Source organism: Bos mutus, chromosome 29 (genome assembly GCF_027580195.1).
Source record: "Bos mutus isolate GX-2022 chromosome 29, NWIPB_WYAK_1.1, whole genome shotgun sequence".
Taxonomy (NCBI): Eukaryota; Metazoa; Chordata; class Mammalia; order Artiodactyla; family Bovidae; genus Bos; species Bos mutus.
In genome coordinates, this window is record NC_091645.1 from 26,194,080 (window position 1) to 26,251,452 (window position 57,373).

Here is a 57,373-nt window from a genome sequence, read left to right on the forward strand (position 1 = left end):
GTAGGATAAATACCAGCAAAGCATAACAGTCATGCAGACCAAGTGTAAGAACGTGTTTTCACTCCACCGACCACGGCTCCCTTCAGACTAAAGCAGCTGTGTCTGGTGGAGCAGCAGCAAGCCCAGGGTGCCCATGGGGGGTGCCAGGCACTGTGGGTGGTGGTAGAGTGGGCACTCTCCCTGGTGGCTTGTACTTAGGACAGTGAGAGCAGGGTTTGAAGGGAGCAGCGGTTCTTTCCAAACCTGAATGCCCCAACAGAAAGCTTCAGAAGGTCATAGCTTAAAAAGAGCTAAAAAGTTGAAAAAAGGATGAAAAAACAAAAACCACTTCTCTAGTGCCCAGGCTTTTCCCTAGCTCACATGACTTTAAATGTTCTTCTTTCCTCTACCTTGAGACAGCACCTAAACCATGGCTTTTGGATAAAGGAAAAGAGGAAGAAGAGAGATGGCATCTAAGTCATTCTCTGTGTTTACTCTTAGTGCTTGTCTCTCTGTGTAACTTCTTGATCTCTAAGTTTTATTCCACTTCAGAAACTTTCCCCAAAGAATCAAAGGAGGGTGACAAGTATCAAGTCAATAAAATCTTCTATATTGATATCCCCAAAGCAGCAGACGAGTTGATTTTCACATAATCCTAATAACCCAAGTCCTATATTATTTTCTGTCTAAGGATTAAATAAAAATATCTCCTAGAGGTACATGTACCCCTTAGTATTTTTTTTGGATAACTGCACCATGCCAGTGGTGGAATATGTGCTCAGTTGCTCAGTCATGTCTGACTCTTTGCAACCCCATGCACTGGTAGCCTGCTAGGCTCCTCTGTCCATGGAGATTCTCCAGGCAAGCATACTGGAGTGGGTTGCCATGCCCTCCTCCAGAAGAATTTCCAACCGTGGTGGAAAATAAATTATGTAATTATCTGTATGGGAATAAGATCAATGATTTGCTTTGCCCCACAGAGAAGGATTTGATATATTTGAAATAATTATTCTAAGTCAAATAGCACATTAACAATTATGTATAGGGACTTAGCTCACCTTTAATTCAACAAACATAAGTTAGAACACAGAGCGAATCACCTAAATTATCTCCTTCCACATGAGATATGTGCCTGGCATAACTGTGAAGACATTGCTTTAGCTCATTTCACTTTGACTTATCCATGTTACAAAAAGAATATGAGATAGTTTGAACACTTCTCCTTGCCTTTGAATTACATTTATTGTTTTTTGCAATCTGGTAATGGCACCCAACTCCAGTACTCTTGCCTGGAAAATCCCATGGATGGAGGAGCCTGGTAGGCTGCAGTCCACGGGGTCGCTAAGAGTCAGGCACGACTGAGCGACTTCACTTTCACTTTTTACTTGCATGCATTGGAGAAGGAAATGGCAACCCACTCCAGTGTTCTTGCCTGGAGAATCCCAGGGACGGGGGAGCCTGGTGGGCTGCCGTCTATGGGGTCGCACAGAGTCGGACATGACTGAAGCGATTTAGCAGCAGCAGCATCACCCCTCAAGATAATTTTGCAGCAAATTACAAATAATTTTTAGTTCCAAACAAACTACTTGCATGGTGAGACAGTGACACATACACACACTCAACTCACAGGATCATAATAGTCTGTTATGAGATTTATTTTACTAAACATTATTCACAATATGCGTGATTCATGGGGTGGTAGAGGGCTCATATAGGTCTTAGGTATGCTTGAAGCTTTGTGTTTAAAATTTGTGTATTTTAACACAAAAAAAATTTTTTTAATGAAAATAAAAAATAAAATATTGACTCCAGTATACCTTATACAATAATTTTGCTAGAAGATATATAAGGAGAACAGATGTTTATCTGTAATATTTTATTTTAAGGAGAAGCAAGAATACTGTGTCAAATATCTACTCTTCTAGTACCATAAATCATATCTTTGAGGACTCATTTCTTTTCATTAAGAGCTGATCTCTTAGTCAAATTCAAGTATAAAAAATAGTATTATGAATAAAATTCACATGCTGTACATCAGATTCCAGAAATTTATCTTATAACTTAAAACTTTTTAAAATAGTCACCATATAAGGTGGTTGATGTGTTAATGTGATAATCATCTCAAAATATATCAAATCATCAGTTTGTACACTTTAAGTATGTATGTGTGTGTATTCAATTGCCCAGTCTTGTCTGACTTTCTGAGATCCCATGGACCATAGCCCACCAGGCTCCTCTGTCCATGGAATTTTCCAGGCAAGAATACTGAAGTGGGTTATCATTTCCTTCTCCAGGGGGTCTTCCCAACCTGTAGATTGAACCCTTGACTCTTGCATCTCTTGCATTGGCAAGTGGATACATTTAAACTTGGGCTACCTGGGAAGCTTACACTTTAAGCATACACAATATTTATTTGTCAGTTTTTTGTCAGTAAATCTAGGGGATACACCCAATCTCATTTTGGGATTTTTCTAGGAAATGAAAAACTTCTTATATAAATTAGTGTATCTTACCTCTTTTTCAGGCCATGAATCTCTAAGCTGGAGAAAAACAAAGTATTCTGATTGAATTAGGTATCTGGTGGTGATTATTTTATCTTACATCTGAATATCCCTTTGTGTCCTTCAGCCTAAGTGAATTCTCCCTACTTCTGAAGACAGTTTAAAATTCACCCTTCCCTAAAGACTGCTGTTATCGCTATAGACAGTAGTGGTCTGCCTCATCTCTGAAACTCAACCAGCTCCTACCACTTTTTATAATGACTTGTTGGTCTCCTCAGGGATGGGTTTGATACATTAGGAGTGATGGTTCTAAGTCAAAGAGAGCACTGGATATGGTGCTTCACTCATTCAGCAGTTGGTCAGGATGAACCATGTGTTGGCCAGTCCTCTCCTCACTAGACTGCAAGGTTGTGAAGAGAATGATGCTGCATCATCTTTCAGTGTGCTCATCTGTAGTAGACATCCTCAATACTTGTTTTGCCCATGTTCTGTGACTTGTGGGATCTTTGTTCCTCAACCACGGAGTGAAACCAAAAGTCATAGCAGTAAAAGCACTGAGTCCTAATCACTGGACTGTGAGAGAACCTCCAAAATACTTGATAAATAAATTTAAAAGGTTCCATCATTTGTCATTTACAATTATGTGACTGAATTTTTTCCACTCCTGGACATATATTCAGAAAAGACAAAAACTAATTTGAAAAGATACATGCACCGTCATGCTCACAGTAGCACTATTAAAAATAACCAAGACGTGGTTCAGTGGTAAAGATTTCCACTGCCAAGTAGGAGATGTGGGTTCGATTCCTGGGTCAGGAAGATCCTCTGGAGGAGGAAATGACAACCTGCTCTAGAATTCTTGCCTGGGAAATCCCATGGATAGAGGAGCCTGGCGGGCTACAGTCCATGGGGTCACAAAAGAGTCAGACATGATTTAGTGACTAAACAACAGCAACAAAAAGACATGGAAGCAACCTAAATGTCCATTGTCAGATGACTATATGAAGAAGATGTGGCATACATAATATATACAATGGAATATTGCTCATACATTAAAAAAGAATGAAAAATGCCATTTGCAGTAACATAGATGGTCTTAGAGATTATTACATTAAGTGAAGTAAGTCCAATAGAAAAAGACAAATATGATATCAGTTATATGTGAAATCGAAAACAACTATACAAATGAACTTATTTACAGAACAGAAATAGGCATAGAAAACAAACTTATGGTTACCAAAGGTTTGAAAAGTGAGGGATAAATTAGGAGTTTGGGATTAATAGCTACCCACTACTACATATATGTGAGAGTTGGACTGTGAAGAAGGCTGAGTGCCAAAGAATTGATGCTTTTGAACTGTGGTGTTGGAGAAGACTCTTGAGAGTTCCTTGGACTGCAAGGAGATCCAACCAGTCCATTCTGAAGGAGATCAGCCCTGGGACTTCTTTGGAGGGAATGATGCTAAAGCTGAAACTCCAGTACTTTGGCCACCTCACGCAAAGAGTTGACTCATTGGAAAAGACTCTGATGCTGGGAGGGATTGGGGGCAGGAGGAGAAGGGGACGACAGAGAATGATATGGCTGGATGGCACCACCGACTCGATGGATGTGAGTTTGAGTGAACTCCGGGAGTTGGTGATGGACAGGGAGGCCTGGCGTGCTGCGATTCATGGGGTTGCAAAGAGTCGGACACGACTGAGCGACTGAACTGAACTACATATAAAAATAGATAAACAACAAGGACCTACCATATAACACAGAGACCTATACTCAATATTCAATATCTTGTAATAATTTATAAAGGAAAACAATGTGAAAAAGAAAGCATACATATATGTATATAACTGAATAACTTTACTGTATACTTGAAACTGATACAACATTGCAAATTAACTACATGTCAACAAAAATTTTTAAGGGAGAAAGAGTAGTTATATAATTTTGGGGTAGGAATAAATTTATGTAATATTTGAATTATTCTTATATTTTTTAAATTAAAACTTTATCCACGTCTTACTTAAAAAATATGACTGGAAATATACCACTATAGTTTAAAACACTTAAGAGAATATTACATTCTTTCTTTTACACATTCTATTTCTTCATCATTTTGTTCTAAATATGTATCTGATATTAGGCTATATTAATTGCATTGTTCAAGAAATATGATATTACACAGGTTTCCACTTGTAAAAAGAATATTAGAGGATATATTCTTACAAATATTCAGGCCACTAAACCCCAGAAATCAGAATTCCTTGAGGGACACTTGCTTTCATATTTCTCGGCATAAAATACTTGAACTGAGAACAGAAGTCACATTCATTTAAACCTGCTTCTTAATGTAAAGATGAAAAGGAATAACTGACATCTTTCCTCTTAAAATGATGAGATTAGGGAAAGAAAAGATACTCAGCTAGTTTCAGAGGAGGAAGGTGAGTTTCATAGTCACAATGTTCATGTTGTACAGGAATTAAAACAAAAAGATTCTAAATTAACTCCTGATTTTCCCGTAAGCTAGAGGTTCTGATGTTTGCAGGCCACCGAGCCACAGGAGTGGAGAGAAGAGCCTGTGGACACCTGTCTTAAACTCAGATGTGTAGTGTCCACTTAATGCTTAGTTAAGTCCCGTAGTGTCTAATGTGTGAATTAGTGTGTGACATCATCAGCCTCTAAAATAGAAATTTTAATACTAGAAATATTTTTATACACAATGGACAATGCACAAAATGTCGTGTTTAATTTGTATGGCAATTCTTAGAAGTATTTATTACTTATTTTTTACAGGTTAAAACATGAGCTTAGAGAGCCTCTCTGATGGATCAGATGGTACCCTGTGTACTGAAACAAAAGGTATTTGACTCGTGATTCAGTGCTGTTTCTGCCACTTCTGTGTTAATGGCTCCCTTCTTTAAAAGGGGGCAATTATTTGACAGTCAACTTTGATTTTTAAAAAATTATATTCTAGACCCGTGCTGTTGGATATTATAGTCACTAGCTAAGTGTGGTCACTGAGCATTTACAATGTAGTATGATTTTAGGTATAGTGTAAATATAAATACATTATTAATTTCAAAAATTTGTACACAAAAATGCAAAATGCTTCATAAGGAGTTTTACATCATTATATGTTAAAATATAAGTTTTTGTATATACCATATTAAATACAGCATTAAATTGATTTCAGTTACTTTTTTTTTCTTTGCTTTTAAAAAATGGGCTTCTAGGACATTATAATCACTCATGTGACTGTATTATCTTTCCTTTTCTAATTTTTTTTTTCTTTTTAGTTTTTGGCCATGTGGTATGTGGGATCTTAGTTCCCTGGCCCTGGCACATCACACCTGTACATCTTACACTGGAAGGGTGGTGTCTTAACCACTAGACCACCAGGAAAGACCCTGCATTATCTTTCTATTGAGCAATCATGATCTAGACTTCACTTTTGAAAAAATACTTTTCAATTCTCATAGTTTTAATAGTAGTATGTAGTACATGGAAATGTTTAAAAATGTAGCTTTTAAATTGCTAAATTGCTTTTGAATTCCAAAATGCACCTAAGGCCTGAATGAGCACAAATATTCTCAGTTATTTGCACTGTTAGCCCCCAGCATTTGATTTTATAGTCAGAATGAAAAACCCACAAGTAACTCATGACTGGAAGACTTGGTCTGTGGGTGCCTTTCCTTGGCTCCTCATTTTCCCCACATATTGTAGGAGGGGATACAATCTTGGAACAAATGACTCAAATGAAAAGTGAATCAATGATATAAAACCAATATAGTTTGGGGCCTAGCACAGTAAGAATGAAGAAATGCTAATTCAGTCTATTACAAAAACATGTAATTTTTGATGTTAATGTAGTTTCTTACAGTGTTTTCATTAAAAAAAAAAAGAAAAATCCCTTCCCTTTGCCTCTCCTCTGATTGTTCCTTCACTGAGACCAGACAAGGAAAAAGAAAAGAAAACAAACGTTCCAGGGTTGAGGACTTGAACCAGAGAGAAGTGAAATTTTCAATATTCTGTGTAAGAATTTTCCATCGATCCCTTAGTCACGTAGTCACTACCTTACATCCGGTCCCTAGGAGGGGGCGTGGCTTCCTGAAAATTCTGTCTGCAGCTGTTTTCTGCCTGCAGCGACGCAGAGTGCTGGGAACAGCTGGAGGTAAGTGACTAGGGTGCCCGCGCCGGCGCTGAATGGCACCCTTGCTCCTGAGGATTGAGACCTGCCTCTTCCAACTCCCTTTCCCCATCTTTAAATCTTTCGGGGCTCGTTTTAACTGCAAGCCCAGGGTAGGGAACTTAGTCCTAGAGTGCGATGCCTTGAGGGTATCTGTGGGTTTGGTGGTTCTGGGGAATCTTGCTGAATGTGGAAGGGGGATGTAGCCATCTCCGGATAATCCCAAGACCCCTCTTTCTACCTCACTTCTCTTTTACTTCATTTTACTTTTGGTCAGCTTCTCTCGTTCTTTCTTCCTTCCTTTGTTTCCTGTGGACACTTGATGCTTTGTCAATTTTATATGATTTTATGCTGGGGAAATGGAGCTTCAAGCCCTCTCTCTCCAAGTCCCCCCACTCCCCGCCCCCCACCCCCTCCCCAGTCGTATTGCAGCCCCTAAAGCTTTCTATATAAAAATTCAGATCCCTTCCGTTAGTATTTGGATGCTGAAATTTTAGGACTGAATAAGGACTCAGTCACTCTCCGTTTCTAGAGGAGTCCCGCTTTCACCCACTCCCCCGGATTCCGGGTTCTCCACTTCTCCCCTGCCGCAGGCTGCAGGGGTGTGACCCACTGCGCCACCACCAGCTGCTCCTTCCCGCCCCCGCTCTGCCGGGGCTCCTGCATTCCAGAGGGTCCGCCTAGCATGAGGCCCCCGCCCCCGGCTCAGTGAGCCATCCTCTGCTCTCCCTGCTGCCTGGGATTCAAGGCTTTGACCTTGGCCAGCCCCTGTGGCCAGTCTGCCTACCTGTTGCTGGGTGCATTTCTGAAGTGCCTTCTTGAAGGAAGAACTAATTCTGACGCAGCATCATTTATTTGGGGAAGGGTAGGGGAGAGGGTTCAGGAAATCAAATGTCTGGCAAAGAGGGATTTGATCTGGGGTCATAATCAGAAAATAGTGTTGTTTTCTTTATAGGAGACGTCTCTCTGCTTCTCTCAACCCATCTGAAAACCACCCTGGGTGAGTATCACCTAATTTTGGAGCATGGGCGGCCTGACATCTGACGCAGTTTCTTCAGCTGTTGTACCCGGTGTCGGTGTCCTTCTCCTGCTTTAAGCTCCCTGCTGGTGTGGTTAGAAATTCTTCCTGCCCCCAGCTCCAGCCTGTTCTACCAGGGAATTTAGCCCAGTCAGGAGTCTGCCTGGAAACCTCTCCTCCCTCACAGCTGCTACTGCGCTCTGTGTTTCTCTGTCAGATAGTGTGCTATTTTACCATGCTCAGTTTTTACTCAGTTCCTCAAAATAAAAACAGACACGGAAGGAAGAGCCTGTTTTATTGGCTCTGATTTTTGAGGAGGGGCACCATGATAAGAAACAGGATTGCTATCATCTGGAGGGGCAATCTGGACTTTGCTCTGGATTGTGGATAGTGTGTGATATATTTTAAATGGTGATTGGGATGAGCATAGATGGCCTCGAATACTTACAGGCAATCTCACAAATGCTTGGGTTCAGAAAAGTTCCAGGGCATCTTCAATGGTAGAACCAGCTCCACCTGTTACTTCTCTGCATAAAGGAATCATAATGTAAATCACAGTATATGTAAATACATTGATTTCTTTGTTAACATGTCACATGAAATGGTTGTCTAAGGTTATAGTAAAACTTGGAAGATATGTTTAGAATGGCCTGATTTAAAATAGAGGACATGCTACATGTAGCATGTAATATACATATATATATATACACATATATATATATACTATATATATACACACACACAAACAAATAGGTGATTCCCAGGTGGCTCAGTTATAAAGGATCACCACTATCAATTCAGGAGATGCAGGAGACAAGGATCCTTGGGTGGGGAAGATCCCCTGGAGAAGGAAATAGCAACCCACTCCAGTATTCTTGCTTGGAAAATTCCAAGGACAGAGGAGCCTGGCGGGCTACAGTCCAAAGCACTGGACACAACTGGGCACAAACATGTGTACAAACCACACACACACAAACAAATGTATCATCAACAGGAGAATCCATCAGCAATTTCAATGATGAGCCACAAAAGAAAAGCTATAAGGTAATTGCTCCAAATTGTAAGGGGGTCCATTTTGAATTTGGCAGCTTCCTACTTGTCTGAATAGCATGATCAAAGTAACAGCAGAGGTCTATTTAATAGTAGTAAAAGGAATAATAGAAACAATACTTATGTCTATTAACATTGATTAACTGTTTCCTATAAGTTAGGCACTGTTCTAGGAACTTCACACATACTAATTCATATGTGCATATATGATATACAGGTATTATGGTTTTCATTTTAGCAAGAGAATACTGAGATTCAGAGGGGTTAAACTAATTACACTGATTCAATATATCTAACAAGTGGTGTATTAAATATGCTTTGGAAAAAACTGGAGCTAGCCTTTGAACAAGCCTCAGGGTTTTTCAGAGATTTCCTATTTAGTATATACTCAAGGCAATGGCACCCCACTCCGGTACTTTTGCCTGGAAAATCCCATGGACGGAGGAGCCTGGTAGGCGGCAGTCCATGGGGTTGCTAGAGTCGGCCACGACTGAGCAACTTCACTTTCATTTTTCACTTTCATGCACTGGAGAAGGAAATGGCAACCCACTTCAGTGTTCTTGCCTGGAGAATCCCAGGGACGAGGAAGCCTAGTGGGCTGCCGTTTATGGGATTGCACAGAGTTGGACACAACTGAAGCGACTTAGCAGCAGCAGCACTGAACCTTACAGGTTCCCCACCTGGGTCTGACATTTAGAAGGAGCCTTACTACTGGGTTTTCTCCAGTGGTTTAGATGGTAGATAATCAGCCTGCAATGCAGAAGACTTGGGTTCCATTCCTGGGTCAGGAAGATCCCCTGGAGAAGGGAATGGCAACCCACTCCAGAAGGGGTTGCCTAAAGGGTTCCATAGATAGAGCAGCCTGGTGGACTACAGTCCATGGGGTCACAAAGAGTCAGACACAACTGAGCAACTGACTCTTTTCTTACTATTAGCAACTTTTTCACCTATCCAGTCTTTTTTCTAGGCTCCTTCCTCCACCATTATGCCAGAGAGAAGCAAATATAATGCTGGTACTTGAGTGGTTGGGCTTGTCTGGTGGCTCATCTGATAAAGAATCAGCCTGCAATGTGGGAGACCTGGGTTCGATCCCTGGATTGGGAAGATCCCCTGGAGAAGAGAACAGCTACCCATTCCAGTATTCTGGCCTGGAGAATTCCATGGATTATATAGTCCATGGGGTCACAAAGAGTAAAAACGACTGAGCGACTTTCACTTTCATTTTCTGAGTGAATAGTTCCCAGCATGTTACTCTGTTTATCATGTGTTTTTTTCCACAGTATCCCTGTGTCACCATGGTGCACCCAGGAGGCCTCCTAACTCCCCGGGAGAAGCCAGGTAAGTCTGACTCATAACTCTTACTTGCCTTTGTACCTAACCTGGCCTACAGGAGGCATTCAATTACATTCTGTTGAACTCTTGAACTCTGGTCTGTCTCCAGTGCCACTGAAGAGCATCTCTGTGACCTTGTCCATCTGTGAGTTTGTGGCTGGTGTGTCTGCAACCTTAAACTACAAGAATGAGGAGGAAGTTCCTTTGGAGGCTTTCTTTATATTCCCCATGGATGAAGACTCAGCTGTCTACAGCTTCGAGGCCATGGTGGATGGAAAGAAAATTAAAGCAGAATTACAGGACAAGATGACGGTACTGAGGATAAGTATATTACCTCCTTCCTCCTTTCCCTAATGCATACTCTTCAGGGTCTCTAGCAAATGCAACTTCACAGAAAATGCTGATGTTGAATGCTCTTTCCTCTATTCCCCTCTAACTGCTATTTTCCTAAAATCATTTGGAGGGAAAGTCAATAAGAGTCACTTAAGGTACAGCTGTGGGGATTTCCCTGGCGGCACAGTGGATAACAATCTGCTTGCCAATGCACGGTCATGGGTTCAATCTCCGGTCTGGGAAGATTCCACACGCCACGGGGCAACTAAGCCCATAAGCTGCAAGTACTGAAGCCCACATGCGAGCCTGTGCTCCACAAGAGAAGCCACCACACTGAGAAGCCCAAGCACCACAGTGAAGAGTAGTCCCTACTCACCGCAATTAGAGAAAGCCCGAGCAGGCAACAAAGACCCACTGAAACCAAAAATAAAAGCAAATAATAAAATTTAAAAACAAAGTACAGGTGTGAACTTGGCAATACCAGTCACCGTTTCTCCCTGCTAGTCTTTGTCTTCTGTACCCTGTGTACCTTCACCGACTGTGTTGGCTTTCTTTCTCTGTCCTCAGGCACACACCAACTATGAGAACGCCATCATCCGTGGCCACCAAGCCTTTCTGTTAGAGGAGGACATGTGCTCCAGGGATGTGTTCTGTTGTAACGTGGGGAACCTCCTCCCCGGGTCGCAGGCAGAACTCACCTTGAAGTATGTGCAGGAGCTGCCCCTGGAAGCAGACGGGGCTCTGCGCTACGTGCTCCCTGCTATCCTGAATCCTCGGTACCAACTCTCTGGTCAGTCTCCTCTCCCTCCAAATACTCCTGGGGGAGTTGATGTAATTGGGGAAACCCCTTCAAGGCTGTAGGGTGCTAGAAAGTGTGGGAGGGAACACAGAACTAAAATAACTTTTTTTAGGATGTTCCGAGGACAGTTGCCTTAATATGAAGACTCCTGTAGTCTCTTTGGAGGACCTGCCCTACACAATCAGCATGGTGGCGACCATCAGTTCCCAGCATGGCATTGACAGGATTCAATCCAACTGCTCCTTGAGTCCTATTGAGTACCTTGGAGATAACAAGACTTCTGCTCAGGTAATTCACAAGAGAGCATTATCATTGCTGGTACCCTTTTCCTTTAGATCCTGACCTTGGTCCTCACTCACTTCTTCCTCCTTATTTTTTCTTATTAACCCAGAGGGGATCACACTGTGCTTCCTCCTCACCACCCTCCTTTAATCTCCCTAGCCTTCTCTCTGTTCTTGCTCCTGCTCTGTGTTGTTCTCCTTCGTGGAAGAAGCCTGTAGCCCTCAGCACTGACCTCAGCCCTGGGCAGAGGCAGCGATAGTCCTAACATGGCATCTTTGTCTGTTCCCAATTCAGGTTTCCTTGGCCGATGGACACAAGTTTGATAGGGATGTGGAGTTCCTGATTTACTACAGAGCAGTGCACACCCCTAGTGTAGTCGTGGAGATGGGAGAATCTACCACAAAGTCAGGTATTGTCTTTCTCTCTCGGCGGGTACCTCCTGAGGAGTAACTTTCTGATTTGGAATTATCTTCAAATTATCCTCAGTTTTATTGCCTTCTATCCAGTAGTGGGTGCAACATTGAAACAGCTTACATTATGATGTGAAAGAAATGGTTAAGTTCAATGAATATCTTGTGGTTATATCTTTTAGGGAAATCTAAGTACATCAGTACATAATTGAACCGAGGACATGAACAAATAATTCCCCAAAGGAAACACTAGTTTACAAACATGTGACGATGATCAGTCTCTACAAAGGCAAATAAAAATAAAAGTAATAATGTGACATTTTCACTTTTCAAGTTATCAGAGATTTCCAAATGATGCTTTAAAAGGTGTGGTGAATTTGGTACTCAGAGATTGCCTGAACCAAAATAATTTGGTATCAAGCTTTTGAGGGGAAATGTGGCCATAAGCGTCAAAATAAATGTTTATTTTGGTAATTCTAGGTTTGGGAATCTTACATATGAAAATAAATCTAAATATAAGTAAAAATGTGGATTGAAAAGTTCTCTTCTCTTTTAATTTAATCATATCAAAGACCGGTAAGCAATCAAAATGTCTTACAGTGGTTAAATTCACTATGCTAGGTATATTTGATGAGTTACCATGTAACTACTAAAATAATACACATCAACAGATTGAAATAATATGCAAATAAGGTTTCCAAACATTGTTAAAGTAAAAATGAGTTGTAGAAGTAGATTACCACTAGGAAATAATCTATGCATGGGGAAAAACCATTTTAAAACAGAGAAAGTATGCAAGAAGTAATTGTGATTAGTTTAAAAGTAAGTTTACTTTTTAGATCTAACAGTTTCTCTTGGTTTTGATTCATATACCTTCACGTAATCTCACCTGGAATTCTTTTTTTTTTTTTGTGGTAAATTTATATAATCAACTTTACCTTTGTAACTATTTTTAAGTATAAAATCCCATTGCCTTGCATACATTCACCTTGCTGTTCAGCCATTACCACCATCCATCTGCAGATATTTTTCATCTTGTCCTAGTTACTTAATTTCTGAGACTATGTTTAGTTTCTTACTGCTTAGTTATTATTATTATATTATAATATATTATATACAAATTATTATTGTAATTTCTTTAATGTGTCTTCTTTGGGGACTTCCTTTGTGGTCTAGTAATTAAGACTTTGCCTTCCAATGTAAGGGGTGTGGGTTTGACCCCTAGTCAGGGAGCTAAGATCCTACATGCCTCGTGCCCCAAAAACAAAAATATGAAACAGAATCTATGTTGTAACAAATTCAGTAAAGTCTTTAAAATGGTCCATATAAAAAAAAATCTTTAAAAAATATTAATAGCAATTTATCTTATTTTCTAAATTTTTCTTAATATATGTGTACTTTTCCTTATAATTATAACTGGTATAACCCATATCCATCTCTTGTTCTGTGGGGCCTTCTTGGGCTGCCAGGCCACTGGATTGCAGGGACCTCAAAGAGGTCTACAGCAGCTCCTCTTCCAGGAAGCTCTGTGCTCCATCTTTGTACATTAGTTGCCTGGCTTTGTCCTTTCCTTTTGGGGAGTTCCCCCTTGAGTGCCCCTGAAATTCTCCTGCAACAGTGACCTGGTCTTTGTGTGAGTATGTGTATGCTCATATGCTCAGTTGTGTCTGATTCTTTTCAACCCCAGAGACTGTAGCCTGCCAGGCTCCTCTGTTCATGAAATTTCCCGGGCAAGCATACTGGGAAATTCATTTCCTTCTCCAAGCTATCTACCTGACCCAGGGATTGAACCCACCCATGACTCCTGTGTTGACAGAGGGATTCTTTACTAATGAACCACCTGGGAAGCTGGACCTCATCTTTACTCAGTTATTTTAATCCCCTGGAGAAAGTTCTATGATGTTGAATCTCAAGTGATAAGGATTGAAATGTCAAGCCCTCTTCTTGCAAGCTCTATTAGCCATAGGAGGACTTCAGGGGACGCTTTACAAGTCTAGAGAATCCCGTCCAGCAGGGCCATTCACATCTTGCTTTCTAGATCATGTATTTGATCAAGATGACATGCTATTTCCATCCATACAAAGAAGCAAATGACAACTGACTGGTTGACTCACTAAAACAGTTTGTAGTTCGACCAAATGAAGCATACCACTAGATGACAGAAATGCATAGGCTGTACTTTCCATATTAAGAACATGATATTTTTAAAAATAGGATGTATAATTTAATAAAAATAATCACATAAAACAATTTATAAATAATTTTATAAAACTATTCTTAATCTAAGTTGAACCATAGGCTGAGTTCCTTAAGGGTATTACATCAGACTTCCCTCACTTAACTCTTAAAATAATATTAAAAAATTTTTTTATTGGAGTATAATTGATTTACAATGTTGTGTTTCAGGTATACAGCAAAGTGAGTCAGTTACACATACACATATATACACTCTTTTTTTGGATTCTTTTCCCATATGGGCCATTACAGAGTACTGAGCACATTTCCCTGTGCTATACAGCAGGTTCTTATTAGCCATCTATTTTATATATGGTAGTGTGTATGTGTCAATCCCAGTCTCCCAGTTTATCTATCTCCCCCACCTTATCCCCTGGTAGACATAAGTTTGTTTTCTACATCCATGACTCTACTCATGTTTCTTAAAATAATCTTGAGGCAGGTATTACTACTTTGATTTCACAGGAAACAGGATAGCAAGCAGAGGAGCTAGGATTTGAAATGCCTCATTTAAAAAAGAGGAACTTGAGACTCTGGAGATGAAAATAATTTGAGCCATGACGAAAGAATAATGGTAAATGAAATATATATATAGTATTTCCTATGTGTCTGGCATTGTTCTAAAGTTATATATTGACTCATTTCATTGTTGTGGTAACCTCTCTGACCTCTTAGTACAGTGCCAGTCCCACTGTAAAGAGTTGTCTCTCAGAATGGAAAGTAATCTACCTTGCTCATTAAAAAAAAAAAAAAAAAAAAGCTACTCCTTTATATCCAGAGATCCAGGATTGTATAAAAGTTATTTTTGAATCAGTGCTCTATCAAGTATTTGCTGAGCCACACCCATTTTATTTGGAAGCCATTTTGGTTATTGAGATATCTCAGAGGTAAGAGGTTAAACTGAACCAGATCTTGTTAACATTCTGAATCCTGGGGTACTGATAATTTAAAACTGTAATCCTAGAATCACTTTATAAAAATGGGATGCTGGAATTTAATTCTGTGTCTTTTTATATTCTCTGAACAGTAAAACTAGAGTTGGTATAACCCACCCATTCTTATTTCATCTCCTGTATCTGTTTTCACTTGTTCCTCAAAATAGAATCACAGCTCTGGCTTTTGCAACTTGGTAACATAGGCTAGACGCCCATGATCTCTTCCATACCATTATTTGGATGATGCTAGTATTAGAGTGCAACACACATTTACGTACCTCTCTTTCTTTGTTCTGGAGAGTATCATAAGTGCTTTGTACCCAAATGAAGCACAGATGGATTTCCTTGTCCTGTATGACACTCATTACACTCTCAGCTCTTGTAAATTGTCAGCATAAAAATTATCCACACAGTCATCATTGTTTTTTTTCAAAGCTGTAATTAAGAATTAAGGACAGGCTTTCCTGGGGGCTCAGATGGTAAAGACTCTGTCTGCAATGCCAGGAGACCTGGGTTCGATCCCTGGTTGGGAAGATCCCCTGGAAAAGGAAATGACAGCCCACTCCAGTATTCTCACCTGGAGAATTCCATGGACAGAGAAGCCTGGCAGGTTACAGTCCATGGGGTGGCATAGAGTCGGAGACAACTCAGCGACCAAAAGTTTCTTTTCCCTGGTGGCTCAGTGAAAGAATCGACCTGCCAATCAGAAGATACCAGTTTGATCCCTGGTCCAGGAAGATTCCACAAGCCACAAAGCAACTAAGCCCATGTGCCACGCTATTGACCTTGTGCTACAGCTATTGACCTTGTGCTTTAGAGCCTGGTAACTGCAGCTACTGGGCCTGCACACCCTAGAGCCCATGCTGGGCAACAAAAGGAGCCACTGCAAGAAGTCCATGCACCACAACTAGAGAAGGCCCACGTGCAGCAGCCAAGACCCACACAGCCAAAAATAAATAAAAAAGTTATTTAGAAAAAATAGAATTAAGGACCCCATGTAAATAAATTTCCCTTTGATTTGATGTGAAGATATCAAATAAATTAGCTTGATTCCTCTGACAAATCCTGGGACATTTTAACGATGTATTTCATTCCCAACTGCTAGGCGATTTACATCCAGATATAGTATTTTAATATTGCTTGTATATAGTAAATTCTACCCTCTTTCATATCTGTAACACATCTGTATCTTTTATATGTTTGTAACTCACCTCAAACTCTTTGCCAGCAGATATGGTATAAAGATTAAGCTGTTTTAGATTTGTGTTTTCTTAGCTCCTTAAGTAACTCACTACAATTGATTCTTGAGTTCCCTTTTTCTTACCACGTCTTTATTCTTTCTGAGTAGATGGTGTGTTGGGAGATCCAGCTGCAATGGTGACTTTCTACCCGAATATCCCAGAAGCTCAGCCATCAATTGCCTGCGGAGAATTTATCTTCCTCATGGACTGCTCAGGAAGCATGCAGAGCCCCATAAGTAAACAGAGTAAATCTCAGCTGCGCATAGATGTAGCCAAGGTAAAAGTAGTTTCTTTCTTTTCCTGGTCACTTGCTCAAGTGGGAGTGAATCTTGGGGATTAAATTAGGGTCCATTGGAGCTATAGGTCTGTTCCCCATCTGAGTTACGGTTAACATGACTACTCTGAGGTTAGCCTTGGAATAGAAGGGTCTGGGGGAATGAAAGGGTGAAGACACATTCCTGAGTTAGATTAGCAGAGTCATGTGATTGAGAGGATCCTTTCTTACTGTCTTCTCACATGGTCTTCCTTCAGGAAACACTGATTTTGCTTCTGAAGAGTTTGCCTCTAGGCTGTTATTTCAACATCTATGAATTTGGATCTACTTATGAGGCATTCTTTCCGTAAGTTTCCAGAAAGTCCATAGAGAATTCAAAAAGCTACTTTATACAATGAAATATTACTGAAAAGGAACAGATTTGAGTCAGTTGTTGTGACTCCTTTCTCCCCTTACACTGAGTAAAGTAAGTCAGATAAACAAGTATCATATATTGATACATATGGAGTCTAGAAAAATGATATTGATGAACCTAGTAGGGAACAGATTTGTGGACACAGTGAGGGAAGGTGAGGGAGGGATGAATTGAGAAAGTAGCATTGACAGTATATACAACATCATGTGTAAAATGGATAGTCGGAAGTTTCTATGTAACACAGGGAGCCCAGCCTGGCACTCTTTGATGGGTGGTATGGAGACAGGGGAGGGAGGGTTAAGAGGGAGAGGATATATATATATAAAACTATGACTGATTCATGTCGTATGTCAGAAACCAACACAACATCAACGCAATTTTCCATCAATTAAAAAATAAATAAAAAATTTAAAAAGGCTACTTTAAAGAAAGGACTAAATTGTTAAAGGGGTTGCTGCAGAATTGACTTTGGCTTTGGAGATTTCAAGTTAAAGTTGTTTACAGTTCAGGGACTTAATACTGGGCTATGTCCACCAGCCTTCATTTCACTGGGGAGTGTTTGTTTTTCTCAGGAATAGTGTGAAGTATGCTCAGAGTACCGTGGAGGAAGCACTGCGGAGAGTTAAGCTTATGAGGGCTAACCTCAGGGGTACGGAAATCTTGACAGCACTCCAACACATTTACAAGCAGCCTTCTGTCCCAGGCCACCCCCTGCAGGTAAGAGTTGAAACAGAGATCAAAAAAGGGATGGAATGGAATCCCTGTTCAAGAATCCATAGCTCTGGGCTTCATCACAGGATTGTTGAAAAGTGGTAGTCATTTAGCCGTGGGCTTCCCAGGTGAAATGGTATAGAATCATTGGTGGTAGAGCCTCAGTGGTATAGAATCCACCTGCTAATGCAGGAGGCTTGGGTTCAAACTCTGGGTCAGGAAGATGCCCTGGAGATGGAATTAGCAACCCACTCCCGTATCCTTGCCTGAGAAATCCTGTAGACAGAGGAGCCTGGCTGGCTATAATCCTTGGGGTCACAGAAGAGTTGGACACGACTTAACGACTAAACAACAACAAAATTTAGCTTTATGTCCTGTAATAAAGAGACTAAGACGAGGCATTTGATGGAATTCCTCTCCCTTAGCTCCATGCTATGGACAATGGATGAAGGAAGCTCTTTTGGGAAGTGCGACAGAAGCCTTACATGAAACTAGCAGAGGAGATGATGAATATTCTCAGGGTTCTGATCAGACCATGTGAGGGATGTGAACATTAGGAACCTCATACCTGTCTGAATCACAAAAACCATAATCACAGAAAGACTAGCCAATCTGATCACATGAACCACACCTTGTCTAACTCAATGAAACTAAGCCATGCTGTGTGGGTCATGGTGGAGAGGTCTGACAGAATGTGGTCCACTGGAGAAGGGAATGGCAAACCACTTCAGTATTCTTGCCTTGAGAACCCCATGAATAGTATGAAAAGGCAAAATGATAGGATACTGAAAGAGGAACTCCCCAGGTCAGTAGGTGCCCAGTATGCTACTGGAGATTAGAGGAGAAGTAACTCCAGAAAGAATGAAGGGATGGAGCCAAAGAAAAAACAATACCCAGTTGTGGATGTGACTGGTGATAGAAGCAAGGTCCAGTGCTATAAAGAGCAATATTGCATAGGAACCTGGAATGTCAGGTCCATGAATCAAGGCAAATTGGAAGTGGTCAAACAGGAGATGGCAAGAGTGAACGTCAACATTCTAGGAATCAGCAAACTAAAATGGACTGGAATGGGTGAATTTAACTCAGATGACCATTATATCTACTACTGTGGGCAGGAATCTCTTAGAAGAAATGGAGTAGCCATCATGGTCAACAAAAGAGTGAAATGCAGTACTTGGATGCAATCTCAAAAATGACAGAATGATCTCTGTTCGTTTCCAAGGCAAACCATTCAATATCACAGTAATCCAAGTCTATGCCCCAACCAGTAACGCTGAAAAGCTGCTGTTGAATGGTTCTATGAAGACTTACAAGACCTTTTTGAACTAACACCCAAAAAAGATATCCTTTTCATTATAGGGAACTGGAATGCAAAAGTAGGAAGTCAAGAAACACTTGGAGTAACAGGCAAATTTGGCCTTGGAGTACGGAATGAAGCAGGGCAAAGGCTAATAGAGTTTTGCCAAGAGAATACACTGGTCATAACAAACACTGTCTTCCAACGACATAAGAGAAGACTCTACACATGGACATCACCAGGTGGTCAACCCCGAAATCAGATTGATTATCTTTTTGTAGCCAAAGATGGGGAAGCTGTATACAGTCAGCAAAAACAAGACCGGGAGCTGACTGTGGCTCAGATTGTGAACTCCTTATTACCAAATTCAGACTTAAATTGAAGAAAGTGGGGAAAACCACTGGACCATTCAGATATGACCTAAATCAAATCCCTTATGATTATACAGTGTAAGTGACAAATAGATTTAAGGGACTATATCTGATAGACAGTGCCTGATGAACTATGTGACATTGTACAGGAGACAGGGATCAAGACTATCCCCCTGGAAAAGAAATGCAAAAAAGCAAAATGGCTGTCTGAGGAGGCCTTACAAATAGCTGTGAAAAGAAGAGAAGTGAAAAGCAAAGGAGAAAAGGACAGATATAAGCATCTGAATGCAGAGTTCCAAAGAATAGCAAGGAGAGATAAGAAAGCCCTCCTCAGCGATCAGTGCAAAAAAATAGAGGAAAACAACAGAATGGGAAAGACTAGAGATTTCTTCAAGAAAATTAGGGATACCAAGGGAACATTTCATGCAAAGATGGGCTCAATAAAGGACAGAAATGGTATGGACCTAACAGAAGCAGAAGATTTTAAGAAGAGGTGGCAAGAATACACAGAAAAACTGTACAAAAAAAGATCTTCACTACTAAGATAATCACGATGGTGTGATCACTCTTCTAGAGCCAGACATCCTGGAATGTGAAGTCAAGTGGGCCTTAGAAAACATCACTACAAACAAAGCTAGTGGAGGTGATGGAATTCCAGTTGAGCTCTTTCAAATCCTGAAAGATGATGCTGTGAAAATCCTGCACTCAATATGCCAGCAAATTTGGAAAACTCAGCAGTGGCCACAGGACTGGAAAAGGTCAGTTTTCATTCCAGTCCCAAAGAAAGGCAATGCCAAAGAATGCTCAAACTACTGCACAATTGCACTCATTTCACACGCTAGTATAGTAATGTTCAAAATTCTCTAAGCTAGGCTTCAGCAGTATGTGACTGCGAACTTCCAGATGTTCAAGCTGGTTTTAGAAAAGGCAGAGGAACCAGAGATCAAATTGCCAACATCTGTTGGATCATCAAAAAAGCAAGAGAGTTCCAGAAAAACATCTATTTCTGCTTTATTGACTATGCCAAAGCCTTTGACTGTGTGGATCACAATAAACTGTGGAAAATTCTAAAAGAGATGGGAATATTGAAGAGGAACTAAAAAGCCTGTTGATGAAAGTGAAAGAGGGAAGTGAAAAAGTTGTCTTAAAGCTCAACATTCAGAAAACGAAGATCATGGCATCTGGTCCTATCACTTCATGGGAAATAGGTGGGGAAACAGCAGAAACAGTGTCAGACTTTATTTTTGGGGGATTCAAAATCACTGCCGATGGTGAAATCAGCCATGAAATTAAAAGATGCTTACTTCTTGAAAGGAAAGCTGTGATCAACCTAGATAGTATATTGAAAAGCGGACATATTACTTTGCCAACAAAGGTCCGTCTAGTCAAGGCCATGGTTTTTCCAGTGGTCATGTATGGATGTGAGAGTTGGACTATGAAGAAAGCTGAGCACTGAAGAATTGATGCTTTTCTACTGTGGTGTTGGAGAAGACTCTTGAGAGTCCCTTGGACTGCAAGGAGATCCAACCAGTCCATTCTAAAGGAGATCAGTCCTCGGTGTTCATTGTAAGGAGTGATGTTGAAGCTGAAACTCCAGTACTTTGGCCACCTCATGTGAAGAGTTGACTCACTGGAAAAGACCCTGATGCTGGAAGGGATTAGGGGCAGGATGAGAAGGGGACGACAGAGAATGGCATCACTGACTCGACAGACATGAGTCTGGGTGAACTCTGGGAGTTGGTGATGGACAGGGAGGCCTGGCGTGCTGCGATTCATGGGGTCGCAAAGAGTCTGACATGACTGAGCAACTGAACTGAACTGAACTGACCTGTCTAAAGTGACATGAGTCTCTGGAATGAAATAGTTGAGGTTTTTGAAGGGCAAGTTCTGGTGTCTTTAAATATACTTCAGAGACTTGATGGATGTTTTCTTTCTACAGGTTTTTGTCTTCACGGATGGAGAAGTTACTGATACATTTACTGTCGTTAGAGAAGTTAAGAGCCACCGTCTAAGGCACAGGTATGACTTAATGTGCCTGGACCCACATAATGTCACATGCAATCTAGTGCCACCTATTAACAGTGTTCATATTCCTTTCAGACGACAGAATGATTCAAGTATTTTAGTTTTAATAGTGAAAATATTTTTCTATTTAATCTACTTCCTACTAAAAGAAAAAAGTAGTTTTCTAAATAATATCAACAACACAATGAAATCGTTATCTTGTGGTGTCTCTAAACCACAATGGAAACAAAAACTGAACAGTAGGATTTTTTCTTTATTATAAACATTGCAATCAAAATAGTACAGAAAATTACACAACTTTAAATATACAGCTGGGTGAATTATCAGAGCGACACACATGTGTAACCACCACACAAGTCTAGACCCAGAATGGTTCCTACTTCTTTATCCATTTCCATCACATCCTAATTTTATTCTCTACTCATTTTTTTCCTCTCCAAAGAGGAAATAAAATAACACTGTGGATTATTTTTGCTTGTTTTTGAATGAAAATAAATGAGTTATGCAGTATGTTTTTGTTTTTTTTTCCCTTTTTTTAAATTATTATTATTATTTTTACTTTACAATATTGTATTGGTTTTGCCATACATTAACATGCATCTGCCACAGGTGTACACGTGTTCCCCATGTATGTTTTTTATTTCTGTGTATCTGGCTTTGTTCCCTCAGCTGTGTGTTGAGATTCATGCATATTTTGCATGGAGCCATAATTTTCATTGGTATATAGTATCCCATAGGGTGATTATACCATAATTTATTTATTGATTCTACTGCTGATAGTCTTTGGTTTAGTTGTTAAAAATTATACTTCTTTGAACATTCTTTAATTCTTTTACATGCATTTTTTGGACATGAACATGTGTATACATATATATGAATACATACATACATATCTATGCTCATATAATATAGAATTCAAACACACTGACATAGTTGTGAAATTTTGGGGGTATACCAAATAGTTTTCCAAGTTATTGTGCTAATATAATACATACCAGCATTGTATCAGGGTTCCAGTTGCCTCTTTACTTGTCCAAAATTTGGCATTATTTGTCTGTTAAAACTGTAACTGTTTTTGTGGGTGTGTATAGTACTATCTTATCATGGTTTTAATTTACATTTTCCTAATTAATGAAGTTGAGCACATTTTCATATTTATTGACCACTTGGATGTCCTTTTGTGATCTTCAAGTCTCTTTCCAATTTTTTTCTATTAGATTTTCTTTTTTTTAAATTGATCTGTAGTTCATTCTATGGTCTAGGTACAAACACTTTTTGACAAGTTCTAGAAATATAGTATTCTGTTTTATGGCTTTCCCTCAAGAGGGTATCTTTTGATTAATAATTGTTCTTAATTTGATATATTTTTCCCTTTTAGTAATTTGCTTTATGATTAGTATTTTTTTCTATTCTGTTATAAAGTCTTCTGTTATCCAAGGTCTTCAAGCTATTTGCCTTTGTCATTTTCTTGAAGATTTATTGCATTTTCTTTCACAGTTAGAATCACAGTTGATCTGAAATTTATTTTTGTGAATTGTATGAGTCAGGGGTCAGGGTTCTTTTCTCTCTCTCTCTTTATTTTTCATGTGGATATTATGTTGACCTTGTATCTTTTATTTAAAAGTTTGTCCCTTCCTCAGTGATGTACAGAGCCATTTTGTCACAAACAAGCATCTATACATGTGTGGTTTGTTTCTGGATCCTCTGTTGGTCTGTTTATTTGGACATGTGCCAGCAATACACTGTATAAATTAATGTTACTTTCTGATAAATTTTCATTTCTAGTAGAGTAAGTCCTCAGCTTTGCTCTTTTTCAAGACCTAGTCATTCTTGGATTTTTTGTATTTTATGATTAGCTTGTCAGTTTTTACCAAAAGAGGAAACATGTTTGGATATTGACTAGAATTGTATTCTCTTTATAAGTCAGTTTTGGGAGAACTTTAGTATTTGCTGTATCAAACATTTCCTCTATCTACATGATATGTCCTTCCTTTCATTTGGGTCTTTCTTTATTTTTTCTAAATATGTGTTTCCTATGTATTGTTTTGAAAGATTTACCAAACCTAGCAAATAGTTGCAAGAATAAAGCAATAGATGTTCATATACCGTTCACCCACATCCACCAGTTATCAACATTTTAACATATTGATTTCACTTAATTTTTTTTTGTCTGAAATAGTTGAAAGCAAGCCACAGATGCCATGACTTTTCTTATGCATATCATTTTGCATTCATCTTCTAAGAACTAAGAATATCTAACAAATAGCCATAATAAAACTGCTTGGGCTTCCTTGGTGGCTCAGAGGTAAAGAAAACACCTGCCAATGCAGGAGACATGGGTTCAATCCCTGATCCAGGAAGATCCCACATGCCACAGAGCAACTAAGCCCATGGGCTACAACTCTTGAGCCAGTGCTCTAGAGCCCGGGAGCTACAACTCCTGAGCCCACATGCCACAACTCCTGAAGCCTGTGTGCCCTAGAGCCTGCACTCCACAGCAAAAGAAGCCGCTCCAGTGAGGAGCCCACACACCACAGCTGGAGAGTAGCCCCTTCTCACTGCAACTAGAGGAGAGTACACACAGCAACAAAGACTTAGCACAGCCAAAAAGAAATAAGTAAATTAAAAAAACCAATACTCAATTCAGGATATTTAGTTTTTATATAATACATTATTTAAATATAGGTCATTTTGCCAATTTTTTAATAATGTCATATAGAATTTTGTTTGTTTTTTTATTTTTGTTCAGGAGGAAATCCAATAATAAGTATTTTATTTAGTTATTATGCCTCTTTAATCTCTCTTCCTCTAGAGTAGTTTCTTGGCTTTTCATTATCTTTAATGACACTGATATTTTAAAAGAGTACTAGCTAGTTATTTTTGTAAAATTTCAATTATGTTTGTTTGACTATTTAAGTTTATGTTTAGATTAATATTAAATATTTTTGCAAAAAATATTCCAAAGTGAATTTGGGCCTGGCTGTGAATTTTGTCACTTAGTTAAAGGTGATATCTGACATATAACTTTGACATTTTTGTAAACATCTTGTTTTCAGCCAATGTTTACCCAGTAGTTTTAGTATTCACTGACGATTATTGCCCAGATTGCTGTTAGTGGTTACAAAATGGTGATTTTTTCAATTCTGTCAACTTTTCCATATTTTTTCCATATTCCATTACTTGGCATCCTACTGTAAAGAGGAATTTTCTCTTCCTGACTACCTCTGTCCACCCTCCGACCACCTTTTTTGTTGTTGTTGTATCAATGTGTACTTTTGGATTCTTCTATTATTTTTCATTTTTTAAAGATTCATTGCTCTCATTATCTATTTAGATTCTCAGAATTTCTAGGTTTGGTCAGTGGAAGCCCTTTTAACTTGCTCCTGTGTCTTTTTTCACATGTCTGTGTTTTGTGAATATGTTCTTTCTTACGAAAAACAACAACAAAAAAAACCCAATTTAGAGTTCATGTTGAGAATTTGAAGAAGATAATACCAGTATGCTGGCAGGCTGTGATCTCCGGAGGGCTTGATCACAGTTAGATTCCTACAGTTGGATGTCGGGTTCTTAGATCTCCATGTTTAGAGCGTTAATCTTGAGGCTGATATCACTAGATATGGGGATGATGACTCCCATTAACCTGATTAAAAAGAGATGGATATATAGGCCAAAATTATAGTGCATTAATTTCATATAATGATAACTTTTTTTGTCACACCCTTAAAAATGCTTGTATTTGTAGTGTCTGTTTATAGACAGTCTTATTTGGAAATCTGTTTGTGATTTAAAAGCTATTTGGTGCACATCGACAAGGGTGGGGAGAGGACCCTCCAGTTAAAAGAGCAGGAGGCACTTTTTTTCTGGTGGCTCAGATGGTAAAGAATCTGCCTGCAGTGCAGGAGACCAGGGTTTGATCCCTGAATCAGGAGGCTCTCCTGGAGAAGGGAATGGCAACCCACTCCAGTATGCTTGCCTGGAGAATTCCATGGACAGAGGAGCCTGGCGGGTTATGGTCCATGGGGTTGCAAAGAGTCGGATATGACTAAACAACTGACACTTTCCCTTCTCGTAAGACTAGCCTTTTGAGGGCAGATGTGGTTTCGGTACAGTGTTAGTCAAGCACTGATGGCAGTGTCTGTTTTTCCTAATTTCTGATTTCTGATTCATTCTTTGGATTGATTATTAAAATAATTGATGAGGATGCAGTCCTATTTGTTTTTTTCTGCTTCTAGAATCAGTGTAATATATAATGGTTTGCCGGGAGCATCATATGACCAGAATAGTGCTCAATGCAATTTCTGCTTTTTTGTAGATATGTGATCTTGGATATGTTTTTTAAGTTCTTCGGGCCTTAGCTCCTTACCTGCAAAAATGAGATATTAGCCTATCTCTTAGGAACATTGTGATGATTAAATTGCATCATTAATTTAAGGCATCTGGTCCCCTGAAATATGCTCCATAAATGGTAGCTCATACTTTTGGTCAAGGAAGAAAACTATCTCTTTATGTATTTTTCATCATTTTGTGTTAATTTTATAAATTCACTTTTTAGTGCCTGTCTCTAACATCTTCTTTTATAATTCCAGATGTTTTTCATTTGGTATTGGTGAAGGAGTCTCCACCAGCCTCGTAAAAGGCATTGCCCGGGCGTCACGGGGCACTTCAGAATTTATCACAGGCAAGGAGAGAATGCAGGCCAAGGTGAGGGACAGGCCTTGTGTCTAGAGGTGGCAGTATCAGCAGAGTGTGGAGCAGAGTGCGGCAACAACTCCCTGCCAGCATTCGTTTTCTTATATCCCCAAGAACTTGGGCTATATACTTAATGGGACTACTTTCAGCCTTATGCAGAAGGAGCCCAGGATATAGTTTTGGGAGAAATGGCATCTGGTTCTAGTAGTTGGAAGCCCAGAGCCAAGATGCTGGAATAGGTTAGGGCTTTAGGTTTAAGACCTAAAACAGAGAAACTGAATTTTGAATGTCATGACTGAGATTCTAGGTGTTTGCTTTAGGGCCTCTTTTGGTATTGTACCCCATCCTTTGTACAAATACTACAAAGTAAAGATAAAAGAACAGCAGTAATAGGTCTGGTAGTTTGGAAGAGGTGGTAGATTGATAGTCCATTTGCTTCATATCCACAAGGGAAGGCATCTTCCACCTCTGGTTATATTTCTAAATTCCTCTTTCCCAGATCTCTTATCTAATCCCTACCTCTCCTGGGTCTCCTTTCCCAGACATTTCCTTCCTTCCTTCATAATTATGTCATTCAATCTCTCAATGTTAGTTTCCTCATTTGTAAAGAAAGAGTAATAATGCCCATGTCCTGGTGTAGATGGTATTAAGGAATGGGTGTATCACGTATTGCATTGCATAACACCTGGCATGTGATATTCAGTTAGTAGTAGTATTGTTGCTGTTTCTATGTTTTGTGCTTATTCTGGTCTTTTTCCTTCCCCAGGCACTTAGAGCCCTGAAACGTTCTCTGCAGCCCGTGGTAGACGATGTTTCTCTAAGCTGGGATTTGCCTGATGGTCTGTCTGCTAAAATGCTTTCCCCAGAACAGACTGTCCTCTTTAGGGGTCAGAGATTAATCCTCTATGCCCAGTTGACTGGGACAATGCCGGTGAGTTCTCATTCTTGTCTGTTCCTCTAGTCAGAGTAGCTATTGTCCTAACTCTGCTCTGGGCAAGTCCATGAAAGCTGGTAGAGTTTCATCAAGAGATTTCCCTTGCCAGGTGGAGTCAGCCCGGCCCTTCTCTATTATTTCAAGTCTCTGACTTCTTGAATTGCCTGGTTCCCTATCAGAAATTTAATGGGTTGGGTTGGGGAGCTGCCCCATATCTATCCTTTCTTTTGGTAATCTCTTCCTTTGCCATTTTTACCCTTCTCTAATTTGTAGCCAGCAGAGGCAACAGGAGAAGTTTGCCTCAAGTACACACTCCAAGGAGAGAGTCTGGAGAATAAAGTGACATTTTCCCTACAACCCAAGCTTGATGCCAAGTGAGAATTCAGTGTTCCTTTGCTATTTTCTTTCTTTCTTGTTTGGTCTCTGCCATCCTTCAGGGTTGATTTCCTTCTCTTATTTTGGGGTTCAGTAGTGACCCTACCATCACTTCTCCTTCCTAACCCATTTGTCTCTTTTTCTTCCCCTAATGTGGTTTTTCCCTCCTTTTCAGCCTTAACTTTTGAGGGTCCTGTACAACTGACTTTTGTGTGCTTGTCCCTAAATCACAGGATTTTTTTTTTTTAGCCTCACCATTCACCGACTTGGAGCCAAATCCTTTCTGCAGACCAAGGACATGGGCCTCAGGGAAACTGCAGCAGGTGATAAAAAAGATGTGTTGAAAGTTAGCATGGAGTGTGGAGTCATAAGCTCCCACACAGCTTTCACTGCTGTCAACAAGGATCTCAACAAGCCAATTCAGGGGCCACTGGCTCCTCGGGATGTTCCAAGGCCAATGCTGATGTATGCTGCCCCAGTGATGCAATCCTTGTCACCACCGAGGTGTGGAACTGGTAAGTTTTACCCCATTCAAACTCATGCAAAAGAAGGGCCTCTGGACATCTGAACACAGCATTTAAAGAAAAAGTTTATGAAAGGTCCTTGTTGTTCAGTTACTGAGACATGTCCGATTCTTTGCAATCCCATGGACTAGGTATCCCAAGTATCTAGGGATAGATGGCAGAGGATTTTCCAAATGAAATTAAGAAGAAATTTAATGGGAAGATAATAAATGAATGTGTATTCAAAACAAAGGATATTCAGATGGGGTCATCAAAATATTAGACACTGCAGAAAAGTCAAGGTAAAAGCTGAAAAAGAGCTACTGGATAAATATCAAAGAAGGCCTTGTCAATCTAATGAAGAACAGTTTTATTGGCTTGGATCAGGAAGCAGTCCATATTACAGGATGACAAAGGGTATAAGTGAGGCTCCTTTGATGACTCAGTGGTTAAGAATCCACCTGCCAGTGTAGGAGACCGGGGTTTGATCCCTGGTCCAGGAAGATCACACATGCTGTGAAGCAACTAAGCCTATGAGCCGCGACCACTGAACCTGTGCTCTAGAACTCAGGAGCTTCAACCACTGAGCCCATGTGCTGCAACTACTGAAGCCTGCTCATCCTGGAATCCACAACAAGAGAAACTACTGCAATGAGAAGCCTGCGTGCTGCAACTTGAGAAAACCTACACACAGCAATGGAGACTCAGCACGGTGTTGAAGGTCCAGTTTAGTTTTGATTCTTTGACTTTTTTAGTGGCACCAGACTACTAAAAGGAACCAGGAGCTTTGGTATAAGAATGAAGCAGGTAGACTGTTGGCTTATACTGCGGTTGGGGTTTTGTCAGATGGGTGTGATGAAAAGGAAATTAGGGACATAGAGTTGATATTGATAAGAGAGTAGTATAGTGTTGGACCTGAGATTTAGGCTAAATGGGGAAGAAAGTAAAGATAGAAGGAAGTGTTACATTGGAAAAAAAATAGAGGAAACAGATTTAGAATCCAGATGAGGTCAAAGACATAGAGCCTGTTATACAGAGTGGAGTAAGTCAGAAAGAGAAAAACAAATATCACTATGTTAATGCATATATGTGGAATCTAGAAAAACAGTACTGATGGATCTATTTGCAGGGCAGGAATAGAGACGTAGATGTAGAGAATGGACATAATAGACACAGGAAGGGAAGGAGAGTGTGGATCAAGTTGAGAAAGTAGCATTGCCATATATACACTACCATGTGTAAGATAGCTACCTGCTGCATAGCACAGGGAACCCAGCCCGGTGCTCTGCGATGACCTAGAGGGGTAGAATAGTGGGTGAGGGAGGCTCCAGATGTAGGAGATACATACGTATACACACACGGTTACAACTGAATTGAATTGTTGTACAGCAGGAACCAACACAACATTCTAAAGCATTTATTCTCCAATTAAAAAACATAATCAATAAAAAAGAAAAGAAACTGGAAGAACTGGATCCTGTATTTTAAAAGTAGAATATTTTTAAAGTTTATTTTGTATAAGTGGAACAATTTGCTTGATAATAAGATTCTGACTTGGGAGGGAGTGGTGAAGTAAAGGGGAGGCTGAAGCCATTTGATTGAAGAAGTCAAGAAGTTTTAAATTAGGTGTTGGACAGGTTATCTGCATAGATAGGTGTTGACATCTCTCAAGGTGATGCAGCCTGCAATGAAGTGCAAGTCTGTGATCTTTCAGACACTCTAGTGGGTGATGGGAAGTGACAGAGAGGTTGGAGGTTGCCAGCAGCAAGGATATGAGGAGGGTAACCCAGGTGAGATTGGTAGACTGGTGACCTGGCTGCAACGATTGGGACTGAAGTGGTTTCCACCCACACCTCCCAAACCTGGGAACTTGGGATATGGCACCTCGAGCAATTTGAGGGGGTAGGGCAAGAACAGGTTTTAACAGTTTTAAGTTAAGATAAATAGTCGGAAGAAGCCTCTTGTGATGAAACTTAAGATGCAAAAGAGGTCTTTGTCCTGTGTCAAGAGTTCCAGAAGACAAAGTACAAAGCGCTCAGAGGGTGATGTTGTGTGCAGTAAGTGGGCTCATCATAGAAGAAAAAATGCACAGTAGAGACAGTGGCTGAACTGATCTGGATAGGAGGGTCTCAAATTATCCAGGGCCTTTGGCTACACCCGAACATAGAGGGCGCCTTGGTCTTTATGTCTTCACTGGTGTTTTTCAGCTCATTCAGAGGCCTTGTCCTACTTCCATCTTCCTTCTTGTCCCACTGATCATCACTCATTACTGCGGGGTATCCCACCAGCAGAATAATTGTGCTCCTGATCCTTTTAAGCCTGTGATTAAACAGAGCCTGTTATCTCTACGTGAGCATCTTTCCAGGGACTTTTTCTGACCAGTGTTTGTCTACCACCTGTATAGGACGAAGAACACACCTGGGTCTTGGTCATAGAAAAGAGAAGAAATGCACTTCCTTATCAGAGGCCCGTCTTGAGAAGCCAAAGTCTCGTGCTTGTGCCAAAAAGACCAATGTGGAAACTCATGGTCCAGGTGAGATGGGCCTCAGTCTTATCCTCTTTTCTATGGGAACTGAAGAACAGATCTTCAATTCTCTGCTATCTTGTGGCTTTCTTTGTTGTTGTTATTTAGTCGCTCAGTTGTGTCTGACTCTTTGCACGGTACCCTGCCAGGCTCCTCTGTCCATGGGATTTCCCAGGCAAGAATTCTAGAGCGGGTTGCCATTTCCTTTTCCAGGGAATCTTCCCGACCCAGGGATTGAACCTGTGTCGCCTCCATTGGCAGGTGGATTCTTTACACCTGAGCCAGCTGGGGAGCCCTGTGACTTTCTCTACCAGGAGTTACCTATTTGAAAAGCAGCAGGCAGAGGGTGAGATTTGTCCAGTCCCTATATTTGCCAGGGTCAGTCCCTACAGCTTATGACCCTGAAACCTACCCAGTAGAGTCTGAGTTGAGCCCTAGATAAATAAACCACGTTACCATCTCAGCTCACACTCCTTGCCTCTGGGCTGGGGCCCTCCTCCTGCACAACCCACCATGCGTGGGCCCCTGCTACACTGCCATTCTTGTACAGACTGGGTTTACAAATGGGTCTTCCTGATACTGTCTGATGATCGTCTGTCACCAAAGAGTGTTCTTGGTCACTGCCTTTTGTTTCAAGTAGCTGGCTTTTCATGTACATAACAAATGGAATCTAAGTACATTTCACCATGAAGGGAGGTCTTTTCTATTAAAATAGGCTTATAGGACATTTCTTTCTAGTCTCTCCGGTTTTGTAGCCAGAGTGTGTGCTGTACAATTATTTCATTCTTTAAAATCTTATTTGCACTCATTCTCATTAGATTATCACAACTTCTCTCCCGAGAACCATCGCGCAGGCCGGGCCTAGCAGGGAACAAACGAGGCCCCTGAGAGCTCCATCTAGTTCGCCGGATAACATCCCACAGCAGAATTCGGAGTCAGCAATGGCTAAACCCCAGGTGGTTGTAGCTCCTGTATTAATGTCTAAGCTGTCTGTAAACGCCCCTGAATTCTACCCATCAAGTTATTCTTCTAATTATACAGAATCCTATGAGGACGGCTGTGAGGATTATCCTACTTTATCAGAATATGTTCAGGATTTTTTGAATCATCTTACAGAACAGCCTGGCAGTTTTGAAACTGAAATTGGACAGTTTGCAGAGACCCTGAATGGCTGGGTTACAACAGATGATGCTTTGCAAGAACTTATGGAACTCATCTATCAACAGGCCACATCTATCCCCAATTTCTCTTACATGGGAGCACGCCTCTGTAACTACCTGTCCCATCATCTGACAATTAGCCCACAGAGTGGCAACTTTCGCCAATTGCTACTTCAAAGATGTCGGACTGAATATGAAGTTAAAGGTCAAGCTGCAAAAGGGGATGAAGTGACTCGAAAACGATTCCATGCATTTGTACTCTTTCTGGGAGAACTCTATCTTAACCTGGAGATTAAAGGGACAAATGGACAGGTTACAAGGGCAGACATTCTTCAGACCGGTCTTCGGGAGTTGCTGAATGCCCTCTTCTCTAATCCTATGGATGACAACTTAATCTGTGCAGTAAAATTACTGAAGTTGACAGGGTCAGTTTTAGAAGATGCCTGGAAGGAAAAAGGAAAGACTGACATGGAAGAAATTATTCAGAGAATTGAAAATGTTGTCCTAGATGCAAATTGCAGCAGAGATGTAAAACAGATGCTTTTGAAGCTTGTAGAACTCCGGTCAAGTAACTGGGGTAGAGTCCATGCAGCTTCAACATACAGGGAAGCAACACCTGAAAATGATCCTAATTATTTTATGAATGAGCCAACATTTTATACATCTGATGGTGTTCCTTTCACTGCAGCTGATCCAGATTACCAAGAGAAATATCAAGAGTTACTTGAAAGAGAAGACTTTTTTCCAGATTATGAAGAAAATGGAACAGATTTATCAGGGGGTGGTGATCCGTACTTGGATGATATTGATGATGAGATGGACCCAGAGATAGAAGAAGCTTATGAAAAGTTTTGTTTGGAATCAGAGCGTAAGCGAAAACAGTAAAGTTAAATTTCAGCATATCCGTTTTATAAAGCAGTTCAGGTTATGGTGATTTAGCAGAACACAGGAAAGCAAGAAAATGTGTCACACTTATACCAAATTAAGGATGTTGAGTTATGTTACTAATGTATGCAACTTTAATTTTGTTTAACACTCTCTGCCAAAATAAACTTTATTCCCTATAACTTAAAATGTGTATATATATATAATAGTTTATTATGTACAGTTAATTCCACTGTTTTGGCTGCAATAAAATCGATTTTGAAAAAAATGAAAAAAAAAAAAAAGATTATCACAGCTTCAGGGTCTAAGGTGGATTCAGAGCTCTGTACTCCCATTTGTTGTGGAGTTTTAGGCAAATTAGTTCACTTATTAGCACCTTAGCTCGCTCATCTGCACAGCTTCTCACCTCCTTGGGTTGTCACAAGAACCTTCTTGGGTTGTCCAAAAAGTTCATTTGGGTTTTTCCATAAGATGTTTTGAAAAACTTTTTGGACAAACCAATAGTTTGTGTTGGTTGTCTGTAGTGTCGTACTATCTCAGTAACTTAGAATATCCCCACTCTGAGCTTTCTAACTTATGAATCCTTTTACCAAAGTAGAAAGAAAAATTACCCAGGAAAATAAGGTACTGGTTTTTATTAATTAATTAGCAATTACTATTTGTAGAGAGCTAATTAGTGGCCTTCCAAGTACTTTACATTCTTTGTCATGTGTTAGGCTCTATTGTCTTGAATTTACAGAGAAGGCTGAGATTCCTGTTAAAGAACTGTTACATTTTGAGTGTTAACAGTGCTGAGTTTCAAACTGAGACTGTTGAAATCAGAGCCTTAGGTATTTTTTTCTTTTTCCATTGGAGTGGAACTGTTTCTCTGGTTACAGTTTTTCTTACCTACTAATTTTCCAAGATGCTGTAAGTACATCATCTCATAGGATTAATAGCCAGATGTGAGATACTTTTTATGAAAATTTTGTGGCCTTTAAGCAATTTTCACACCACCAGGATTGGACACCAGGCTATTCTTTGAGATAGACTGTTGACAGCTTCCATTATATCTGCTTTCTTTGGAAATTTTGATAATTGAAACCCAAGCTACATTTGTCTAGAATTTTTTTAATATACCTAAAGTTAAACCCATTTAAACATGACTGATGCTGTGTATAAAATAGATAACTAGTGAGAACCGAATGTGTAGCCCAAGGAACTCTACTCAATGCTTTGTAGTGACCTAAATGGGAAGGAAATTCAAAATTCAACAAGGGAAAGATACAGGTCGTTAAAGAACCCACATGATGGTGCTGTTTAAGTCTTACCCAGTCCTGTTTATTTTATTGTAGAGTAGAAACTAACATGACATTGTAAAGCAAACACATGCTAATAAAAATTAATTTAAAAAATAAAAATAAAATAAACGGGACTGGGTAAGACCTAAACAGCACCGTCTTGTGGGTCTTTAGTGGCCTGTATCTTTCCCTTGTTACTGAATGTTTCAGTGCAGTCAGTATGTCACCTGAGTGGCCTGCATTGTCACAGAGAGAGGGCATGTGTCCTAGGGGACACGACTGAAATGAGGATCTTGTGGTATCTGTTTAGTGCTGGGCTCTCACTGCATCCTGTCTCTGAATTCAGACCTGTCTCTCAGGATGCTCAGGGGCCACTAGCGCCATAATTTCTCATCCTCTCTTTTCTTCTCCCCCACAGTTGTTGAAGATAATCGTCTTGTAGAGTTGATTTCCCTTCAAAAGGCAGATGGTTCCTGGGATCTGAATGAAGGTCTGGCTTTGGTCCTGGGTATGAAGTTGGAAGACATACAGGCTGCACTTCCTGACAAGGTGAGGTTCAGAGAAGAAAAGAGAGTGTGTATATTTTTGTGAGGTTGAGGTGAGTACTGAGAATTGGGGTGAATCATGACTCACCTGAGGAAGGAGAATACAAGAAGTCATAGACTAAATTAACTTCTGAGAAATAGCAGTTGAAGATTTTTCTGGCTGTGTTGGAGCAGAAAGAACAAGGAATTAGTCTGCTAGTAGAAGTTGACGGTTTAGAGTTGATGGATGACAGAGGGAAAGCAAAAATCCTCTTTAATTACATTTTCTGCCAGTCATCTTAGTTATAATTACTTACATTTATTGAGCAATTACTCTATGCCAGCCCCTGTGCATTGCACTGCCCTTCATGACCTTATTTATTCATCAATCAATTAAATATGGTAAATCCTACTCATGCTGTGCTTAATAGATGAATAAACCAGGGTTCAAAGAAGTATGACAATATCTTTGAGTGTACTCAGCTAGTCAGTGGCAGAGCTGGATTCAATCTAGGACTATCTGTCTTCAGAATCTATGTTCTTTCTTCTAAACAGAGTGGTCTAGAACTTAGGATAGGTGAAGTTATCTTAACCAAAGTTAGGATAGGTGAAGTATCAATAGGGACAACTTAGTTATTTCAAATGTGTTCAAGTATGCTGATGAGGACAAATTATGTTCAAGAATTTCAAGGTAACTTACTGAATCCTCTAATTGAGAAATTGTTGAATATTGAGATATATGCCAAATGAGGCATATGAGACAAATGCCAAAAACTTGAAGGACACCCATCATTCTGAATTTTCAAAATGTGGAAGGTGATTAAATAAATTTTAAATATGCTATAATTGCCTCATCTAATATAGTATCCACTAGTCACCTGTGGCCTCTAAGAGCTTGAAATGTGACAATCGCAAGTGAGAAATTAAATTTTCTATTGAACTGAAATGTACTATAGTTGTGAAAGACAAACTGATTTCAAAGACAACATAAAAATGTAAACCATTCTTGATAATTATTTTTAAATTGATTACATGTTAAAATAATATTTTGAATATATTAAGTTAAATGTAATATATTAAATAATTCTATGTCTTTATTTTTACATGTGGCTGCTTGGGCATTTAAAGTTATATATGTGTCTAGCATTATATTTCTCTTGAAATAACTATTCTAAAACAAATAATTAAAGGGATAATTTACAAATAAGTGGAAGAAGATATGAGAATCATGAAGTTCTAACTTGGTTTCATTGAGAACAAGACATGTCTGACTAACATTTCCTTCCTTCTCGTGGTAACTGGATCAATAAATCAGGGGAATGAAGAGTCCTTCAATGAGGAATCTGAATTTTTAAAAAATACTTATTTATTTGACTGTGTCAGGTCTTAGTTGCATTATGAGGGATCTTTCATTGCAGTGCACAGACTCTAGCTGCAGGGTGCACGGGCTTAGTTGATTTGCAGCACATGGGATCTTAGTTCCCTGACCAGGAATCGAACCCAAATGCCCTGCATTGGCAGGCAGGTTCTTAACCACTGGGCCTTGAGGGGAGTCCCTGAACTTAACGTGGGGGCCTCAGGGAAATCTCTCTCTATGGTACAGGATGCGAATTCTTCAAGCTGGGCCACAGTCCTGGCAGTACTCTGGCTGCATGACAATGCTAAGGACATGGCTTGTGAGTGGGAACTTCTGGAAAGGAAGGCAGTGGCCTGGATTCACATCCACGCAGGTAGGAACCCAGTCCTAAGACCCCATCTTTCCCCGTGTTTAGGAAGCTAGCCATCATGCCAGGCATTGAGCCTCCAAGCCTGATAGAGGGTTACCAAGATAGGGTTCCCATATTTCCCTTCCCAACCATCCTGGTTCAGACCTTTCCTGATGCCCGAACTGGTTGGATGAGGGTGCAGTCTGAAATTGGGGGAGTGGAGGAGGTAGGTGCAGAGGGAAGGGGACATGGGTGGGGAGTGTGAGCTGTGAGAAGGACGTGAAGTGAGAGTGTGCTGTACTGAGTGCAGGACTGGCTGTGGAGCCCTTATTCCTTGGGTATTTATCGTTTCAATGCTGCTGAATATTTCTGGGGCCAGAGAAGAGTAAAGGGAGCCTGGGCAGTAGGGAGAAAAAAGTCAGGGGTATTGAAGACAGCTAAGTAGGGCTCAGAGAAGATGCTGAAGAGTTTAGGGGAGCCTGGGAGGAGAGCCTGTCCTCTCATCGCTGTCCCTCAGCCCTCATTTTTGTTTCCTCCTTCTACCAGGGTCCGTCAGGCACGAGCTTGTGAAAGCTGCAGTTGCTTTCATGAAATCTTCTGCGGATCCTGCCATCTTTGGCCCCTGAAGAGACCATCCAGAAGAATAAGTGCCTCTGCTTTGCTACAGTCCTTGCCTTCACCGTCTCTTCTGCTCTGATGTTTCTGTAGTTTACACCTATCCTGGCAGCTTCTTATCACACGAATAGTGGGCGGCCACACCCTCTTGCCTCTCAGTGCCAGATTCTCTTCGAATGTGCTTTTCCTTCCCCAGCTCATACTCTCAGCTGAGTGTCACGGGTCCCAGAATCTGTTCCCTTTCTTGGAGGAATTCAAAGCATTCCCAGGCTATAACGTTCCTTCTCAACTTTCCAGAATGACCACATGGAACACAGGTGATGTAGACTCCAGACTAAAGATTGAAGCAATGATGTTCAGGGAACGCTTGAATTAGAGAATTCTCTGCACTTTTTTCCTGTTTATTTTTGTTCTTAGGTACTCATCAGGACCAGACTGGACCAGGACTTTGCAGTTTTCTATTTTTAGATAGGAAGAAGAGTTGGAGGGGAGGTAGAAAGCCAACACTGGGATGAATATAAGCTTAAGATCACAAAGAGGGAGACTCAAGGGTCCACTGTGAGGTCTGGCACTTGGGGAGCTTCTTTTTAAAAAAATTTTTTTTTTTTTAATTTGGAGAATAATTGCTTTACAGTGTTGTGTTGGTTTCTGCCATACAACAATGTGAATCAGCCATAGTATACATAAGGCCTCTCTCCCTCTTGAACCTCCCTCCCACCCTCCACCCCATCCTACCCCTCTAGCTTATCCCAGAGTACCGAGATGAGCTGCTTGCATTATACAGCAACTTCCCACTAGCTATTGGCTTTACATATTGTAATATGTATGTTTTAATGCTACTATCCCAGTTCATCCCACCCTTTATTTCTTGGGGACTTTCTTGATTGATCCTGCTTGGGCTTTGCTCGCCTCTGCTACATGCCTTTCCTCCCACTGCCTTGGTGACTTGGGTTGAGTTATGTCTGTTAGAGACCTGTCTTTCTTTAATCCTTAAACATCTTAGTAAGAAAGCACTAATGGACTCCTTAGTCCTAGTCTGAACTCCTGAGGCTTCTAAGTCCAGATCTGACCCCATATAATATAGGAAAAAACAAGTTGAAGGGCAATTTTCTCTGAGACCTCAACCTAGAACACTCACCCCATGAGGAAGAAAGAAGCTCCTTGTGTTTCTGAAACTTACGTCCCATATACTCTATCCTGGTGGAAATGACCCTTTTTGATGTGTTGCCTTCTAAAATGCTATCATATCAATATTAAAATGGCCATCTCTACCCTGCACTTTGTTGTATTTGGTCTTTATTTATAGAGTTACTCACTGAACCTGCATCAGTTTTTATTATCCCTTGTTTTTTCCAGCCAACTTTTCTGGTGCCTCTACTGTTCATGCTATGTCCTTCCCTCCTATCTTCTGTTGTAGGCTGGTTTCCTATCATTTTTTAATGAGAAATATATATATACACACACACACATATATATATATATTTTTTTTTTTTTGCATTGGGTGTTAGTTGTGGTGTGTATGTCTTTACTGTATCATGTGTAATCTTTGTTCCAGCACATAGACTTTCTAGTCGTGCATGGGCTCAGTTGCCCTGAGGCATATGGGATCTTAGTTCTCTGACCAGGGATTGAACCTGCATCCCCTGCACCACAAGTGGATTCTTAACCACTGGACCACGAGGGGAGTCCCTGGCTTCCTATCTTATATGAGGCAGGTAAAGAGCACTGGCCAGAAAACCACTGTTGGAATCCTGACCATACATTTAGTCATGTGAGGAGGGACAAATGATTTTACCTTCAGGATCTTAGAATTCCCATCCTACAACTAAGGGATTAAACTAGAATTCTATTATTACTTTCATCTTGAATAGTCAAGCATTCTGAGCAAGACCACAATGTCTGTTCACTTAGGTGGAGAATGACCTAGAGCTGAGTCCTGTTTGGCTCTTGCATGAACTGGCATTGGGAAGATTTGCCAGTGGTGACTCACCTCCCAAGACTTTCTTCCAAGTTTACTATGGCTGAGTGCAACCTACACAATATGGCTCTGACATCACCGAGAAGCTTGCTAGAGATGCAGAATTTTAGGCAACCCCCAAAACTACAGTATCAAAATCTGCATTTTCACAAGTTCACCAGGTGATTTGTACACACATTGAACTTAGAGAAATAAGGGCTTAGTCTTTTCATAAAATAGGCTTGCATTCAAGTTTGTCATCTAGATCAGAGGTCCCCCAACTTTTGGGCACCAAGGACCAGTTTTGTGGAAGAATTTTTCCATGGACCTGGGGTGATGGGGACGGGGATAGTTGGTTTCAGGATAATTCAAGCACATGTATTGTGCACTTTATTTCTATTATTATTATATCAGCTCCACCTCAGATCATCAAGCATTAGATCCCAGAAGCTGGAGACCCATGATCTAGATAGTCCCTATCAATGTAATGAGAGAAAAGACAGGTTCTTAAGGACCATGACTCTTGCACAATTACCCTCTTCCACAAAATGACAGTCCTTTACATTTATTGTGTGGGGTGACTATTCCATTCATTGTTCGTCTCTCCTTTGTCACCCTCAGCTTCCAGACTTGAGACTTAGGAACTTCTAAAACAAAAAACAGAAGAAGGATATGGCAACCCACTCCAGTATTCTTGTCTGAAAGATCCCATGGATAGAGGAGCCTGCTGGGCTATAGTCCACGGGGTTGCAAAGAGTCAGCCAGGACTGAGCAACTGAGCAAAAACCAAAAAACAAAACAAAGGATAATCTTACTTATGTCTTCTTTAAATTGCAGAATCAACTCCCATTTTAAAGTATAAACTATAAACACCCATGCTTTTATTTTTCTAGTTGTGCTCTTGTGTTATGGAATGTTGTACCAACTATCAATTCCTCAGATCTAAACAAGTGTCTATCTTCAGAACCAACAAAGATATTTTATCACCTGCACCGAAGCCCACTTTCAAGGCTGGTGCTTTGTGTTTTAGAAAAATATCAAACACCATCTGTGCTGTCAGGAACTGATGATCTGGGCAAGGAGCCTGGGAAGGAAGCTGCTCTCATACTGGTTTTCCTTACTCTGTTCCTGTAGTTGTTTCCTGGCTGCTGCAGACTTGGCCAGAAGGAAGGCAGATAACATGGCCTCAAGATTCTTCCACTCAGACTGAGTCCAGTGCCTAAGAGTCGGACATGACTGAGCAACTTCACTTTGACTTTTCACTTGCATGCACTGGAGAAGGAAATGGCAACCCACTCCAGTATTCTTGCTTGGAGAATCCCAGGGACTGGGGAGCCTGGTGGGCTGCCGTCTATGGGGTCGCACAGAGTTGGACACGATTGAAGCGACTTAGCAGCAGCAGCCTGATATATAACTTTCTCTATTCCTTTACTTTTAACATGTCTTTATAATTAAATTGGATTTCTAGTGGTACACGTAAACACACACACCCTTTTTTTTGGGCCACACTGTATAGCATGCAGGATCTTAGTATCTCAACTAGGGAGTGAACCTGTGCCCTCGGCATTAGGAGCATGGAGTCTTAACCACCGGCAACCCACTCCAGTATTCTTGCCTGGAAAATCCCATGGACAGAGGAGCCTGGTATGCTACAGTCCATGGGGTCGCAAAGAGTCGGACAAGACTGAGTGACTTCACTTCACTCGTGTTTTTAGCTACTCTGACCATCTTTGAGTTTTAGTTAGCGCATTTTGTAATCAGTGATATAATTGGCTTAATATTTACTAAGTTTGCTTTCTATTTCTTACATCTGTTTTTAAACATTTTCCCACTTCTTTTGGTTTTAATTAAGCATTATATGTGATTTCATTTTATCTCCATTCTCAACATATCGATTATATTTCTTTATATGTATTTTTAGTTGTTTCCTTAGAATTTGCAATATATATTTAAAACAAATCAGGTCCACCTTCAAATAGCACTATCTTACTTTACATGTAGTTCAGGTACCTTGATGAGTTAGAGAGTTTTCATAATTCTTTCATCTCATTCATTGTGGCATTGTTGTTCATTTCTTTATAATTATCCAGTGCATTAGTATTACTTTAAAAAGTTATCTTTTAGATTAAGAAAAATAAAAGATTTATTTCACCTTTATTTATTCCTTCTCTGACACTCTCTCTTTATGTAGATCTGAGTTTCTGACCTACATTATTTTCCTTCTTTCTGAAGAATTCCTTTTAACATTTCTTGCAGAATAGTTATCCTGGAAATAGATTTCCTCAGATTTTGTTTGTCTGAGAGTATTTATTTCTCCTTCACTTCTGAAGGATAGTTTTACTGGCTATTGAATTCAATATGCTGTGCTTAACTATTTCAACACTTTAAACATTTCACTCCACTTTTTCCTTGGTTGTATAATTTTTGGCAAGAAATGTGTTGTAATTCTTATCCTTTTTCCTTAGTGGATAAAGTGTTTTGCTTGACTCTGACTTTTTTCAAGATTTTCTCTGTTTTTGTTTTTTGTAGCATTTTGTTTACTAAGCTAGAGATAGTTGTGGGAAAGCTTGGAATGGAAAAACAAGAGTACCTCTTTGGTTACAGTGAGTTTGAGATGCCTAACATCCAGACCCCTACACGGAGATATTGAATAACAAGTCTAGAATTCAAGGGGGGAAAACTGGACTAGAAATATAAATATGTGAATGAAGACAGGATTTAATATTGTTAGAATGAATGAGAGCAAAACAGGAATGAATATAAACATAAAAAGCTAACCAATTAAACCCTGAATATATATAGTTACACACACATATATTTACATATATGTGACACAAAGATGCATCTTTTTTATCCATATTTTTTTTAATTTTATTTTATTTTTAAACTTTACATAATTGTATTAGTTTTGCCAAATATCAAAATGAATCCGCCACAGGTATACATGTGTTCCCCATCCTGAACCTGTATCTTTCAGGGTAGCTGTTACTAAAAGTTTTGTTCTTTCTGAACCATGGCCTACTTGTCTGCTTGTTCCATGGAAACTGGATACTGCAGTTTGCTTGACAGACTGGGCTATATCTCAAACCTGCTAGGTCAGTCATCTTTCTGTGAGCACCTGGTCTGCTCCATCACACACAGGGGCTGTTTCAGTACTGTAGCCTGCTGAGGGTACCTGAACCATATCCCAGCAGTTGACCGGCTCTCATCATGGGAATGGGGACCACAAAGAAATGCAAGGAATCGCTTAAGAACTGGTAATAACTAAGGTGCCAAGCCACTCAAGAGAGTTTCCTGGGATTCAAGTCCCTGATATTTCTGTCATACCCGTCTCTCCCCAACAAAAATGCAGAAAGTATGTTTCATTCCTATATTTATTAACTTAATTCCTCCATTAACTGGGTTCCACTTCTTTCAGAGAAACCATTAAATTGTTAGGAAGCCCAGTAAAGCAAATGAACACTTTCTTACCAGAAGGAAAAAAAGAAAAAGAAAGGAGGGGGAAAACAGATTAAGAAATTTATGACCAAGTAAGTAGCCAAATCTTACTCTTCCATTTTGGCTCACAGTCCACTTCTTCACTGCTGAGTTTCTGCAGATGAGAGAAGGAACTTTCACTTGGTTACTCATGCCAGACCCCATCCCTACCAACAAACAATAAAGCACCTGTCACTGGACCGAGAATGCCTGGACTTAGCCCTGCTATTTATAATCAGAAAGTTCTGCTGAGTGATTAGTTGAGAAATCAGTTGTTGCAAGAATGTGCTAGTGACTTACTTGAGTTTTGGAGTAGAGGAAAAAAGGCATTAAACAAGGCAGGGCCTTTTTTCTGATTAAAACAAGAGTGATCCAAATAAGGCAAGATTTCCTACAAATAAATTGTAGCAAGACAGCTCCCTTGAGAAATACCTACTGAAATTTCTGAGACTTGATTCCTATGAAACAAGACATATTCTGAACAGGTTTTCTTCTCTTTCTCTCTCTCATATCATCTTGCCATGGAATACACGATAAAAATGGTAATAAGGCATACACTAAGAGCATACACAACACTCCTCCAAAACCCTCGAGTGAATCTATTAATTCTCTCGCACAGGGCCAGCTGCTTTCTGCACGGGGTCGTCTTGAGAAGCAGTGATAATGCACTGAAAGAGGGCTAAGCTTGGACATGACTGTGTTCTGCTGTCTAACTTTATTTTAGGAAAGTCACAGGTGCTCTGAGTCCAATGGCTTTACTTGTAAAATGCAGTTAATAAGAACTACCTTACATAGTTATTGAGAAAATTAACTTTAAAAACATGAAATTGCATTGAAAAACTCACTCACCACAAATGTAAGGTGATATTAGTTATGAAAATCAGAATTGCTGTTGTTGTTCAGTCGCTCAGTCCTGTCCAACTCTCTGCGACACCATGGACTGCAGCACGCGAGGAGATGGTGATGTCCTTCACCATCTCCCGGAGCTTCTTTCAGCTCATGTCCATCGAGTTGGTGATGCCATCCAACCATCTCATCCTCTATCATCCCCTTCTCCTCCTGCCTTCAATCTTTTCCAGCATCAGGGTCTTTTCTAATGAGTCGGCTCTTTGCATCAGGTGGCCAAAGTACTGGAGCTTCAACAGCATTAGTCCTTCCAATGAATATTCAGGACTGATTTAGGATTGAATTATTTTTTTCTTTATAACTCAAAGGGAAGAGTCATGTCATTCTGGATCCATTAATCGACTCGATTACATTAGATAAGTCACTTAAACTCTTTGAGACTAAATTTTCTACTAGAAATAATAGTGTTTACTTAATGGAGAGCACTCAGCAGAATTCTGGCATATAGGAAGTGCACAATAAATATTAGTTATTATTAAAACTGTGGTATATTCACAAAAGAACTAAAGAGTCTCGATGAGAGTGAAAGAGGAGAGTGAAAAGCTGGCTTAAAACTCAACATTCAGAAAACTAAGACCAGGGCCTCCAGTCCCATCACTTCATGACAAATAGAAGGGGAAAAGGTTGAAGCAGTGACAGATTTTCTTTTCTCAGGGTGTGGAAGCTCCAAAATCATGGCTGGTGACTGCAGCCATGAAATTAGATTACTGATTCTTGAAAGGAAAGCCATGGCAAACCTAGACAGCATATTAAAAAGCAGAGACATTATTTTGCTGATAAAAGTCCACATAGTCAAAGCTATGGTATTTCCAGTAGTCATGAATGGATATGAGAGTTGGATCATCAAGATGGCTGAGTGCCAAAGAATTGATGATTTTGAAATGTGGTGCTGGAGAAGACTCTTGAGAGTCCCTTGGACAGCAAGGATTTCTAACCAGTCCTTCCTAAAGGAAATCAACTCTGAATATTCATTGGAAGGATGGATTCTTAAATTGAAGCTCCAATACTTTGGCTACTGATGCGAAGAGCTGACTCATTGGAAAAGACCCTGATGCTGGGAAAGATTGAAGACAAAAAGAAAGGAGGGCGACAGAGGATGAGATGGTTAGATAACATAACCAATTCAATGGACATAAACTTTCCAGTATAAATAAAATAATTTCAAAATTAGTAAGAACTTGAACTCAATTGCCAACAAAGGTCCATCCAGTCAAGGCTATGGTTTTTCCAGTGGTCATGTATAAGATTAATAAAGTTTTTTTTTTTTTTTAAAGATAGTTCCAGATTTCTTTAAAAGTAATTTCTGTTAAAGATTAATAAAGTTTTTTTTTTTGAGATAGTTCTGGATTTCTTTAAAAGTAATTTCTGTTAAAGATTAATAAAGTTTTTTTTTTTAAGATAGTTCCAGATTTCTTTAAAAGTAATTTCTGTTAAAGATTAATAAAGTTTTCTTTTCTTTTTTTTAAGATAGTTCCAGATTTCTTTAAAAGTAATTTCTGTTAAAGATTAATAAAGTTTTCTTTTCTTTTTTTTAAGATAGTTCCAGATTTCTTTAAAAGTAATTTCTGTTAAAGATTAATAAAGTGTTTTTTTTTTTAAGATAGTTCCAGATTTCTTTAAAAGTAATTCCAGTGGTCATGTATAGATGTGAGAGTTGGACTGTGAAGAAAGCTGAGCGCCAAAGAATTGATGCTTTTGAACTGTGGTGTTGGAGAAGACTCTTGAGAGTCCCTTGGACTGCAAGGAGATCCAACCAGTCCATTCTGAAGGAGATCAGCCCTGGGATTTCTTTGGAAGGAACGATGCTAAAGCTGAAACTCCAGTACTTAGGCCACCTCATGTGAAGAGTTGACTCATTGGAAAAGACTGTGATGCTGGGAGGGATTGGGGGCAGGAGGAGAAGGGGACGACAGAGGATGAGATGGCTGGATGGCATCACTGACTCAATGGACATGAGTTTGAGTGAACTCCAGGAGTTAGTGATGGACAGGGAGGCCTGGCGTGCTGCGATGGGGTCGCAAAGAGTCGGACACGACTGAGTGACTGAACTGACTGATTCATTCAAATTGAGAAAAGCCTTAATGGCATACCTGAAGGATGATTTGTTTTACATTTTTCTTGGATATTTCCAGACAAGGAAATAACTATATCATAAGGATTGTTTACTTCATTGATGTATAATTTCTAATAATTAAATTTTTGGCATTGAAAATAAATCTGTCTTTCTACCAGATATACCCATGATTCCTGAATCATCACATGGAAGAGTGCAGACAATGTTTATCTATCAGCCCTGGAAGACTTTTTTAAAAATTTAAATTTATTTATTTTAATTAGAGGCTAATTACTTTACAATATTGTATTGGTTTTGCCATCAGTCAGTTCAGTTCAGTCGCTCAGTCGTGTTCGACTCTTCCCGACCCCATGAACCGCAGCACGCCAGGCCTCCCTGTCCATCACCATCTCCCGGAGTTCACTCAAACTCATGTCCATTGAGTCGGTGATGCCATCCAGCCATCTCATCCTCTGTTGTCCCCTTTTTCTCCTGCCCCCAATCCCTCCCAGCAACAGAGTTTTTTCCAATGAGTCAACTCTTTGCATGAGGTGGCCAAAATACTGGAATTTCAGCTTTAGCATAATTCCTTCCAAAGAAATCCCAGGGCTGATCTCCTTTATAATGGACTGGTTGGATCTCTTTGCAGTCCAAGGGACTCTCAAGAGTCTTCTCCAACACCACAGTTCAAAAGCATCAATTCTTCGGCGCTTGGCTTTCTTCACAGTCCAACTCTTGCATCCATACATGACCACAGGAAAAACCATAGCCTTGACTAGACGGACCTTTGTTGGCAAAGTAATGTCTACATCAACATGAATCTGCCACGGGTGTACACGTATTCCCCATTCTGAACCACCCTCCCACCTCCCTCCCCGTACCATCCCTCTGGGTCATCCCAGTGCACCAACCCCAAGCATCCTGTATCCTGCATCGAACCTGGACTGGCAATTCATTTCTTATATAATATTATATATGTTTCAATGCCGTTCTCCCAAATCTGTCTGGGTACAAAATTCAAATCTCTGGAGTTCATCATAGTGTTGAGCTTAAAAACACTGGCTTTAAAATTACAGTCTCAGTGCAGTCAGTTTTTAGTTGTGTGATCAGTTATTTAACCTGCTTTTCAGTTTCTTTGTTATGTGGTTTCTTTGGGAGATTAAATGTAATACTAAATTTTAAGAATTAGCGTAACACTTACTGGGGTTCAATCCCTAGGTCAGAAAGACCTCCTGGAGAAGGAAATGGCAGCGCACTCCAGTCTTCTTGCCTGGAGAATTCCATGCACAGAAGAGCCTGGCAGGCTACAGTTCATGGGGTTGCAAAGAGTTAGACACGACTGAACAACTAACACTTTCACTTTTCTTTAGCATGTGGCAAATGCTTACTGTGAATTTTTAACTGAACACTAGCTATTTAGTCAATCATTTTTGGGGGGAGAAGGTTTTCAGCCAACCCCTTTATTTACACTGATCACCCTCCATGAATGTATATTTGTCTTTAGGAATATTGACCTGAAGGACAAATAATAATAGTATATATAAAGCAAATAATAACTGATGAAGTTTCTACCTGGAAAAGTGATGTTTATTAGAGATAACCACGTAGTTGCATGGATATATAGATAATTTCAAAAACAGTAGACAAAGGATATCACAAGGAAAAGTTTGAAGGTGTAAAAGACAACCAAAAAAGAGATAGCATTGCAGGTGATCTAAGCTTAGAATTGGAACTCATGCTACCATGCAAATACTCCTGGAGGAACACAGACATTTCCCACTTCAGAGAATTCCTTTCTGATGATCGCACTACTATTATTTCACAGCTGGATGATGAATAAGATCAACGGACTAATTGCTCCCTCAGAGCTATCACTAATTCCCAAATAAAGCTTCAGGGGATCTGAATCAACTTCCAAGGAAGCACTCCTGGAAGCAGGAGTGTGTATAGGTCTCGAATGCACAAACCCTAAGAGATTCAATTCCTTATAAGTAGGAGAACTAAAGTGTGTTTGGCTGGAGCACTCTGTTCTCTGCTCAGAGGCAGTAAACATGTGGTCCTGTTATAACACTGGAGAATGTGACTCCATTCTCAGGTGGACTATGTAAGTGTTTCAACCTCTGCCCATGCCCATGTCTTATCATTAACTTCTGCCGCCACCCCCCACACTTGGGGACCACATAAAGGGAGCTTCCTGGTTCTTGAGGCTTCTTTTTCCTGAAATGGACTTTAAAAATCAAACAGTATTATAGAACCATAGGTTATTGTAGTATTTGGTACACTACTTGCTGCTATTCTTTCTTTTACTTAATATTCCAAATTCACCTTGGGACTTAATATTTCTAAGTCCACTCAGAAAACGCTAAAAGGACTAGAAGAACCAGAGCAGCATCTCCTGATAGAGTTGGGGACATTGTACCTCCCAAGTCTGGAAGGATGTAATCTGAAGAGGATGTGATGTAAGTCTATTTAATAATATTATTTCATAGAACATGTATTTGCAAATAATTTTAGAATGCCAACATTGAAGAAAGATATTTAAACATATATTTAAGAAACATAAAAATATGCTTTTCATTAGGATTTATGTTTTTCCCAGATACTTTCATAGAAATTGCATTAACTTTATTATGGCACCAGAGTATCTTTGTTGTTGATGTTTTTGCTAAGGTAATTATTATTTTCATTTTGTATATGAAAAAAGTATATGTATGGAAGATATTGTATAAATTATTTGAACTACTATAGCTAATAAGTGGCAAAGCCAGAATTAAAATTAAATGTTCTGATTCCTAACACAATTTTTTCCTGATTATTTTTCAGAGGGTAATGCATAGTGGGAGTTTGCCTCTCGAAGATATTTTGAGATTTCAAAATATAAGTGTTCCTGAAAAGAGTGAATCCATGAATTAAACAACTGTAAAGTGGTTTCTAACTTGACTGGAAAATGATTTGAATATATCTCGGAACTTCTGGTCTTGTCATAAACAACCATCAGCCTCTCAAGACATTCCTTCCAAGAGATTGATAAACTGGCTGTAAAATAGCCTTTTCTTAATACATGATATTTTTAATATATGATATATTTAATACATGATATTTTTAACCTGCCATTCATAGGAAGGCAGGTTGTTGCTTGTTAAAAACAGCCAATGTGCTCATTGGCAAAAAGCTTAATAATTTGATATTGGTGTTTAGACCTCAGTGTTCCTGATCCCTTTTCAAGGTCTGACTTCATCACAGCTATGAGGAACGCCTCGGTGGTGACTGAGTTTATTCTGCTGGGCATCCCGCACACAGAGGACCTGGAGACCATGCTCTTTGTCCTGTTTCTGTCCTTCTACATCTTCACCCTTATGGGGAACCTGCTCATCCTACTGGCAATTGTCTCCTCCGCTCTGCTGCACACTCCCATGTACTTCTTCCTGTGTAAACTGTCTGTGTGTGACATGTTTTTCCCCTCTGTGAGTTCCCCAAAGATGCTCTTCTACCTCGCAGGGAACAGCCGAGCCATCTCCTACGCAGGCTGCGTGTCCCAGCTCTTCTTCTACCACTTCCTGGGTTGTACCGAGTGTTTCCTGTACACGGTAATGGCCTATGATCGCTTTGTTGCCATATGTTACCCTCTGCGCTACACAATAATCATGAGTCACAGAGCATGTGCCATCCTGGCCACGGGCACCTCATTTTTTGGCTGTATTCAGGCCACATTTCTAACTACACTCACCTTCCAGTTGCCCTACTGTGGCCCCAATGAAGTGGATTATTTCTTCTGTGATATCCCGGTCATGCTGAAGCTGGCTTGTGCAGACACCTCAGCCCTGGAGATGGTGGGGTTCATCAGTGTGGGCCTCATGCCCCTCAGCTGCTTCCTTCTCATCCTCACCTCCTACAGCCGCATCGTCTGCTCCATCCTGCAGATCCGCTCTGCAGACGGCCGAAAGCGCGCCTTCTCCACCTGCAGCGCCCACCTCACTGCCATCCTGCTTTTCTACATGCCAGTGGTCCTCATCTACCTACGGCCAACCCCAAGCCCCTGGATGGATGCAACTGTTCAGATCCTGAATAACCTGGTCACGCCCATGCTCAACCCGCTGATCTACAGCCTCAGGAATAAAGAGGTGAAGTCATCTCTGAGGAAGGTCCTATATCAGCTGGACTTCCTTCCTGAGCAGAGGTAGAGAAATCAGTAGCTACTACCTCAACTGTACTTCATAGTTTTATGGAATATTACTGTATGGAATATTCACAAACATCTTTGAGAGGACAGATACTATTATGATTACATCCATTTTGTGATGTGTGGACTAAGACTGGAAGCGATAAAATGGCTTGTTAAGGACACACAGGGTTTCCAGGTGGCAGTAGTGGTAAAGAACCTGCCAGTCTATACAGGGGATATAAGACACGGGAGTTCAATCCTTGGGTCAGGAAGATCCCCTGAAGGAGGGCACCGCAACCCTCTCAAGTATTCTTGCCTGGAGAATCCCATGGACAGAGAAGCCTGGTGGGTTACAGTCCATGGGCTCATAAAGAGTTGGACAAACTGAAGTGACTTAGCACGCACGCGTGTATGCAAGGACACATAAGGAGTGAATGGCAGAAAGAAGACTCGAGGGCTGGCTTTCTGACCCTGGGACATGTGTGTTATCATGCTGCTGATAAGGGAAGGAGGGAGACCACTTTTTGCTTCTTCAGCTTCTCAAGATCTGTTTCTGTCATCCTCTTGCAGCCCCTCCTCCTCTTCTTTCCCCCTTTGCCCTGGTGCTTCTTCACCTTGGCCGCAGTGTTTGATTCCGCCAGTGTCTTCATTGAATAAGTCCTCATTTTATTGGTCTAGGAGTTGTTGAAAAAAAAAGAAAGACTTACATCCCCAAGGCTACAAGTATAGTGTATAGTGTTAGTCACTCAGTCGTGTCAGATTCTTTGTGACCCCATGGACTATAGCTCACCAGGCTCCTCTGTCCATGAAATTCTCCAGACAAGAATACTGGAGTGGGTAGCCATTCCCTTCTCCAGGGTATCTTCCTAATCCAGGAATTGAACCCAGGTTTCCTATAATGTAGGTGGATTCTTTACCACCTGAGCTACCAGGGAAGCCCAAGTAGCTGGGACCTGAGGCAGGTCTCTCACGAGTGAGGCAGAGGGACTAGTGAACTTCTTTTCTACAAACCCTGTCTGCCAGGCTCAGCTGGGAAGCAGTCCTGGCCTGAAATGTGCAGCATGTGAAGGGGAATGGGGAGATGGGGAGAATCCACAGAGCCGTGACTGCACTGTGATGCTGTTTCAGAAAATCTGGACTTGGTTTTGTATTCCTCAGCACAGCCAGGAGGCAATGTGGCACCCTAGATGTCATTGTTTTGTACCTTTGACTTCTCTGTTTATGGAAAGAATTTGAGTTTGGTCCCCATGCCCACATTTCTTTTTGCTTTGGCTGAAATATGGGAAGGTTGAAAAATGTGCTGTTTCAATACAGTTTGTTTTCACAGCTCAACTGATTGAGCATTACTATCACACTTGGGGAATCTAGTGACTAGAATAAACATTCTAACGGAGACGTAGGGATGGAAGGACACTGGAAAGAGGGTGATAAATGAGAAGGGGGCAGAGATAGAGAGGAGTCTTTATTCCTGCCTCTGTACTTCTCAAAATCAGACAGCAGCCATGGAAACTTCCAGACCAGACTAGCACTCTTGTGTCTACCTCCAGGCACTGGTGTGAGCTAGCAATCACTCCTGGATCAGAGACAAACTCTTGTTGGTCTCTTCTCTTAAACTCTTAAAAACCTTTTTATTTTTTTGCTGCTCAGTAAACAAGAGTCTAAAGGGGAAGGTTCAAATACACTTCAAATGGCTCTAAGTTTAATATATCCCAAATTTTTCTAGGTGGTGCAGTGGTAAACAATCTGTCTTCCAATGCAGGAGACATAAGAGATGTGGGTTCGCCTGTGGGTCAAGAAGATCCCCTGGAGGAGGAAATGGCAACCCATTCCAGTATTCTTGTCTGGAGAATTCCATGGACAGTGGAGCCTGGTGGACTACAGTCCAGAGGATCACAAAGAGTTGGACACGACTAAGCACACACACATGCATACACAAACCCTTCTAAGCCTCTCTGAGTCTACATGATCTCTTCCCATTCCTCAGTTTCCTGGTTGTAACAGCTCAGAGGGTCAACCTAGCACAATTTGTAATAATAAAAGATGGAATCAAATCCTATTCATTTTCACTCATTCAGATGTCATCTGATAGATAACTCTGCTAGGAGTAGGCAAGGCAAAGATAAAGAAGACACAGATGATCTTACCTAAATGATGTCATAGCCTGCTGGAGAAAACAGACATACAATAGTTAAATTATAACTGTAGACAGAAAAAGATACACTGAAGCTACACCAGGAATGGAGAGACCAAGAAAATGTGATAAATGGAGATTTATAGAGCATTTATCATGTACTAAGCACTATACTAGTTTATTTGCATTATTATATCATTTTATTTTTGTAATGATCCTATCTGCCTGCAATGCAGGAGACCCTGGTTCAGTTCCTGAGTCAGGAAGATCCCCTGGAAAAGGGATAGGCTACCCACTCCAGTATTCTTGGGCTTCCCTAGTGGCTCAGTTGGTAAAGAATCCACCTGCAATGTGGGAGACCTGGGTTCGATCCCTGGGTTGGGAATATCCCCTGGAGAAGGGAAAGGCTACCCACTCCACTACTCTGGCCTAGAGAATTCCATGGACTCTATAGTCCATGGGGTCACAAAGAGTCAGACATGACTGAGTGACTTTCACTCACTCAATGACCCTACGAGCTAAATACTTATTATTACTGTATTTTTGTATTTTACAGTTTAGAAATATGAGATTGAGCATGGGAAACTTGTTCAAAACCATACATGTCATGTGTACCTTGGCTGCCGTCCAGCCCTATGTTTGTCTTGCTGCTGCTACTACTGCTAAGTCGCTTCAGTCGTGTCCGACTCTGTGCGACCCCATAGACGGCAGCCCATCAGGCTCCCCGGTCCCTGGGATTCTCCAGGCAAGAACACTGGAGTGGGTTGCCATTTCCTTCTCCAGTGCATGCAAGTGAAAAGTGAAAGTGAAGTTGCTCAGTCGTGTCCGACTCTTAGCTACCCCATGGACTACAGCCCACCAGGCTCCTCCGTCCATGGGATTTTCCAGGCAAGAGTACTGGAGTGGGGTGCCATTGCCTTCTTCATGTTTGACTTACTCTCTGTTATAGACTGAATTGTGTTTTCCCCCCAGATTCACATGTTGGAGTCTTAACTGTCCCCTGCCAGACCCCATACCTCAGAATGTGGCTGTAATTTGGAGATAGGACCTTTAAAGCAGTAATTAAATTAAAATGAGGCTCTTAGGGTGGACCCCAATTCAACATGACTGATGTCCTTATGAGAAAGGTAATATGCAGATACAAAGAGACACCAGGGATACAGTTGGAGGAATGTCGGCATGAGGATGTGCAAGAGGGTGGCTATCGGCAAGTCATCAAGGACAGAGCCTGAAATGGGTCCCTTGTCCTCCCAGAGGAAACCAACCCTTCTGTCTCCTTGATCTTAGACTCCTAGACTCCAGAACTGTGAGAAAATAAATGTCTGTTTTTTATGCCACCCAATTTGTGGTTCAGTATTTTGTCCCCATAGTCCTAGAAAACCGAGACTTCCAAGCCCAGATCTGTTCTAATGCCTCCCATATCCAACGTATGATTTGTGCTGCTGATAACAGCATGCTCTTTCTATATTCATTCCTATTAACATCACTGTTTGAGACTCAGAAATGATCTTTGTTTCCCAAAGGAGGTAATGGAAAGTTCCAGATAAGAAACACATTTATAAAACTTTTCTTACCACTTACGCCAAGCTGTAAGATTTCTCTAAGGGAATCATTGTGAAGAGAATTCTCTAGTTAATTAATCTCAAAGGTACTCACTCTTATGAGATACTTCTCCTGCTCATTATGACTTTGGCTTTTATTTTTGCCCTCTAATTTTTAGTTCTCACTTCAGAGCTGCATATCAGGGCCAAGTGGATTAATAAGATTGGGAATTGATACTGGAAGTACAAGAAGGCTTGTTAGTTTTATGGTCTGGGTTTTCTCTGCAATTAGTATTCCAGGGAAGAACTAAGTGTGAGTGTAACATACATGTGTATATGCGTATGTGTATACACACACACACACACACACACACACACAAAACATACAGCCTACTTTCCACACACGTTCAGGCAAAATTTCATTCACCTCAGTTTTTCTAGCATTTCTAAGGTGAGACTGATTTCTTCCTAAATTATTGCATTAAAAGAGAGAGATTCTATGATATTACCTTTTTGTGAGAGTTAGTGATAAAAATGTCACTTGCCAGTTATGATGCAATTATATGGTCTAGACAAAGCAGTTAAAATAATTCAGAGTTTCAAATGGCTACATATTCTGAGCATGGAATCTTCTTATCTCAAAGAAGCACCATTGGAATCTTTCAATCACATTCCAGGGCTCAGAGCTGGCTTTGCCCAGCACCTAATAAAAAGCAGAATTAAAGCAAGGCAGTTAGACCAAACAGCAGGGCCAGGGTGAGCAATCTGACACTCAGAGTGAATTTTAAGATGGAATGCAGAAGGTTCAGTTTATCAGCCCTGACAGTTCTCATGGCTTAAATCAATCCGATACTTGCTAGTTCTTTCCATCAATAGTTGCTATGAAAATTTGTATCTCATGTTATTGTCTGCAGTTTTGATACCCAAAATTTAGAAGTATTTTACATTCTTAGTTATTTTGAGAGAGCTAAGGAATATTTAATTTCCTTAAATACACACACACAAAACGCATGCACACACACACGTGATACAATCAATGGAACTAACAATAATTCTGATAATATACCAACAGAATGAAATTCATTATTTTAAAGTGAATATAAAAGTCCTTTAGGGATGCCAATAAACAAACCATTTCTATGAAAACAAAGAGCTACATTCTTAAGTCCTGTAAGACATAGGAAGATAGAAATTTATGAGACCTTAAAGATCATACCAATATAAATGAAAATTATATATAATTTATGAATTATAAATTAATTTAACCAATATAAATGAATTTTATAATTTAATTTTATAAATTTATAATTTATAAATTATATAAATTTATAAATTATAAATTAATTTAACCAATATAAATGAATTTTATAATTTCATTTTATAAATTCATTTTATAATTTTATAATTATAAATGAATTTTATAATTTAACCAATATAAATGAAAGTTTCAATATAAAATGAAAACAGTGATTTCATTTTATATATATAATGAGGCAACTGAATCCAGAGAGCCCAAACAACATACATAAAATAACATGGAACAAGTGAGGAAAAAGTTAGGGACTCTGTTCTCCAATGCAGCTTCACTTAAAAGGATGGATTGGTATCTAAATTAGGATCTAAATCTTATACTGAGTTTGTCTGTTTAGAATAAGTTTTAAAAATTTTATTTATTTCTTTTAATTGGAGGATAATTACTTTACAATATTGTGATGGTTTTTTGCTATAGAGTGACATGAATTGGCCATAGGCATACATGTGTTCTCCTGAATCCTCCTCCATAGTTTTTATAGTTATCTTTATACTTGTCTTCTCCACCTCGTAGCTGGTGAATTCTCTGAGAATAGGTACTGTATGTCTCATATATCTTGTACCACTAAGCCCGTCTTTGTGTCCCATGCAGTGGTTCAGCACAGAGTCTGAGCACAGCTGAAAGTCTATCACTATTTTTAATATTGAATTGGATATACTTTAGTAAGTGATGCCTGTACATAGCCTGGTCCTCAACTCTCTGGCCAGTTTATTATTTATAGAGCTAAGTCTATCTACTGGGAAGCAAATGATGAGCAGAAGTAAAGAGAGAAATTTAGACTAGGGTCCACATGAAAAGATAGTCTAAATGCAACATAGTTAGATCTTATTTTTAGATCATGATTATCAAATAGAACTGTTGAGGTGGAAGGGACCTCAGAGATCCCTCATATAAATACCTCTCCTAGAAAAGAGGAAAGAGGTCTTTGTATCTTACTGAGTGCTCAGAAGTGAGGGCACTAAACTGGGAGTTCTGTTCTCCAAGGGATCTGAAGTCTAAGTTGATTTCCTCTTATTTTAATTAACTGATGTATTAATTTAGCAAACATTCATTGAGTCACTGTTAAGTCACTTAACAGAAAGAAAAGCTGATTTGGGCAGAGGTCTTTATGTAATTAGTTATGAAACAAATTAAGTATTATGTGTCAAAAATGTAATTAAAATATGAAGTGGGTTCAAATGAGAGAGGTTTATTTGGTCTGGGAATACCAGGGTGAGTCTAAAAGAGAAGATCACATATGAAATGTGTATTGCTGGCTGGTAGGATTTAAAAATTTGAGAATGGGGATGGCCGTAAGAGGAAAATCTAGGAGTGGTTAAGGCATAGAAATGTCAAGAGAAATAGAAAAGTCATTAGTTTTTTTTTCCTTTTTAGCAAAAAAAAAAAAAAAAAATCAGTAATATATAATGCTTAATATTGTGTTATATGTTTATAATATAGCAGCTATTATTATGTATAATATGGTATGTACATACAATGTATACTATACATATATGTATAATTCATTTGTATATATATATATATATATAGTAATATGTTCTATTTTTATTGTATACTGTTAATATAGTATTTTATAGTATTTTCAATGTTTGTAGCATGGTATTATTTATATTCATTTGGCAAAAGCCATGCTAAAAGCATTGGCTATATGGTCAGGAAAAAGAGAAACAGCAGGCTTGAAATTAATTGTTAGGCTATCCATGCTCTCCTTCTGCTCTGCATTTGGTTTCCATGGAAACCTTCCAGAGGACCCTGTAAGTCAGCGACTGACTGAAGCTGGTTTGCTGAGCCCTTTGAAATGAGGTGTAAGCTTGAAGGTCAGAGAAAATGTTGCCAGTAAAATTGCACTGGCTGAATAATTTTCAAAGTCCATTGAACATAATTAGGCCTATTATTTTCCACCCGTAATTCTATTCCTAGCCATCATATTATCAGGTCCTTGACCACATCCAGATACATGTATATAACTTACATCTCTATGTATCTCTTGGGGAGTCACAATTTAAGGTCATTTCAAACATGTAAGTGGGTTTCTTAGGTGGCTCAGTGGTAAAGAACCCGCCTGTCAATGGAGGAGACGCAAGAGACACATGTTCGATCCTTGGCTCAGGAAGATCCTCTGGAGGAGGAAAGGGCAACCCACTCGAGTAACAAATCTGGGAAATGCCATGGACAGAGTAGCCTGGGAGGCTACAGTCCATCGGATTGCAGAGTCAGACACAACTGAACACTCATGCAAACATACAAAGAAGATATATAGTGGGCAACTGTTGCTCCTATGGGACAAACTCAGATGCACAAAATGTAACTTCCTTTGTTTTTTCATACCTAGCTTATTTTTATCTTGCACCTCCATTTCTGCCAAATGGTTGGTAGGAAAAATATCCTAGTTACATTGAAGTCAATGAGATTCAAGTTACACTTATTATATTCAAGTTACAAACTTAGTCAATTTTGAACTTTCTACCCTCATCCTTCATTTCTCCAGGGTTGATTCTGAGCTCTGTGACTACAAACTACAGCATTGGTAAAGAGGGATGTCCATTTTTCCACTTTGATACACCTTCTTGTGGTCTCCTCTGATATGTACTGTGACCTGTGATGGTGTTTGGTCAACTCTATCTGCCCTGACATCTGCTGGAAGTAACCTTTTCCTACCACGGTCACCCAACAACATTGTTATCTAACATTGACATCCAACATCATCATCCCATGGAGACTCCCCTCATCATAAACTGGAGACCCCTTTAGATTTCCCCCCAAATCGAATTTCTGCAATCCCTTTAAATTAATTAGCTGGTAAAAATAATATATTGATGATAAGTTAAAAGCTCATTTTTAAAAGAAGCAAGATTACAGCAAGGGTAAGAAAGATAATTCAAAGGATGATTGAATATACCTCGAATAGTTTAGGATGGACAGGTTCAGTTCAGTTTAGTCACTCAGTCATGTGCAACTCTTTGTGATCCCATGAATCGCAGCACGCCAAGCCTTCCTGTCTATCACCAACTCCCAGAGTTCACTGAGACTCATGTCCCCCGAGTCAGTGATGCCATCCAGCCATCTCATCCTCTGTCGTCACCTTCTCCTCTTGCCCCCAATCCCTCCCAGCATCAGAGTCCTTTACAATGAGTCAACTCTTCGCATGAGGTGGCCAAAGTACTGGAGTTTCAGCTTTAGCATCATTCCTTCCAAAGAAATCCCAGGGCTGATCTCCTTCAGAATGGACTGGTTGGATCTCCTTGCAGTC

The 57,373-nt window shown here is 40.0% G+C and overlaps 3 protein-coding genes across 3 annotated transcripts; all 3 read left to right on the forward strand.

The window, feature by feature from the left end:
* Window positions 1-6,560: 6,560 nt before the first annotated feature.
* On the forward strand, window positions 6,561-37,862 carry VWA5A (von Willebrand factor A domain containing 5A). Its single transcript, XM_014480426.2, has 19 exons — window positions 6,561-6,646; window positions 7,617-7,661; window positions 10,010-10,067; window positions 10,171-10,373; window positions 10,962-11,184; window positions 11,306-11,481; window positions 11,770-11,884; window positions 16,404-16,573; window positions 16,828-16,916; window positions 17,558-17,702; window positions 21,304-21,383; window positions 25,976-26,090; window positions 26,845-27,009; window positions 27,286-27,386; window positions 27,637-27,902; window positions 30,295-30,423; window positions 34,158-34,288; window positions 35,867-35,993; window positions 36,516-37,862. The coding sequence occupies exons 3-19, from the start codon at window positions 10,025-10,027 to the stop codon at window positions 36,593-36,595; spliced, it is 2,358 nt and encodes a 785-aa protein (XP_014335912.2). The 5' UTR covers window positions 6,561-6,646; window positions 7,617-7,661; window positions 10,010-10,024; the 3' UTR covers window positions 36,596-37,862.
* LOC102279303 (polyadenylate-binding protein-interacting protein 1) lies at window positions 31,268-32,641 on the forward strand. The gene has a single exon (XM_070365029.1). It carries the CDS (start codon window positions 31,356-31,358, stop codon window positions 32,457-32,459), a length of 1,104 nt encoding a protein of 367 aa, XP_070221130.1. The 5' UTR covers window positions 31,268-31,355; the 3' UTR covers window positions 32,460-32,641.
* Window positions 37,863-48,222: 10,360 nt separating the features above from the next.
* LOC102285556 (olfactory receptor 10D1B) lies at window positions 48,223-49,158 on the forward strand. Its single transcript, XM_005902684.2, has one exon. It carries the CDS (start codon window positions 48,223-48,225, stop codon window positions 49,156-49,158), a length of 936 nt encoding a protein of 311 aa, XP_005902746.2.
* The last annotated feature ends 8,215 nt before the right edge of the window (window positions 49,159-57,373 follow it).

Coding starts and splice junctions, on each gene's coding strand:
- VWA5A (XM_014480426.2), top strand. CDS start 10,025: ATGGTGCACCCAGGAGGCCTCCTAACTCCCCGGGAGAAGCCAG. Junction 11,482..11,769: donor ATAACAAGACTTCTGCTCAG/GTAATTCACAAG, acceptor TTCCCAATTCAG/GTTTCCTTGGCCGATGGACA. Junction 27,903..30,294: donor ACCACCGAGGTGTGGAACTG/GTAAGTTTTACC, acceptor CCACCTGTATAG/GACGAAGAACACACCTGGGT.
- LOC102279303 (XM_070365029.1), top strand. CDS start 31,356: ATGGCTAAACCCCAGGTGGTTGTAGCTCCTGTATTAATGTCTAAGCTG.
- LOC102285556 (XM_005902684.2), top strand. CDS start 48,223: ATGAGGAACGCCTCGGTGGTGACTGAGTTTATTCTGCTGGGCATCCCG.